At 38.9% G+C, this 64,570-nt stretch overlaps 2 protein-coding genes across 2 annotated transcripts; one reads left to right on the top strand and one right to left on the bottom strand.

Moving 5' to 3' along the window:
* Nucleotides 1-11,394: 11,394 nt before the first annotated feature.
* LOC139729990 (uncharacterized) lies at nt 11,395-34,512 on the bottom strand. Its single transcript, XM_071640911.1, has 11 exons — nt 34,341-34,512; nt 32,186-32,293; nt 29,546-29,641; nt 28,582-29,005; nt 27,486-27,623; nt 19,900-20,018; nt 18,453-18,657; nt 17,404-17,565; nt 16,230-16,353; nt 13,621-13,733; nt 11,395-11,831 (listed from the first exon to the last, which is right to left on the bottom strand). The coding sequence occupies exons 1-11, from the start codon at nt 34,376-34,378 to the stop codon at nt 11,739-11,741; spliced, it is 1,620 nt and encodes a 539-aa protein (XP_071497012.1). The 5' UTR covers nt 34,379-34,512; the 3' UTR covers nt 11,395-11,738.
* A 26,635-nt stretch (nt 34,513-61,147) lies between these two features.
* Nucleotides 61,148-64,348, top strand: LOC139730005 (uncharacterized). Its single transcript, XM_071640927.1, has 2 exons — nt 61,148-61,522; nt 61,793-64,348. Exons 1-2 carry the CDS (start codon nt 61,148-61,150, stop codon nt 64,346-64,348), a joined length of 2,931 nt encoding a protein of 976 aa, XP_071497028.1.
* Nucleotides 64,349-64,570: the final 222 nt, after the last annotated feature.

The following is a 64,570-nucleotide window of genomic DNA, read 5'->3' as shown; positions in this document are numbered from 1 at the left end:
GCCTAGAAACGACAGGAAGATAAAAGTTACTATTACCTAAGTTCCAAGAAAGTGAACCAATATTTTTCCATGATCCGTTTAACATATATATTTATGAAAACTGCCAATCATCACAACCTACCGTCATCGAATACCATGGGCACTTTTTGAAGCAGTGCATATTTTATTTCTGGTGCCTATTCTAGATCAAACTGTTATAAGAGGGATAATAGCGCATTCGACCAACTGCAAAGGTCAAATCAGTTTGTTATGTTGCAGTGTCGAAGTCGTCGACATCCTCGCCCTCATTGCCAACCAGACCATTTCACCGCACGTCATCGAGGTCTTTCCAGTCTTCTTCTGGTTCAGTCTGCCTCCTTCAATCTTAAAGATTCTTGAGATTCGTGTACGTGTGAGTGAACCACAGTGGTTGAAGTGCATGGTGCAGAGTATATACATAGTGCGAGTAAAACAGTCCAGGGACTTATCCACTGCCTTCCGTCAGTCGATGGCGGAAGGCTTCCAGGGATGGTGCGTTTATAGTGCTCAGTGGGGATGTTTCATTATGTTCTCAGTGCTCTGGGAAAGAACATTTTCTGGTGTTCTGTTCTGGGGCGTGGTATTATCTCTGTGCGTGGAGAATTCTTGTAGACGCGGTAACTGTAGTGATGTATGGCTGGGTTGGTATGTTTCACAGTGATCGTGGAGTTTGTACATCCTTGTGAGTTTGAAATTTTTCTTTTTTACGTTGCTGAAGGGAGGGCGGTTCCGGGAGCCGTTCAAGTTCTTCCAGCATGGACTATATGCACCTTGACGTGCTGTGGTATATACCTCTTTAGTGTGAATCCAGCTGTTCGTCTGTGGCCCATTTCAAGATGGTGGCTGTCCCCGGGTGGCTGCTCCTGCTTGTGGAAGGGTCTCACACGGTAGCTCCATATTCCACAAGAGGACCAAAGAGAGTTTTGTAGGCTATGACTTTCAGTTCTGGGGAGTTGATGCGCAGTCTGACCAAACTCTGACGCTAAACAGACTCCTTCTGTGACCCCAGGCTCAGCCCAATGCCCCATCCCGGTAGGACCCATGCAGTTACTGTAGAACACAATTGTTCTTGCATCACTTCGGCGACTGACATCCCAGTCAAGGGCATATAGAAAAGGTATATCAGGCGCCATCTCGACAGCCATCTCCGTGGACACACTAGTTTGAAGTCTGAGGTACCAGAAGTGCGACATTTCCCCCCTATGATATATGGGCCCTATGTGAGCCAATTTGTCATAACCTTATTACTGTGTAACTACTGTCAACCAATTTTGTAATACAACTTCTTCCTCCTTATCTGGAAACACACCAGAGTGGATGGGAAACAGGCACAGTAGTTCAAAAATTTGATATGCACGAACATGTAGACATGTTTGTGCAGGAAAGTACTGAGATATAGGTATTTTAGCATCATTGGTGATGGACAGCTAAATTTAAACGAAAAAATAGATGATCAGCAGTAACGTTTGTTCATACATTCCAAGCATATATATCAAAATGAGAAGCCCTGGTTCGAACATTCTAAATTGGATCTTTGTGTTTGAACAAGATAGTCGAACTCAAGTTGTGAGCGAAATGGACAATAAGTACAAGATTCACGCTGAAAGCCACCCACACGAGTGACATAACATTTCATCTTTTCTAGTCATGTTTCAAGGTCTGCAGGGAAAAGCGAAGCAAACACCCGAGATCGTAATACATCATGTGTATACATAGCACCATATTCGACATTCTACTTGTGGACATTTGTATTGCACGTATTTCCGTGTAATATACCACATTAAGTGTGTAAACCTGAATAATGTGCGTAAGATTTGGTTGTCTAAATTTTGTTCGATCGCAGGAAAATAGTTTGGCAACCTCGGCCGACACGCAAGATTTATGATTCCCTGTATCATCAGATTGTAAAATTTTCATCATGCTTTCGGATTCTAATGAAGCGTGGGTGTAAATTACAGCCAACAGTCCACTATTTCGTCGGTATTATATCTATCTCCTGCTTTGATATGTGATAAAAACCTAAATGGCATAAAAACGCTTCATCCCTGCCAGGGAAGCGCATGTTTTAGAAGCAAAGCACCAAGCAGGTTACTCATCGCATTCTTCATCAGCGACCAGGATGCGATGTGACGTTAGAATAAAATCCGTTTATGAAGCAGACATACACACAAGGTTATACGTTTGCTCCTGGTCCATAGTCTCCGATTTTAGTACACCTTGCTAACTTGCTATTTTCTGAAAGTTTGTCATTGTAATTCTTACATTTACTAAGGTGGAGGAGAGGAGGCAGAGTTTTCGTTCATGCTGCACTGAAAAAGTGTCAAGAACAACAAATGAGTCTGTAGATATTCTTATTGTGCTTGTCGGTATCTGAAAACCGGCTCTGAGATGTAAGGATAAACATATGTGTATGTATGTCTGTGTGTTCGCCAGTGTAAAAGCAAGGCTGGAAACAAACAGTAGGCTTGACTTTGATGTTGTAATTTTTTTCTTCCATGTACAAAAAAGTAAAAAAATTTCAATAGATATCAAACAATATGCAAGGAAACGTTTAATAATAATGATGATGACGATGATGATGATGATGATAATTATAATAATAATAATAATAATAATAATAACAATAATAATAATGATAATGATAATAATAATAATAATAATAACAATAATAATAACAATAATAATAATAATGATAATAATAATAATACTAATAATAATAATAATAATAATAATAATAATAACAATGATAATAATAATGATAATAATAATAATAATAATAATAATAATAACAATAATAATAATAATGATAATGATAATAACAATAATAATAATAATAATAATAATAATAATAATAATAATAATAATGATAATTTGTAATAGATATTTCGAGAGTGCCATCCCTGGTCACGTTTAAGGCAATTCTGAATATATAACAACTGAAAATTGTGGATATAAAATGATATGAGTCCAACAGCTGTCAATGGAGCATGTATAATCAGAATTGGCATTCACTTGACCTAGTAAAATTGACACTAGGCAATATGCAAACAGTCTAAACCCTTTCAGTTACAAACTGTTGTCTAACACACAGTGGGAATGGCAAAGTGGTATACAAGGAGAGTGTCCCTTATTGCATTCTTCCTTTAAAGCTTTCTTCTTGTTTATCATACTGCATCAGCAGATGGCTTGTTGTAGCTTGGCAACTTGCTGTCTTAAGGCTGTAATAATGGTGGATAGACACTAGTTTGAGTTTACCTGGTGAGTGAACAGCTGACTATTTCCATGGCAATATTAAATTGTATCAAGTAAAAGAGGAGTAGCAGATATTTCACAAAGGAACAAAATCTTGCATACTGTTTGTTTTTGCTGCGGTACACTGTAAATCCTAATGATATATGTAGTTTAAGCTCCTTCAAACCTTTGCCCACTCCTGTAAACTTTCCCAAGCAATTTGATTATCTAAACGGGTTTCTGCTGTCTCGATAAGACTGAGGCAAATATTTATGACTGTAACCAGTATCCCTATTCACTGAAGGGTTAAATATAGCCTGTAGTTCAGTACATCTATCTGAGGACAAAGGGAATTAATACTTCAGTCCTTACTAATCCCAAATACCACTACAAATTAATGTAAAGTAAGAAATATTCACGGCATGACATTGTTGCAAACTGGATTGCTGACGGCCTTTTTTTTTGTGTGTGGCAAATTGACACTGTCATTCAATGCATACAGTGTAAACAAAGACTTTTGCATGCATTTTATTTTCATAAATCTTGGTTCTCATGAACTTCGTGAGATTAAAATGCACACAAAAATTTCTGGTTTTACAGTTGTACAGACAGTCAAACAAACCAGTTAACAATGTACATGTACTCTATTATACAGTACTTCTCAACAAGTGGGCTGTGAAGCTCTTGCAGCTGGGCAGTGATGTCTTTCCCAAAATAAATAATAAAGATTTGTATTCGATCTACATGTAACTGGGCCTTACAAAACCTTGTAGGAGCAATAGTGGGCCTCGGGTTAAACAAGGTTAAGAAATGCAGTTCTAATACACATATCAATTTGGAACTTTGTACTTGTGTGTTGCCCTATCCTCACTTTTGTGAAATTCAGCAAACAATGGCAACCATTAACAACATCTTACTCAGAAGCAATACATAAGACATGATAAAAAGAGATATAAAGTCATCATTAGCAATTTGTGTGCTAAATTCACATGCTTTATTTATTGCACATAAAAAAGAGGAGACAGACTGAATACACAGTACAAACTGTCAATATCGTTACATGTGAGGGTGATGGGGGCAGTAGAACTGGCAATAGGAAATATCTAAAACAAACTGCTTTGTTCTCCCTATAGTAACAGTGCAGTTGTAGTTCAGATGAAATATGTATCATGTGAATCTGACAACTTCAGAAAAATACCAGTTTTTTTACCTATGATATGGGAAACAATGCTTCATTTGTCAATAAATGGGAAACTGTAATCCCAGTTTGTCAAATCTAAAGTGAAATATACAGTACTAGTAGTTTACATGTTATTACTTCTTTCTCTATTGTGAATGTGCAAGCAGATGATTTAAAGTTTCAGCTGAATGGTCGAGGTCATTTTCAACCTAAAAAATGTGAAATGTGACATGGCATTTGGAGCCATATTATCGCATTGCAGTCCTAATGAACTCTCGAAAAAAGATGCGCACGGACATATGCAACAGCAGTCCTTAATTTGGGTGGAATTTATACAAGTTTAAACATCATATCGTCTATCATTTTCAAGTGGAAAAGGCACTATAATCTAATATTTTGGAATGATTTACACTGCTTAAAAAAGTAGACTTTCCTATCTTAAACACAATCACTCTGCTCTATCACACTGAGACACAAAATCTGCCTTTTTCTGCAGTTTGCTGCTCACACATGCAGCAATTTGCTTTGTATCCATCAAGTTTACATCTCTTGATCTCTTAAATGTAGACTGGTGCTACAATTGTATTAATTACCTTTGGAGGTGACAAATACAGCATTTCTTTTTTTTTTCAGATTTGATTTCAGTTAGGTAAAATTCCTGCAGCATCTTCAAGTCCTCAAGCCATAATATTCTTTATCTGCTAGCATTCCTGACTTTCACAGAATGACATTTTGTACACTGTATCTGCCTTGTACACTGTATCTGCCTTGCACACAATTGTACACACATATATACACACACATTTTATACTGTAACTATTATTATTACGTATAGCGCTTTTCAGCTTGAATTTTCGATAATCTCACACAGAGTTATCACGAAGACATTTACATGTATTTGTGGACATTGAATTGGTATGAGTGGTAAGAAGTTCTATACATGCCATTACATCAACATGATCTTGATGCTATATTTCAGCTGCCAATGAAACGTATGTGAGAACAGACACTCAAACAGTCATAAACTCAACTTATGACTGTGGCACCATTTTACAAGCCTTCAAGGTTGCACTACTTCAGTCCGAAGATGGTATTTGTTGTCAGACAACTACTGTATCATCCTTATTTAGATGGAATAATCAATGAGATATCAAAGCATTCTCTCATTTTAAAGTGGATCTATGTCATTAAAACTCCCAATTATTATACACATCTTTACAGACATATACAGTGCACTCCCGTTAAAATGAACATGGTTATAACAAAATTTCATTATAATGAAGTAGAAATTCCGGTCCCAAAATTATCACCATTAGAGTCTACGGTACAAAATTCACTTATAACAAACACGGTTAGAGTGAAATTTTTGTTCGCCATTCCTGGGATCCCGGGAATGGCGAACCTTTGGAATATTTACGGAGCCTTCGGAATAACAAACTTTAATAGTAACGACAAAACTTTGAAATAATGAACTGTAACCAAATCCTAAACCATCATTTTCTATACACGTCTTTTCCAACTAGGCATGAAAGTTCAAACAACTTTATGCTCTCTCTTAGATTAAACAAAATCAATTACTGTATACATGGAATATTTTGTGAGGTTTTTAATTTCGTGAATTTCACGAGTCAAGTGCTATTCGCGAAATTAAAAACACTTAAAAATGTTGACTCTGATCCCGATTTGTCGATGTGACGTACGCGTGTACTTCCCCGTTCAGTACACAACTCCACCATCGCGAATTTAACCACTCGCGAAATCGTCAGGAATTTCCGGTTCGCGAAAATTTAGACTCGCGAAATATTTGGCGTATACAGTAGATAGCAGCCCTTTTGACATACAAAATGTAGCTTTCCCGTGTATGAAGAGTAATTTACGTGTTTTCATCATATATTTGTTTGGTTATAACGAAAGAGAACTGCTGGTCCCAAGGATTTCGTTATAATGGGAGTGCACTGTATAATAAGGGTTACTACAGTAGTCAAATACCACCTGGTGATTGGATACACATGGTCATGTCATAGTGGACCATTCATAATATTTTCCTACGAGAGAACATTTTCCCATAAATAAAAGGCAAAATGAGAGAAGTAGCATGTAATAAAATCAGGGCCGAACTTTTGGTACATTCTGTGTTCATATGAGACACAAACAAACATATACATCACAATTGTGTATCAGTGAATATGTTGGCAATCACTATCACAGGGAATTCAAGTTGGATACATTACTCTTGAGTACTTCGACTGACACATAATAAAAGATGGTGAGTTTTGATGCTGGAAATATACAGAAAGTTCTATCCTTGGGGTTTAATATGTTATTTCTGAGAGGTTTCAATTCCACAGACTGACTCTAAGTGTGACGTCATATGCCATCTTAACACTTGCACACATTTGGGTTTATGCATGCTTGCATTGGTACATTGTATGTAGATTTTTGTGCCAATCTGAGAAACATTCATGGCAACGTGCAGGAGGATGCTGGTAAATGCAGTCAAAGCACACTGAAATGCACGACAACATTCTTAACACGTTCAAAATTTTGCCATGACTAAAATTTTGGGAAACTTTCATGAACACTTCATGAAATATGGGGAACTCTGTATAACCTTTCAGCAAACTAGCTGTTCCTGCGCATGCTATAATGTGGGGCAGCATGAAGTAAGTGAAGCATTTAAAACAAGTCGCATGACAACAAAAAGAGTGGCCACTACAAGTTTGTCTTGGCGATTAATACCAAAGGATGAAAACTGCCTAAGCAAGGCTCAAGCATGGCTTAAACATGACGTGAAAAGCGCGTCCTGAACGATTTGAAATTCAACATAACCAAATAGCATGCATTGGCTCACCATGATGCGGGGGCAGTGCGGAAACCAAATTGTGCAAGTGTCAGTATGGCTAAACCCTTTATATATATATATATATATATATTTTTTTTTTTTTTTTTTTTTTTTTTTTAAAATTCATGTTCCATATTCCACATTTCGTAAAAGTTTTATATTCCATTTGATTTGAAACAGAAATGATTTTTCACACAATGGTCAGTTTGAACCAATAATGCATAAATGTATAAGGACATATAATTAACGTGTAATATGAGGAACCCACTAAAAAGCAAAGCTTGTAGGATGTGGGCTCCAAAAATATAATATATAATTATATGGACCATTCTGTGTGTTTCCTCCCATGCAATCACCCTCTACATGTCACACTGGGTGATTTCAAGTTTGGTGCTACATGTTTGTATTGCTGGTGTTAGTGTTATCTCAACAACTAGCACAAATGGAAATCCTGCTAATTGTGCATTTGGAGTATACCACAATGCAGATAAGTGTATAGCAGACCATGATTAATTTATTGCAAGATATAAAGTGCATTTGCAACATGAACATCCCCTGCAAATATTCATGCATTCATGCATAACTAAGCAATATTATGAACTTGGATATACATGTGTAGATCTACGTGAAAATTTTGTGAACAACATGGCTATTCAAGAAAACAAAGAAGCAGTATCAATGATATCTGAATAAGTATGGGGAGGAGTTCCCATGTTTAGGACCCAGCAGAGTTAGTGAATATTATGCCCATTGTTCCATTTGTGGTGTTGATTTTGTCATTAGTCATGTTGGAAGTGGTGACTGTATGAAATACATCAACTCAGCTAAGCAGTGAAAAACAGTTACAACTGTACAGGGAATACCGAAGTTGACTTCATTTTCAAACTTTTCTCAGACTCAGGATTTCAGTGTCATTAATGCTGAAGTATTGTTTCCAAACTTTGTTGGAGAACATAATTTGCCTTTTACTGTAGCTGACCACATTGGCCCCTTGCTTCGTAAGATGTTTCCCACAACCCAATAGCTAAAGATTTCCATTCAGGACAGACATAGACAAAATCCATTATCCAAACTCTAGCCAGAGACAGTGAAAAGGAGATCACAGGAGCTATGCAAAATGGGCCACACAGTTTAGCAACCGATGGAAGCAGTGATATGGATGATGTAAAACTTTACCTTCTTGTTGTGCTATATTTTGACAACTCCCAGGGCGTAGTGTCTACTAATTTACTTTGTATGCCAGAGTGCAGATTTTTCAAGTGCCAGATGAAGAGCTCAAGAAGAGAAGTATCTCATAAATGGGAAAACTGTCTGTCATTTGGGGCAGATAATGCAAATGTTATGCAGGGTCTTAAATCTGGCCTGGCCTGACATCTTCTGAAAGTAAACCCAGATATGTATATTGTTGGATGTGCCTGCCACCTGTTGCACTTGGCTGCCGAGAAGACTGAACGAGAGCTACCTGTCCATGTGGAAGAAACTTTGATAGACATAATACTTCTATCCAGACAAAAGCAGCAAACAAAGGCCATCCTGAAGGACTTTCCGAGTGTGCATAACACAGAAATCTGAAAAATCCCGAAACATGTCAGCACAAGATGACTATCTCTGAAGATTTGCATTGACAGGTTTCTTATGATGTGACCAGCATTAACTGCTTTCTTCAAGAGTGAATTGCAGCAGGGTGGTGAAAAGCAAACAACAAAGAAGAGGAAGGCTTGTAAAGATACTCAGTGTCTAGTCATGACGAAATGCATGAAAATGGGACAGACTTCCATTACCACAACATCATCCAAGCCAAAATCAGCAGAAGTAGCTGTCCTGAAGCCATCGGTCACACAGTCTGCTCACCCAGTATCATCAGCAGCAGGACAGAAACACATTGGCTCCACCACAGAAGTATCACAGAAAAGTGTTTCACCAAGTTCTTGGCCGGCTCATCCATCCAAGACTAAACAAAACCTGTTGTTGAGTGGATCTTCAACATCTCCCAGCTTCTTCAAACAGTTTAAAATCCCAACTTTGAAGTTTACCCAAGAGAAGGTTGGTACTCAGGTAGCATCGTCTAAACTGAAATCAGCAGCAGCAGATGTCCAAAAACCATCAGTCTCGCAGCCTGCTCAGCAAAAATCATCACTAGCAGGACAGAATCCCCAATCCTCTACCTAAAGAGTTTCAGCAAATTCTTAACCAGCCCTTTCATCCAAAACAAAACCAAAGCCTTTGAGTGGGTCTTCCCCTTGTCAAAGGCTCTTCAAAGAGGTCAACTTCAAAACCTACCCATCAGAAGACTGCTGTAGGCAGTTACTGGCCAATCAAGACTTGAAAAAAATATGTCTAGTTTTGAATGATGAATCAACCACATTGTACTGCTTGTTTCTAAGTGCTGTCCTACCTGTATTTGATGAAGCAAATCTCCTCCTGCAGAACTGTGAGCCCTGTATCCACATTCTTCACCAAATACTGTGGTCCACTGTAAGAACATTCACGGCTTAATTTGTAAAGCCTGCATCAACCATGGAGTATCCTCTGCTTCAAGTGCCATATACAAGTAATGATCACCAGAGAGCAGATGATGAACTGTTTATTGGTCATTCTGCCAGAGAATTTCTCATAGACCACTAAGAAATAGACAGAGTCCTGTTTTTCTGCAAGGTCAGGGCCTTCTACATCCGTGCATTAGAGTACATGATTTCAAAGTTTCCCCTGTCAGATTATCTCTCGCAGCATGCTGAAGTAGCTGATATTAGGAAGAGAGAAATGATGAAATTTTCATCTGTGAAGTATTTTGCACAGAGAATGCAGTGCCTTGGCCTCAACACAGCTGACAATATAGATGAACTGGAGAAGGAGTTCATTTCCTACCAATTGGAGAAGTTTCCACAGGAAATCTCAAATTGTCAGAGAGTGGACAAACAGTGGAATCTCACAGGGAACATGGTGGGACTCATCCCTGAAGAAGAAATACCCTCATCTCACAACACTCATGAAAGCAGTCCTTGGTGTCTTTCACAGTAACGCAGATCGTGAAAGGATATTCAGTTTGGTCACCAAGACTAAAACCCAAATGAGGTCCAGCACGACAACAAAAACTCTAAGTGACTTAATTGTGCAGAAGCAATTCATGCTCCCAAAGAACACTGTGTGCTATGAATAAAAGTACTCAGTGCTATGAATAAAAGTACTCAACTGCACTTTTGCAAAAGTGCAAAAGCAGGCTGTATCAGAAGCACAAACAGGGGAAAGTGCAGGTGATGAGGGTGCAGGTGGTTCAGACTGAATAGGCCATTACACAGCAGACTTCAGTGACAAGCTACATTTAAAGGTGGGTATGATTTACTTTTATAGTCAATGTGCATACAAATATAACACGAGAACTTGAAATTTCCATGTTCTCAGGTCGATATTTTGACTAAAATAATGTTGCACACCATATTCTGAATTTTTTATCAAAAATTCTGAATTTTTCGGGAAAGTATACTGAATTTTGAACATCAAATGTTTGGAGGTCTGGTTGCAATACTGCTGTCTCCATCAGCACAAGGACCTGTCATTGGTTGGGAGAGTCATGGCCTACAGATCATTACTGCCACACTCAGGACAAACAAGCTGCAGGATCATCATGAACATTGTACAATGTTATGCTCCAAGAAACAATGGAGAGGATGCAGAAAAGGAGTTTTATCAGAAGCTAGATAGTGAAGGACAGAAGAATAGATGAAAAGAGCACTTTGAAGAGCCACTGAGCAGGGTGGTTAGACAAGATACAACTGATATTTCACCAGCTGATAATTTCATTATTTTATAACAAGAAAATTCTCAAAGTCCTGCCTATCTCATTTTAATACAGTTTACACATAGCAAGAGGCTAAGGACAACTTTAGAAGATTCTGGAAAACCCAACTCCTGGTTAAGTTGTTTCATATTTAGCATGAGTGAACATGAGCTGCAAAAGACAAACAACGGTACTGTAATGTGAGTTGCTAGGATGCTATATGATGCATGATAGTGACTTAATTCCAAGATTGTTTTTTGGCTACACTGATGTAAGGCATACACTGCAAACATTTCTACATGAGGTAAGTCAGAAAGGCTTTGGCTCACAGTCAAGCCTCTATAATTACGTCAATAATAAAGCTTTTATTCACTCCCACTTTCATTAGCTGGTGAATACATCTACTTCATGGAGCTCACCTCTGTTACATGATAAAGAGCTTTGTATCACTCTGCCCTCAACACAGATGACAGCCATGTAAAGTCATGATTAGAGCTGCCACAATAGAACCAAGCTACGTGGGAGCATTTCTGATGTCACAGCATTCGGTAGAAGTGGTCATAGGCTTGCATGAAGACCCTGGTGAGGTCTGGAAGCCGTCCCTTCCAGATGTGTAGAAAGTTTCATTTATCCTCCAGAGAAATCAGTTGGAATTGAGGCCTTTGTGAGTACGTCCCAACTTGCATGGTCAGTCAGATGTGGTCAAGCTGGACTTCATACTCATCCACTTCAGCCATGTCCTGGTCAAGGTGTGCAGTCAGTTCATCTAACACCACATCTATAGCCTGTATGGTAAAACAAACATACAGTGGGTCACAGCATCTATTATCATCCACATAGTGAAACATCTGTAAACATTCTCTTATCAAAACAGTCTTGACCTCTCCTTTCAAAACTCTGGGAGGCTACTCCATCGACCTATTTCCTACCAGAACCAAAAGTTGATTCCAGTCAAAATATATAACGTTCACCAAATGAAAATCCATGATAATTGTATGAAGACTTTATGATCTGTGGTTATTCTTTTAATACCTTGATTTAAACAATCAGCTGGCACTACCTTGATACAAAACTTAACATGCCATATTCACAACTCTTCAATTTGTGATCAGAATTTGTTCTCTCTTTTCTTCTTTTGATTCACATGTTACTGGCTAAGTAATGTGACTGAATTCAGAAATCTGAATATTGGTTAAAAGTATTTGACAATGGTGCAGGAGTGGACTTCTGGAATTTTTTCACAGAAGATAAATACCATGCTGAACCTCTGAAAATTTTTCACATTTTTGGCTCAAAGTTGAGTAGTATACAAATGTTGACTGCTCATGAGGATGATGGTGGAAATTATCATTCCCAAGGTGCTTTTCATACAAACCCTTCTATCACCCCGAGGCGTTAGCCGAGGGGGGATAGAAGGGTCAGTATGAAAAGCACCGAGGGAGTGATAATTTCCACCACCATCTGAATACAGAGCAGTTGATATTTGTTTTATATACCTCATCATTTAAGACTAGGTCTAACTAGTAACTAGCTATGTCAAGATCTGGGGCTAGTCAAATTATGAGGTACAGTAGTCGATTCTAGGCCTAGCCCCAGTTACAGGCCACAGCGCTCGCTTGCATGGTTTTCATACATTTCGTAGACTACCCAGTACTCACACGGCCTTCTGCGAGCTCCTGCATAATATCTTGAAAGAAGATTACAGTACTAGTATGTTATTATCCAGCTCATTTTTTAATTTCTAACATTGTATGTTGTCTCTGCTTCGGGATCCTATGAATCCTAAAGACAAGTAGACTGTCTACTAGTAACTGCTCCAAATCCTCCGGTTCCGCGCATTCAACTCACTTCAAATTGCGGAGCTCGGAGTCGGAGGAGCACTCGCCATGCCATGTTAAAACATGCCTGCTGTGCGCTAACTAGCTAGTGTGATGATTGTGCATGTGTTGTATATAAGTATACGATGTGCGTATTACAGTGAACATCCTTGGGGGGGGGGTGCGGAACCCTCGCGCAAAGTCTATGTGTACTTGTTATGTGTGCAAAAGTTGCGGAGGGTTTACAAATTCTATCACGAGGGTTTTGACTTTTTATCACGAGGGTTTTGCCTTACTATCACGAGGGTTTATTACGACGGAACTACACCTTGTCACATGATATACTTTTGACCAATCAGTTGTAAGAATCTCACTTATGAGGTATATAAAATGTTTTGTAAGGAGAACATTAATGTCAAACACTTTAAGCTAAAAATACTAACACTCATACATCACTATATAAAGTGACACTTCCAAGGTAATTGGGGCAGTGAGAGTTTTATGTACAACTAGTTGATCATAATCTATACAATGATATAAAAAGGTGTCATTATACAAACAGAATCATTTTGTAATCAAAGACAACATTAATAATATTTCATTGCTTCCATTCAGACAGGCATTCCTGCGGTAAAAGAAAACAACAACAAGAATAAGATCAAACCCTAAACTTGCATAAAGTTTTGCCCACAACATGTTTAAAAATATTTCCTTTAGTTTAATGACAGGCTGAGTGAAGTAGTTGAGCGAATCTTACCACATTGGTGCAGATCTTCTCATGGAAGCGTTTGAGTGGCAGACACTCCTCCGTCACATTTCTTCTCTTGACCAGCTCTAGCTGCAGACCCAGGACTTGGTCTAAGAGGAGAGCTGGGGTGGAGAGATGAACAACAACTGGCTTAGTGTTCTCAACTTGAGATTCCTTGGTGAGATAAGAATCCACAAAGACATTCCTCTGCTTAAATTCAGAGTTGAGTGTTTGAACTTACACCTTGCAACATGTACATGTTCACACACACATAAACACAAACACAAACAATAGATGATTAGAGCAAAGTACTATAACCTGGCATTCAAACGTCAATCATCCAAAACAAATGTTGTCTCTTTTGATAACCAACTTCTCAAAAGCCTTTGACCACATCGACTATACAATCGCAGTCAAACACTTACTAAAAATGAGAGTCCCTCCGTATTATGTGTTACTGGATCAGTGACTTCCTCGTAAACAGAAAAGCAGGCAGTTTGATACAACGGAATGCTCTCTGATTGGTCCTTCATACATGCCAGCAACCGGAAGGGAACCAAACTTGGACTAATCATCTTTCCAGCAGTGATCAACTCTGCCCTGGCCACTAATGATGAAAACATCTGGCGAATTCAAATACATTGATGGTCTTACCATAATAGATCTTACTTATCAATGAACCATCGACACTTCCAAATGCTTTGCATGAACTTCACACATGGGCTACAAACAACATGTGTTTAAACCAAAAAATTATGCATGCATGAACGTCTGCTTTTCAAGACAAAATCCTGATCGTCTCCCACTTTCTTGTTGACCAATATCACCATCAATCAGTGTACCACAGTCAAACTCCTTGGTGTGTTCATACAGGCAGATCTGAAGTGGGATACGCATATTACTTCCAACGATGAAACATGCAAACAGTCATCTATTCATGACTCTGAAGCTGAAATAACATTCTTTGGCCAATGATGACCTAGTAACCATTTCAAATCCTTCGTCCACCCGATCACCAAGTACGTCACTCCAGTCTGGACTGGAAGCATCACCAAACAGCAGTGCAACGATTTAGAACACATCCAGAAGCAGGTGTGTCACAAAACTTTCCGACCCGACTATACTTGTTACAGTGAAGCCCTGCAGCAATGCAAACTGGACTTGCTGGAAAGCAGGCGAACTGAACTCTGTGTATCCTTCACAAAGAATATACAGTCCTCTGTTCTCTGTGACCTGCTACCTACATGTATGTGAAAAGAGACAACTAATAGGTATAACCCCAGAAATTCAAGGAGAACAGAATTCAAATGTAAAACTGAACGATTCAGGAAAAGTCCCTTGCCATACCTAACAAGACTCATGAATACACATTATTTTTTAATGGTGACAATACATTGTATTTATGAAAAGAACTCTGGATAGTGAATTATGTATTCCAAATTCAAATGGATGAACACTGTTCTTAATTGCCGTCAATATGTCATCTTAATTGTGTCCATATCATGCCAAGTTTTATCTATTTATGCGCAACTTTTTTAAATTCTTCTATATTATCTATCTAAATTGCTTTTAGTGGTAATGTAGACATCTGTGGTTATGATTATTTTGGGGAACTGAGGAAACTCCCTCTTTTTTCTTGTTTTTTGGTTTTGTTTTAACGAGCAGCTCATGCACTGGCCATGTTTACGGTTGCCAAGCTGAATGTGTATGTATAAAAGTATGACCCTGTGAATGCACATCTGTGTGTGTGTGTGTGTGTGTGCTAGTGTGTGTACATGCTTGTACACATACACATGTGCGTGTGTGTAAAGCCCCCTATTATGTGTTCATGTGCACACGCCCACATTATGTGTGTGTACTCCATCAGAGCTAAATGATTATAAAGAGATGGTGCACGCGTCATGTCAGCTTGCGTGTACGCGAGTTATAAATACTTATTTGTATATAATAACACCCTTTCGTGAATGTCTGGGTTATGCAATGCAATGCAGAGTGTATAAATGCATATTAATTATGTTTGTTAGAGTGTATGTAAATATGTGATGCATGTGCCAAGTGTATGTCAATATGCAGGTGTATGCTGTGTGTGAGGGGGAAAAGTGTTGAGTGTCTTCATGTGTATAATCATATCTGTATACAATTTGTATTATATGAATCTATTAATGTCCTTCGCTTTTAGATGTTATATCTGTATTTTGCAAATTGAGCTGTAAAATTTACATGTTATCATATGTAAGTTATGTTGTTTTACAATGTTAGTTATTTTATAAGCAAATTTTATGTGATACTGATATGTTGTGTCCCTATGTAAACTACTTCAATTCAGCCTGCCGGCGACTACAGTGGTTGATTTTAAACCATTAATGAAATAAAATGACATAAATTCAAATGACATTTTTGTGAATTTAGAGAGGAGCCATGATTCTTAGAAGCAAGCTGCATGTGAAAGTTTTTGTCTACACACTCCAGTACATGTAGTATACACACAATTTTCTCATGGTCAACAATTTCATTCACAAAAGTTTCATGTTGTGAATATTTTTGGTTTTACAGTATATCATCTTCAAGTTGGAAATTGATAACTTTTCGAAATGAGATAGGAGTAGACCACTACTTACAGTCAAGGAAGAGGTCAAGGTACTCCTCACTGCTCCAGACTTTCTGGTTTGGAAGTACTCTGGATGACATCAGATTCTCAAAGAGCATCAAGTCAAGGAGAAAGTCATCTGCTAGCTTCCACACCTGTTGTCAGGATCAAATACAATATGCACAGCATTATGGGTAGCTGACACACATGTTGCCTGGGTCAAATTGCACTATAGCATTATAAGTAGCTGTCATTGTATGTAGCTTTCATGGAGCTGTTAGCCCATATATACGTTTACACCATGTTCCTGACAGCCACAGCAGATCCATTTGCCTGAAACAAAGTGCACCTTGGGCAGGTGGGATATTCTCCTTTTTCTCTCTCTCTGTATTCTAATATTGTTACAAGGGTATCCTCACAGACGCTGTTCTCACAGCATCTGGTCAGGACAGATTACACGTAATTCTCATTGTGTCCCACAATGGACCACTTCCAAGTGTTATGTTTTGTTGTCATGTTTTCTTGCATTCACCCAGTTTTTTTACTACTAGGTTTCTCATCAGCGCCCTGACTGCTATGCATCTATGACAATCATGGCATGTCACATTTGCCCATCCTGTCCCCCTGCGTTGTTTCACGTCCATCCCATATTGTCCATGGTGGTTTGAAACATGATTGCTGTGCCTGCCAGGAACAAGGTGTAAACGTGGCATGACAAAAATCAAACCACAGCAGACAGGCTGCCACAGTAATTAATCATGCAAGATGTTTGCACTTTGCAGGGTGTTGTCGCAATCATATTCATTTGAGTGATATAAAGGCACTCTGTATCATAACTTGGCATGGAATACTGGGCATAGTTAAAAGATAATGAGATAAACAAACAATGCACCCATGACTTGTGATAATTGTCTAGTACATGTAGGTAGCTCTTTGTGAATCATCACAACTAAATAATGTAAATTACATCCTGTACATCAAAAAGTTATGGTGATAACATGATGATATAACTTGTATGAAATTGAAGTTGTTAAACTTTATGAATATATCAAACTGTGATTTCCAAGGAACACTCTCTATAATGATGGTGACAATGACACTTGTAATCTTCATTATCATCCGTCTCCTTCATTTCACCATCCTTGCATCCACTCTCACTATCTAACCTGTGGAAGGTAGTGTTGATTTAAGGAATAGCAGCAAACCTGTTCTTCATCACGCAGCCTCTCCTCTGGGCTCCTGGGTAGCATTGATCTGCCAGCTGTGAAGCTATCCTCCATGAAGTCACTGGCTACATGCTCTATCTCCTCATCAATCAATTCTTCGAACACAGATAGCACACTTTCTTCGTACACAGCTTCGTCAATCTGAAAAGTAATTATCAGGTAAATGACATCAGAGGAATTAATAAATCTTAATTAGTTAGTGTGATAGCATGCACATTGTCTTAAAATGAAAAGGATCAAAACTACCTTTGCTGACATATGTGACAGTTTTCAATATACATTAAATGTAAAACTAAAGGTTAAAAGGGGGAAGGTCTCACTTAAGATCCTGGCTACATTATTTATCACAAGCTGGCATCAGTCTATTTTGCACCATATGCAATTATCTGAAGTACATAGCAGATGACAACTAGGGTGAGATGGAGTGTATTTCCATTCCACAATCTTATTAAAACATGTATACATTGAAAACCATACAAATCCAAAATCATGGAGTCAAAAGGGGCCAGAGTTTTGATCCCAGCAGAATTTTGTCAGGGGCAAAGTAACAAACTTAAAGGGTAAGCAGACACATATACACGTATGAACTACAGACATAGAACAACATAATATGCCCCATCAAATTCAATAGAAAATGAACACAAATTTATGAGCCATTCAAAATTCCTATTTTCTACCCAACATAAATCTGAGAATTCATTGTTTGTGCCTGCCCTTGGGCCTGCAGCACTGAATATAAGGATGTGCTGTGGTGTAGTGGCAAAGACCACAGGATCTTAATTAAGATTCAAGTCTGTTGGAAGTGAGAGTATCATCCTTTGACAGGGCATTTAATCTTCATCAGCTGGTCCTTTGGAGGAGACACTTCAGCCACTTTAAAGCATTTAATTGTTCTTGTAGTGTCCATGAAAGCTAATCTTGTTTTCCAGTCATATAGCATCTTTGGTGGTACATTTGTTTGGCTGAAATTTGAGTTCTATCTGACCATTTTATATGACTAGAATGCAAACAGAAAACTTGCTACATACAATATCTGGGAGGAGTTCTGAGATGATGGCACTGCATATCTCATTGAAGCCTGCCACCACGTCTTTCTGGATGAAGTACTCTGATACCAGCTCAGAAATGCATTCTGGGACCACGAGGGCAATCTCTTCCTGAACAACATCTCTCAGGAGTTCCCTAGCAACTGGCTTGTACAGTGAAGGTGTTGACGAAACCATCCCCCAGAAACTAGAAATCATACAAACACAGAATACTTCATCTCTAGCATAAATGTCCTGGTTTAATAGCACTCGCATTTGTGTGATATGCAATACAGTAACAGAGTCGGCACCGTGATGCAATTAGTTCTGTTTCGATAAGGCATGCTCTGTTTACATAAAGGATTGCACCAGTTAGCAAGCAAATTATATGTGAGACCAAATACACAGACAAAATATTGTAAACTCCTAGTCTTATTCTAATTGTTGAAAGGCCCTATGTCCTTTCCTTTACTAAAGAAGGAATATTTCAAATTGCTGAACAATTAGTAATTCTTGTTTTTAAGTGAAGTTGCAAAATGGAAAGAAAGGAGTATTGTGAATGCCACCCCCTAAAACATCTACAGCTATGATATTTTTAACATTGTTGCACAATTATGAAGATCTGAAGGGACTGAATGTACATTCATTCTTTCACAAAGCACCCACTAAGCACTTTATGAAGACCTAATTGAGTATTTCTCTTTTATATGTCAACAAGTAGCATGGAATGTAGTTCCTTTATGCCTTTACCAAAAAAAAAACTTTTAGCCAACCATGTTATTCGTCCTTAACGAAATCACCTTTGACGTAGCTCATCACCAGCAGTTTTGTTTTGTGAGTCAAAATGTGTTTGTGTGTGTGTATTTACACATAATAAATACGTTGCAGGTGACATTGTGGATATGAGTAATACAACATGTATAAAAATGACTGCTGTTTTCAGGTGTTTATTGGGTGCAAATTTGGATGACTGGTTGACACTGTTGGAGTAATATGTTTCACATCTTTGGAACAATTTCACTCACCTTTACAGTGGTATGTTAATTTCATATCTTAACATCTTTCTATGTGGGGTCAACACTCCACCAACACTCAGTATGGCATGCATTGAACCCTTTCTGTGACACACTGATTTAAGACAGAATAAATGAGCCAATACCTTCAAGGAAGTCTATCAAATAGGCAATGAATTTATGCACCAACTTAGTAAAAACACATAACAGTACAGTTGTAGAATGCTTTATATGCTTTCTAGATGATGCAAATTTCATGTTATACTAGCGGTCATATTTACTAGTACAGTATGCACATTGTATCTTTTTTAATCACATTTTATCATAAGCAAAAACAATGTAGTCAGATTCAATGTGTCATGTTGACAAACCATTTAGTGAAAATGACAGAAATATCAAATATCATTATCACAAGTGTAGAATAGAAAACTGCTTACTCTTTACTTGCTGCTCTGAGCTCTATATAGGAGATGTCTACAAGATGTTCATGTACAACTTCTTCCAGGATCTCTCTTCCTGCATCCAGGACTGGTATGGACAGCTGCCTCTCAATATCCTACAAATCAAATGCACATGTAGGAAAATTATCAGATTAATTCACTGCTTCATGCACATTTCACCTAAATTTAGCATCTTCGGGTACTATTTCTTCTGAGATTTTTCCTATTTCTGCTTGCCCTTGAAAAGTTACATTTGAAAACTATTGGGGGAGAGAGTTTGTGTCATTGAAACAAATAAATTAAACAAATTTGAATACCAAACAGCATTTACTAATTGGACAATCATGAGACTGTTTAAACACAGAACTCACACCTAAATCAGTCATTACCTGATGCTCTGGGACAATTTAATGAAGTTCTTGCAGTAATGATAACTTATATGATACCAAAGCATGAATACCTTTTCAAAGAAAAGTGACTTGGTACAGTACAATAAGCTGAATTGCTGGTGTGCAACATTTGATACATTATCTGTCACACTTTCTGTACTCATACTTGAGTGTGTTTTTATTCACTAACATGTCACATATGTTGACCATCAAGATTACGTCCAAGACGGCACATTGTGACTGCAAGAATCCAACAATACAGCATGCCACAGAAAGGACAAAATGAATACAAGAGTGAGTTATGGGGAATCAGTGTAAATGAGTATGAATAAATCAAGAAACATGCACATACACACAAAAAACGCACACTGGTGGCAATACCACTTTCTGTACAAACTAAGATCCCTTCGTCCCATTGCTGATTCCTGCCATATTTTGTCAAAATCAAATACTGTATACGCCAATATTTTCGCGTACAGATATTTTCGCGAATCACAGTATCAGTGGCATTTTTGCGTGTTTTTAAATTCGCGATTGATAGTAGTAGTAGGGTCTACTGCCAAGCCCGAGAAACACGTTCAAACACTTGCCAACGTACTCGTAACGTTTTTCCATTTGCATTGTGACTTTCCAAACATGAAAATAGAAACGACATAGTAGAAGATTGATAAAATGAAACAATTACGGCATTCACAAGTACTCAGTACCTACCAAATGTTGCAACAAATAGACGACAAAGTTTCAGAGCTGCGCTAGCGCTAGCAAAAATTTTACATGCAACCTGTGTGTATCGCTGTACACAAGTGTCGCGCTAACTACACCTAGCTGCGCACACGGCGTCTGGTCGGGCTACATGCATCCCTAGGCTTCACCCGTGTACCCAACCACGTCGAGCCGGTGTTCGTTTGCGTAGGGTAATGAAGCATGGAGATTGCACATTTTAATGCACGTTTAGCATACTGCACTTCCACAATCGGTCGCACTGTAGCGTACGTACTAGTAATATAGTATGTGTACGTACTGGCCGATGTAACAGCCGCGTTCTGGTCCGGCCAGCGTTGGATGCATTTTGTCATAAATTTGCACATAAGGTATGATGGGATAATATTTTCGCGTGTCTTTAATTTCGCGATCAGCCCGAAGCTCGTGAAATTCGCGAAAATAAAACCCTCGCGAAAATAACAGCGTATACAGTAACCAGTTTTCAAGAGGAAGATGAAAAGGAGAAAAGTTTACATACATGATGGAGGAAGAGACAACTTATTAGGCACCTCACATGATGATACCAGACGGTGAATAACTGCATTAGCTCAATTGAGCCACTCTGTTCAAGTGAGCTAAAAATCATAAGATTCAGACATGCATACATGAAAAAAATGAAATGTCGCTATGGCGACTGGTATGCCTCCGCCATAATGCATGGTTCTCCTAACAGGTCTATAGTACATGTGGACAATGTGTGATTACATTTTCACAAAATTGGCAAAATATTAAAATGACAAGTTTGCCACAAATGTGTTAATGTTCACCTTCCTTGACCTAGGTTTAATTGGATGAGTAGGAGAGCATGTATTTGGAGATTTAAAAACTTTAACTTGACTTTGATCCATTCATAAAAAGTTTATGCACTGAGTAATTTTCAAGGTATGGAGAAAAAGTGCAATATCTGTATTGAATTGTAAATTGTTGCCATTTTCATCTGGCCTTTGACCCTAAAATTCATATTAAGATAATCAATGTCAGGCAGAACATGCAAAAAATATGTAGTAAGTTTCAAGATAACTTCAACCCTTTCCTAGATATGGAGGAAGCAGTTAGTTGAGCACTTTCACTTTGACCTTTTGACCATTGAGGCAAAAAAAAAGGAGAAAAAAATCTTAACAGAGAATCTCTATTGGGTTATACATGCATACACCAAGTGTTAAAAAAAATAATCCTGCTGGCATTGCATAAATATGAGGGAAATAGTAAAATTTTGAAGTGTTGCCCTTGACCTTTGACCCCTGACCTTTGACCCCATGAACCCTAAATTCTCTAGATAATCACTGCCAGTCAGTACATGTATATATACGTATCCGGGCACTTACCCCCTGGGCAACTACCCTCCGGATAACTACCACCCGGATAATTACCCCCCAGGTCTATTCCCCCTTAGGGCAACTACCCCCGGACAATTACCCTCCTAGGGTAATCACCCTCCAGGGCCATAACCCCCTAGGACAACTACCACCCGGTCATCTACCCTCCTAGGGCAACTACCCCCAAGGGCAATTACCCCTAGGACATCTACCCTCTGGATATCTACCCCCTGGGTAACTACCCCCTGGATGACTACCCCCCGGATAACTACCCCCCCAGATAACTACCACCCGGATAACTACCCCCTGAATAACTACCCCCCGGATAACTACCCCCTGGATAACTACCCCCCGGAGAACTACCCCCTGGGTAACTACCCCCCGGATAACTACCCCCAGGATAACTACCACCCGGATAACTACCCCCCGGATAACTACCCCCCCGGATAACTACCCCCAGGATAACTACCACCCGGATAATTACTCCCCGGATAACTACCCCCAGGATAACTACCACCCGGATTACTACCCCCCCCCCCCCATAACCATACCCCGAACCCCCCCCCCCCCCGCCCCCTCCTGATACTTACCTACTGGACAACCCTCCCTCCCCGCCCCCCGAAAGTTACCATGCACCCGTTGTAATTTTTCCATAAGTTCATAACACCATATCAGAAGATGCACCTTTCTCTTACACTGTCATCAATTTTACTCTTTTGGCTTGTCATTTTCTACCGTTATAACGCATTAGACGATAAACATAAGAAAAGGAGAGTTGATTTCACTGCAATTCATATTCCGTTAACATTAGCGAGGGACCCTTCGATATAAAGCCATAATTTCTGATAGGATCCGGGCACGGTTTTATGAAAGTTATCAGTCCTGACAAGCTGTCAGTTCCACACAATTACCAATCGTTGGAGGTCGATCAAAGCAGGTCCATGGTAACAAGTCAGTGACTCGAGCTCATCAATCAAGCAGAACCCATGGTTTTATTGAAATTATTAGAGACTAACAAGATGTCATAACTGGCAACTTTTATCAAACGGTGCCCTAATCTGTCATAAGAGTAAAATTACAGCTTGTTTTACATACAAGTAGAATTGTGCTAGTTTTCAAATTAAATGTTCTCGATACTTTAAGAGGAAATCCAGTTCAAATATAAGTGAGTCTCATTAGAAAGAGTAAAATATTACGAGTTTAACGGTATTTCTTTAAAAAAAACACCCCTAGTTGTTAACGAAGTCTTTTGTCCTGCACCCTCTTTTTGAATAGATCTATAGAGAGTTGTAGTTGACAGAATCCTTTTTACATTATAGGGCTGCTCTGTTTTATCCCGGCCATTTCAAGAGTATTTTTTTTTCACAAAAACTTGAATCCTTCTTGGAATAACATGCTCTTTAATATTTCGTAAGGTGTTTCTAATTATCTCACCCAAAAGATGTTTAAAACCTGAAGTTAGGTCTCGACCAAAATTTGATGATATGAATTTTTTTTTTCAATTCAAATAGCAAACGTTGTTTGAAAATAACAATGAGAGACGTACTCTTCTGGGGGAGAGTTATTGTAAGAGGGGTGATTGTTTGGAGCCTAATTTTAATAAGGAGTAATTGTCAAGGGAGGTAATGCTCTGCGGTGATCATACCAAGGAGATGACAATCTCTTCCCACATCCTCGATATACTAGTTGTTAATGCCCAATAATGCAGAAGGGCAATTCTGAAATGAGCGTTAACGGTATAACAGTAAAATAGTTACAAAATTGATGAAACAATACAAAGAAGGCACATTAAGACAGAGACGAAGTACACAAATAAAGATACAGTGCACTCCCGTTACAACGAACACGGTTATAACGAAATTTCGTTATAACGAAGCAAAACTTCTGGTCCCAAAATTATCGCCATTAAAGTCTATGTACAAAATTCGCTTATAACGAAGACGGTTATAACAAAATTTTCGTTATCACAAAGTCTTTTCTGAGCGCCACTGACAAAGAAAAACAAAAGAAATGTGCTCCGTTATAACGAAATGCGGATCGCATTCAAAAATGCATAGCGGAACAAGCATTTTTAAAGCGTCTCTGCATGAGCGAACGCATCATTGAATGTTCACTCCCGTGTATCACGCACAGTTTCCGAGGGGAACTTGCGTTATTGTAATAAAATAATCTGAATTCAGATAAGGTTTGTTTCATTGTTCCGAAGTCTTTTAATACAAAACACACAGATTCTGATACAACTAAATGTCCGTTAGTTAGGAAATGAAAGAGGGTTTGTTATTAAGCACATTTTGGCGTTATTCCAAAGGTTCGTTAATCCGATAATAAAATATGGTCCTTATTCTTATTCTTGTACGGTTCGTTAGTCCGAAAATGACAGGAATTCAAAACGTTCGTTAATCGGAACATTACAAAAAGTATCGTTAATCCATGGTGGAAAAAGGAGAGTACACTAACAAAGCTTAAGAATTGCAATTCTTATAATCGTCTTAAGATAAATAAATCTTCGAAATAACAAACCTTTCTCTTTTTTTTTTTCATTAACAAAATTTCTTCGGAATAACGAACCTTATTTCATTTTCGGATGAAAAAGCCTTCGGAACAACGGACTTTCTGAATAGTGAACCTTTCTCTTTTTTTGATTTATAAACCTTCAGAATGACGAACCTCATTTCATTTTCAGATCAACGAACCTTCGGAAAATGAACAATATATTATTTTGATCTAAATTATGAACTCTAGGAATAATGATTCCGCGGAAATGCGAACCTTCACATAAACAAACCATCGGAATCCCGGGGATGGCGAAACTTCGGAATAAGGAGCCTTCGGAGTAACGTACTTTAGTAAGAAAAAAAAAACATTTGGAATAGCGAACTGTAAGCAAATCGTACACCGTCATTTTCTACACATGTGTGACAACACAAACAACTTTATGCTCTTTTTAAAATGTAATATTTAAACGAAATTAAAAAGGTAATCTCCCATTTCACATAGCTTTCCAGCGTATGATGAGGATTCAACAAACAGAGTTTTTTATGCGTGGTTTCCTTCTTTTCGTTATACATTGCATATTATATTTGTTCGGTTATAACGAAATTTTGTTAAAACGAAAAGACAAACAAACAAACTGCCGGTCCTGAGCATTTCGTTTTAACGGGAGTGCACTGCACATGAACACACACGAGATAAATCCCTTGTAATGAGAGAAAGAGGAAAGGTGAGTTATGAATGACAGGAATAGACTACCTTCACGGTGGACAGAGAAAAGCGAGAGGGAAGAGGAAGACGATGGGTCAAAACCAGGGCACGTGAGGCATGAGATATAAGCGCCTCAAAATAAAGAAGTGTTACATGGAGTTGTGGTAAACGATAGACGATTGTGGTTAAAAAAATATTGCAAAAAGTTTAACTCATTCTGAAGTGTAACATTTCTTCAAAATGTCTTTAGTTCAATGGTAAAGGCATTCAAACTTCAAACTTTTTTTTTTATACTATACTATCAAGAGAAATCCAAAATTTCGGAACAGTAAAAGAAAATACAGATTTAGCGAATATAGTTTTGGTTAAAGGCATTGACATTTACTGGATTACCGGGTAGGATATGAAGGGACAGCTTCGTTTTTTATGAACATAGAGTCAAAATACAGAGGGAGAAATTAAGCTTGTACATAAATCGTCCTAAATGCAAACGATACAAATCGTAAATCCTTAAGATGTTGTTTTCATAAGATGATGTATCAGTACGGCATCTTCGTGATTCCTGGCAAATAATACAAAGAACTTCGTTTCCTGTAGTAATGATATTCTTTTTATCAAAAGTAAGATTGGGGGTGGGGGCAATGACCCAGGAGGTAGTTACCCAGGGGGTAATTGGCGTGGTGCACTGTCCTGGGGGTAATTTTCCTCTTGATAGTTATAGGGGAGGGGGAGTTGTAGGCCTACTTATACGGGGTAATCATCCATGGGAAATTATCGGAGGGGGTAGTTATCGGGTGGAAGTTATCTGGGGTCTAGTTTTCGGAGGAGGGGGTAATTAACCTGGGGATAATTATCCTGGTGGTAATTATCGGGGGGAGTTATCGGGGGGGGGGGGGGGGTGATTATGCGGGGGGTAATTATCCGGGGGTAATTATCCGGGGGGGGTAATTATCCGGGGGGGGGGGGGGTAATTATCCGAGGGGTAATTATCCGGGGGGTAGTTATCCTGGGGGTAGTTACCCAGGGGGTAGTTCTCCGGGGGGTAGTTACCCAGGGGGTAGTTCTCCGGGGGGTAGTTATCCAGGGGGTAGTTGCCCGGGGGGTAGTTACCCAGGGGGTAGTTTTCCGGGGGGTAGTTATCCAGGGGGTAGTTATCCGAGGGGGTAGTTATCCAGGGGTAGTTATCCGAGGGGTAATTATCCAGGGGGTAGTTTTCCTAAGGGGGAATTGCCCTAGGGGGTGATTGCCCTAGGAGGGTAGTTGTCCGGGGGGGTAGTTGTCCTAGGGGGTAATTTACCCTGGAGGGTAATTGCCCTTGGAGGGTAGTTGTCCAGGGGGTAGTTGCCCTAGGGGGGAATTGTCCTGGGGGTAATTATCCGGGTGGTAGTTATCCGGAGGGTGGTTTTCCAGGGGGTAGTGTTCCTAGACCCGTATATATACTATGTTCCATGAAGATACCTTGAACAATTTCCAAGGTACAGAGAAAAAAGTGAAATGTTAACATTTTTACTTGACCTTTGACCTTTGACTTCATGACCCCAACTTTCACCAGAGAATTTTAATTGGGTAATACATGTCTACATTAAGTTTCAATAAAATATCTTCAGGCAATGCATAGATATGGAGGAAATAGTGAAATTTTACATATTTGACCTTGACCTTTTGACCTTTGACCTTGAGCATGTGCACCCAAAAGTTGATAGGCACATCTTCACCCCCTAATACACATACATGCCAAGTTTTATTAGGATACCTCAAAAGGTTTTTTAGTTACGCTTGCCACAAAATTCATTACGGACGGACGGACAACCCGAAAACATAATGCCTCCGGCACCACTTCGTGGCGGAGGCATAGAAAATTGATAAAGATATAACTAAACAGAGCAAATCCTACGTAGTGGCCAAGGCTTCATACCCTCTCCTCCCTAAGCTGTGTCAGTACATCTAGAGCCACCTCTAAAACCAGGTCATCCTGAAGACAGCTGGTCAGGAAGTATTCTAGGAATGTCCTGGCTGACAGCTCATCCTGCATGAAGGCAACAACACTTGATACCTGCAAAACAAAGGGAAATAACTCTTGATTGTTGTTGCTGTTGTGTTTAAGAGGCACATCATTCACATTTGAAAATTGACTCATCTTCATCGCATCAAATACTTTACATAAGAATAATATAGGACTGATGATAAGTCTCTCATCAAACTTGATAGAGAGAGAGAGAGAGTAATTGAGACAAGGTAGCTATATGACAGAAACCTGGAAATCACTGTTCATTTGTCATATACAATCACATTGGCGCATGACCTGTTTTGCTGTCATGTACATATAAGTCTGAATATCCACCATCCTTTGTATCTTCCAAGATTTTTTATGTGTTAATTTAAGAAAAAAGTGGGGGGGGGGGGGGCAACAAAAATCTTTATTTTCACCTTTAAAACTAAATAGATTTGGCTTACTGGTTTATCTGGGTTCACACCAACACACAAACACACCAACACACACACACACACACACACACACACAATGTTGTATTACAAATCTGTCTACATTTGCTCAGCTTTCATATAATCACATCTAGATTAGCAGGTATGTGTTTGTTTTGTTTCAAACCAACCGTGACTACATTAAAGGGACTGTACAGTACTGGTTGAGGTGAGGATTCAGGTTTATAACATTTTTTGGTGAGATAATGAGAAACCTCTCACAAAGTATGAAAGAGCATGTAATTTCAAGAAGGATTCAACATCTATTTGATGAAAATTGGCCTTGAAATGGCTGGGACATCCAAAAAAGCGATCCTTATAAATTGACGGGCCACAACTTTTATTAGGATCTCTTTGTTTTACCTTGTTTTTAGATATCTCAGTCATTTCAAAACTGATTTCATTCAATAAACTTTTGATTCCCCTTAGAATTGTGCACTCTTTATATGTTGCAAAACGTTACAAGCTGAATCCTCACTTCTGCCAGTACTGTACAGTCCCTTTAAAGTCCAAACATTTAATTATTTTACCTGAGCAGTTTGCACAGGGACCCTGACCAATTCTCTGCCACCAAAGACATTGTCATACTCCACCAGTCTAGGCCCATCTCTGAGACTATCATGGTCTTGGTATCGCTCTCTTTCTATCCCCATGATCTTCATGTGATTTGCATGGATCACACTTTGTATATCAGTCTCAAGGTTGGCACTTCCCATCCTCACATTGTACTTCTTCCCTCTCTTCTTGACTTCTCTACCCTCAGGGTTAACTTGTCGCCCAGTGTACTGGTCCCACGCTGGCACATAAGTATTTGGTGAGGTGAGGGTTGGATGGATTGTTCCATTTCTGATCTCATACGGTGAGGCTGGTTGTGATTGAGTGAGTTGTGGCTCTTGAGTCCCAGGTAAGTCAGAATTGAAGCTGTCCAGGCTGAGTGTATCATCTGAGGGCGGTCTGAAACCAATGGGACACATTCAACTGCATGGTTATGACAGTGAGAGCCAGTGTGTAAGGCTATGAGCATTTGGATGGATGTCCACATCATTTTATGGATGCCCTTATCTTTTATAGATGTTAAGATCATTTCCAAGTGAGAGACAACAATGAAAAATGAAAGCATTTCCACCTATGGTAATGAGACTAGTCTGAGAATCAATGTTTTGCAAGCACATACCATTCATTCATTCACTGAACAAGCAGATTCTGGTTATGCAAATTTATCAAAAAGCTGGGAAGCAGCACAAAGGATGAATAACAATCACATTGTAATTGTGCATCCTTTCTAACAATAAAACAACACATTAAATTTCACATGACCTTTTCCTTCATCACTTTAACTCTTGACTCCATTTGATGGATGGAATACAATTGAACAAAGGGAGGAATGGATGCATACACAATCACTCTATTTCTTATGCCTCTGCATTAGTGATCTTCACGTCACAGAAATGATGTATAAATAGAGACGGGCTTTGGGCATACATGTACTCTAACCTGTGTGATGACAGTGGTGGGACCCTTGAGAAATGACTTCCTCTCAGTTCTGGAGATGACCATGGCTGATGACTTGTCCCTTGAGGGCTGTCCAGTCTGCATTGGTCAGAAGAAATGATACTGCTGGTATTGTTGCAAATAATGGTCGTGGCAACACACAAATTATCCCCCCCCCCAAAAAAAATCCTTTTCATCATTACCATTATCATAATCATCAGCAGCATCACCGTAATCAATTTTGAGGCATTACTTTTATATGATAGCACCAATTCACAGGATTCCTAAAGGGGTATCTCACTGAGCGGCGAACGTTTGCGAACGTAGCGAATTTGGGAATTCGCCAGGGTTCGTAAACGGTTGCAAAAGGTTCATTAACATTCGCAAGAAAGTTCGCAAACGGTTTTTATTGTCGCAAACAGTTTTTCTTGTCGCAAAGAAATTTTGAACATGTTCAAAATTTCTTTGCGAACCTTTGCGAATTTGTATTTTCGCTAACAGTTGCAAACATTCGCAAACATTCGCAAAACACTCGTAAGAATTCGCAAACGGTCGTAATACGGTGTCGCTAACATTTTTATATGATTCGCCACTGCTAGCGAACAAGTAACCACATGGTTCCTATATAAAAGCTTCTGAAACAGACAAGGTTCCACTCTAAGAAAGTTCTTGAAGCTCTTGACATCTCCATCATGATTGTAATTGCTTCAAAAGCTTTTCATATTGACTAAAGTCTGTCCTCTGCAACAAGCACTCTCTGACTCTCTTTCTTTTCTTCTTCCTTTCTTGTTTTTCTTTATTTTATTTCTCTTATGCTGCACAACTCTCTAAAAAAGAAAGAGTGAAAATGTTCATTCTTGAAGGAGTGAATTACAGAAAAGAGTGAGTTTTGAGTGGAATTGGAGTGAATTTTGAGTGAAAATATCTATTTTCACTCATTTTGGAGTGACCTCAGGGATCACTCGAAAATCTTGGAGTGATCCCTGAGGTCACTCAAAAATGAGTGAAAATGAACATTTTCACTCCAAAATCACTCTAATTTCACTTGAAACTCACTCTTTTCTGTTATTCACTTCTTCAAGAGTGAACATTTTCACTCTTTCTTTTTTAGAGAGAATAGCTGTAGCAGCAGCCTGACAAAGCAGCTCTTCAAGGATAGCAACACCTTGAGCCTCTTCTTGGCAGAAATTTATTTCCATATCCTGGAAATCCATCTTGAACGGTTGTCACAAGAGATCTGAATTCAGTGGAAGGTTTTATGTCGTTTTATGGGTCTTACTATACACAATCGCCTGGTACTTTTCTAGGTCCAAGAACATTCGCAAAATTGTCGCAAAGGATTTGCAAACAGTTGCTAATATTTGCAAAACTGTCGCTAACATTTGCAAAATTGTCGCTAACATTTGCAAAATTGTCGCTAACATTTGCTAACATTCGCTAATAGTCGCCACCTGTGTTCGCAAACACTTTCGCAAACATTCGCTAAAGTGTTGCTAATTGTCGCTAAACATCGCTAAAAGTCGCTAACTGTCGCTAATGGCAGAAGCGAACTTTGATTTTTCGCAAACATTCGTCAGAAAAGTTGGCGAATCTCAAATTCGCTACGTTCGCAAACGTTCGCCGCTCAGTGAGATACCAGCTTTAGGAGCTAATTTTCAGATACATGAGTAACTTACATTGTATACCATGTGATATCTCATACAATGGATGCGATGAGGAGGACAATGCTTCTTATTAAATCTTTAATTAACTTATCTCAGCAAAGCCAAGTTGGAAGTTTGGCCAGACAGCCAACAACACAAAACATATAATTTCATAACCAAATAGACATTGATCATGGCACTACAGTTTATGTCATACAAACGTAGGGCTTGGGAATCCCTGAATTGGTCAGTTATTTAAGAGTTTGGTCAGAATCCACATTCGTGCATAATTTAAATGTCTCCTTCTTGGAGACCAAAAAAAAAATAGAAAAAAAAAAGGAAATCATACCGAAAGTTATCATTTTTCTTGAGCACTAGAATTAGAATGGATCTTGTCGTCATTTGTCCCCTTCATTTCAATATTGATGGGACCAATTGTCCTTTGAGACTCGATTGTTTATCTTCTTGATTTCTTTTTGCTTTTATTCCTTTATTTGTGAGGTAATGAACCAGAACTTTATGATGGCATATGAAAGAATCTACTTTATTAGGTCTGGATTTGTTTGTAAATTCTCACAGATGATCAATGCAATCAGCAACTTCTAAATCATAATAATACAAATTATTCTGATATTGTTACATGCTACATTAATGTTTTTCATATCAGTTCCCAAAATCACTTTAAATGAACAGTTGAATGGCTGCTAATCAAAGAAAATACAAACTACAGTGAGATGATTTGAACAACTGTACACACACTTTTACTTTACTGTTGAAAGGCCACACTGACATTTGACTTACAAATATACCATTGTTTGAAGTACAGATCTTTAAAGCACTGACCTCTGCATTCAAGGTCCACACATAATTGTTCCTTCACATACACGTACAACTACATGTATGAAAAAAAAACCTGTTCAGCTGCTACTGCTTCTGATATATGTATCCTCTTTTATTACGGCTCATACCATGTCAATCATTGCAGATAATACAGTCTCACCTTGGTAATGGATTGGGGGGCACAGTCCTCCTTCTGCTTGAGATGTCACCTTCCTTTTCTTTCTCTTTTCTACCTGTTAGTGACTGTCTCTCACGGGCTCTCCGCAATCTGTATGAAATCACAAAAGTGGAAAGAATTTCTTTTCATTAACACATATATATGTATGTTTAACTCTCTCATTAGTAACATCAATTTACAATTAACACTGCTAACACTTCATTGACACATAGACAACTAGTTTTAAGAACATGTAATTTATCTTTTGTTCTCTTAGAAATACATTACACACTCATTTCACTGTCAGAACAAGGTGAAGAAAATTACTGACAGATTCTATGGACTATGGTTTCTAATAAAATATGCACAATAGTCTAGAACCTATGTACATGTACACTGATTGTGATCAGACAACACGTAAAGTTCATGGCACTATAAATGTCCTTTTGTATATATGTACTTATTTTCAATTACTCACTTAAGTTTGAACCAAATCGGTCTCTGGGAAGCGTCAATATCATCATTAAATTTCATGTCTTTGCTTAAAACAAGTCACTCTTGGTGAGCAAATTTGTGGTGTATGCTGCCTGCACAATCTGAAAGAGAAGCCAGCCATCTAATATTATGTGACAAATCTTTTAAGGAACCGGGAGCAAAGGATCAATTTCAAATGATTCATAGCAAGTCGAAGAAAGTCAGCTGAGAAATGCAGATTCCTAGATCACACAAGACCACATACAAATGATAGACAGGGTACAGCAGCGTCACTGCCATGGAATGTGAGCTGGGCTGGGAAATGCTGCAACTGCGACACAGGGCAGGACCCATCAATACATTCTGTGCTCAAGGCACTTGCGGGATGCCTATCTGTCCCAGCACAAAAACCCCTACGTCCAGTCCAAAAGGGTTCTCTGGAAGTCACCTTCTACAAGCTTCATCCCAATCGCCACAAATAAAAACTGCTACAAGTACCAGTACTCATTTATACCAAGGACCATCACAGAGTAGAATGCACTGTCATCAGCAGTCACAGACATCGCAAACAAGGATACTTTCGAAACAGCTGTCCTCTACCACATTCAAGAGCAAAACAATTAGCTTCTGACTTCTAACATCAGCGCATCTCCTGTCCCAGTTGGCCCCTGCATAGGGGTGTTGGACAGTACCCCTGAAGAAGAAGACAGACACACATTACAAACATGTGTGCAATTCTCATTCTATGCCTTCTCATGACAATAACCGACTTCTTACAACTTGCCACAATCGTTGCACATTGCTTTTTAGCTCAGTGGCGAGTTCCTTTTTGCATAATATTAGACAACTTACCGGTACTAACCTGCTAACTTCAGTTCTAGATTGTGCATGCAGCATCCACTACACTGTCACTGGCATTTCTCATAAAGAGCGAGTTTGTTTTGAGCGAAGACTTGAAAGCCAACATCGATATTGGGTTCAATTCTAACTGGACTTGGAAAAGGCTTTTTAAGTATATTTGGTGCAGTTTGGTTCAGTGGAATTTGATTTTGAGATACCATAGTTATGGGTAAACTTGGCCTAGCGGGTAAAGTCGGCCCCCAGCGCGCGCATTACAAGTAGTTGTACTGCGCGCTGGGGGCCGACTTTACCCATAACTATAACCTGGACAATGGTACTTGTAATGTATAACGTTAGACGATACAAGCTCATTGCCTCAGTAGAACACGTCTAGAATCTTGGCCTACTTCAAGTAGATACTCTAAACTTAGTTAATTTGATAACTTACTGCTATCTACTAGTACTAGGCATTGCTAGGCTAGAGGGTCTAGATAATCTATGACATTTAAAATGCATAGCTGCACCTAACCCCGGCTCCTTGTACACAGCTTTCGAGTTCGGCGTTCGGGCCGGGCTGATAGTGATGATGGTCACACTACTAAAGTCACAGTTAAGCTGCACCAAACAAAATCTAATTCCTAGCTAACAAATTGCTGCCTCCAAATAACTTACACAAGTACAAACTTGTATTCCTTGAATCGGAATTTAATGGACCATCCACATTCTTTTTCGTTTTCTTGCTATTTTGCAAGTCTTCACACTTAACGTTTGTCGTTAGTTCTAGTCTACAAACATTAACCTGATAACATCAAAATGTACGAATGGGACTGAAGATAGTAAATACCTCTCTTGAAGTTGTGCCCATGTTTGCTCCTGTGACATGTCTGCAGTCGGATTGGACGTGAAAACTACGAGATAAATAATGTCACGGATATCATATATAACACGTGACAGGTGATGCAAGTCGTGAACAACACAGAATAGACCTAGATTCTACGCTACACCTGTTTCTCCAGCCAGGTCGACCTCGCCTCGGCACAGTAGCAGCTAACATGAGCAGCGCTTTACCGTATATATATGAGAGTCATAATTTGCGTTGCGTCGGAGCGATGTCGCCAAGACCACCAACCTCTTATCTGTCAACCTCACTGGTCAACCCGCTAGCTGTGCATGTCGCACACTGAATTATGTGCACCAGCTCCACACTGTCAGCAGTAGTACGTCTTCTACGGTGTCGTCACTCATTGATCTGACAGGCAATCACTGCAGACTCTGATAAATATCGAGAAAGGGACTGGTTGGTATATTGAAGATAAGCAGATTTTCACCGAAGTCGAAAGAGATTGCATTTTTATTGCATGCCAATCAGTTTTCTTTTACAATATGAATTGAAAATAGGAAGTAACATTTACTAGTATAAAATGTACTTTTAATGTTCGCGTTTTTAATTATATGATACTCGTACAAAGTTGAGGGGACTTGGCTACCCACATGTGAAGAAGAAGAAGATTGATTAAGAACAGGACTGATGAAATCTTAAGCCTACCAATTTCATCTCGTGAAAATGAATTTGAGATTCCTAATGATGACACGTGCAAATTGTTCATACCATCACCTTGGTGCCAGGAGTGATGCGATATATAGGGGTAAGTAAGAACACAGCGACAATCCACCTACTGCTTAATTACTTACGTTTGCGGGTAATTTTCGTTTCATTTCGGTTATTTGTTTCCATATCAAAACAATACAAAATAATTGCAAAGTAGCATAACCGATTTGTAAGAAGGTGAAATGTCATGAAGCAAATATACAAATGCAAACTATAATGTTACAAAAGTACACTATGTTTATGTACACACTCGGTTGAGGGCCTCTAGGAGATGATCAGTGCACATGGTTAGCACTGGAGGTCAAGGTTCTTTGGCGAAACTTTTACAGTGCAAACGTTTCGCCAAAGAAACTTGAAATCTGAGAAAAATAGTTGCCCCTATAGTTGACACAGTTTGTGTCAATCGCCACCTGACATACATGCCTGGCTGTATAGTTGTTGTTGTGTTTAGAGAAAAAATTGGGGCCCTATACAACAAATATTTTGCCCCAGACAATACTGGCATAAATCGAACATAATAAATCTTAAAGATATCAAACAAGATTACAATTTATATTAGATATACCATAGATTCCATGAGGGAGTTCATAAAATCTCCACGAGGGAGCTCATATTGGAAGTCTCCGCAAGGGAGCTCATACAAAATAACTCCTCAAATATTGATTATTAGAGTGATATTATACAGTACCAGAAGTAATACATGTAGTAATGTCTCAGAAAAGAGATCATAATATAAGAATACTATAAATAAGGTGACAATATCTATGTTGATGAATTACCTCACTATACTTTCACTCAAACTCGAAAAAATATATACAATACACGCGCGCGTGTACCGCACACTAACTCACCCACGCACATACACTCAAACACACACACACACACACACACACAACTACGCACACACATACTAATATCAAGGGTCAACCCAAAAATATATACAGTATTTGGAATGAGGCATACACACAGTTGTATGTATTACAAAATAGAAAAAAAAGTACTATAGCTATCATTGTTTCGAGGGAAAGAAAAAATATAAATAAATTATTATAGAATTCATATAACACAGGGGTTCAAGCATCATAACATTGATTCGGGGAAAAACCAGAGGCGTTGATACAGCAAAGTATAGTTTTGCAGCATTACATTGGAGAAATAGTGTACAAAATATAGGGGTGGTTTCAATGATGTGTGAGTATCTGCGGGCTTCAAGCCGAGGGAGAAAGTGGCAAATCAGTGCCAGAAACCCTTGATGTATAGGGAAATATGCCTACACACAATTAAAGAGAAATTAAATACATGTATAAAGTGTATGCATACAGGCACCTGGTATATAACATTTGCGCTGTGAACGATGTGATAAAGCGCTTTGAAACAACTATCAATACACAAATTTAATTTCTTAATTCTAAAAATATCTTTGAGTATAGGCAGATAGGCCTTATAGTGCAATTACGCATTAACAAAACAGTGCCATGCGAGCCAACACGAGGAATCATCACTTCACAACTAAATTAGGGAAAATGTTTGCAAGATTTTTGCCTCTTTTACAGCATTCACATGACCGGAATGAGATAATATGAGTTTTGAAGTTGTCCATCAGTATATAATGTACTCTGACTCTTAAATTGTCGTTTGATAATTAATGTGAGGGCTTACTGTGAGCACCCTTTCGTCAGTGCATCATATAAAGTTCAAAGTCAATATACAATGTATAGAGCCTGACCATCATAAACACTATAACCATTTCGAGTTGAAGTTCGTCATCGTATCAAAATCACAATAAAGTTTACCTGTAATATTTTTACCCATCACACAATCCGAACTTCTCCTCATCTTTTCGAAGGTATTGCATGGGATGAGATCTAATTTCATCGGTTTGCACTGTATACTCCCATGTTGTTTACAGTACAGAAGATCTGTTTATGTTGCGAGAGAACATTACTTATTAGGCCTATATTCATTAAACTAATCGCTTTAAATAAAATTGTTATATAATTATGTAGACCTATATGGACGATCAAGCTTGGTATGAGTTGCGATGATCAATGTACGGCTTGTACCGACCTTCCAAAGATCTCGTAAAAGCTTTGTACGAGTTTGATACGATCAAAGGCGTAGAAAATGCAACACTTTTGGCGCTCTCCAAATAGTCGGTGATTTGGCTCAGTCGGCAGTGCGTCATGCCTCCAGAACAAAAGGACCCGGGTTCGATTCCCAAGTATTAAATCGCATGCACGTATCTCATTTTAATTCAATAATTCAATTCAAGGCATATGAACCAGATACGGTTGTTATTTGTATGGTCAGGCGCGCCGGAAGCAGTTTTGGATTGGGGGGGCAAACACTGGAGGGGGCTCAAGATTAGACCATGCATATGTTACACAATATACACATACACACACACACACACACACACACACACACACATGCACACACATCTATTATATATATATATATATATATATATATATATGTATATATGTATATATATGTAAAGTGGCGTACGATGGGTCGAAACATGGGGGGAACCATCAAGTAATTTTGACGGTCTGTGCGTGTGTGCGTGAGCAATAATGGGACTACAATACATTACGGAATGTGATACATTCAACAACGCAGTCATTGAGGAACATTGTAAGTTTTCCTTACGTGGATTATGGACTGACGGTGTGAAACGATCGACAAATTATATACTGTCAGCAACATAAGGTGAATGGCATAACAATAAAATGCGAGCGAGCGAAGCGAGCGAGCTTGACAATTTGATATTCTACAGTTCCAAAACTGGAGTTTTAATTGTAGCTACTAGTATATATTTCGCTTTGGAAATAAATGGGGGCGCATCGGGCGCAACTGCTGGCAATTATTTGCAGCAACATTAGGAGAATGGCATAACGATTCAATACGAGCGAGCGAAGCGAGCAAGCTTGAAAATGTTGACATTCTACAGTCCCAAAACTGGGGTTTGTAGCTATATCTTTCACTTTGGAAATTGATGGGGCGGTACATCGGGCGCAACTGCTGGCAATTACTGGCAGCAACATTAGGAGAATGGCATAAGGATTCAATGCGAGCGAGCAAAGCGAGCGAGCTTGAGAATTTTGACATGTTACAGTCCCAAAACTCCCGTTTGTAGCTATATCTTTCGCTTTGGAAATTAAGGGGGGGGGGGGGCATCGGGCGCAACTGCTGGCAATTACTGGCAGTAACGTTAGGAGAGTTGCATAACGATTCAATGCGAGCGAGCGAAGCGAGCGAGCTTGAAAATTTTGACATGTTACAGTCCCAAAACTCCCGTTTGTAGCTATATCTTTCGCTTTCGAAATTAATGGGGGGGGGGGCATCGGGCGCAACTGCTGGCAATTACTGGCAACAACATTAGGAGAGTGGCATAACGATTCAATACGAGCGAGCGAAGCGAGCGAGCTTGAAAATTTTGACATTTTACAGTCCCAAAACTCCCGTTTGTAGCTATATTTATCTTTCGCTTTGGAAATTAAGGGGTGGGGGCATCGGGCGCAACTACTGGCAATTACTGTCAGCAACATTAGGAGAATGGCATAACGATTCAATGCGAGCGAGCGAAGCGAGTGAGCTTGAAAATTTTGACATTCTAGAGTCCAACAACTGCCGTCGTAGCTATGTTTTTCGCTTTAGAAATTAAGGGGGATGCGCACCGGGCTCAACTGCTGGATGCGAGCGAGCGAAGCGAGCGAGCTTGAAAATTTTGACATTTTACAGTCCAAAAGCTGCCGTTTGTAGCCATACTTTTTCCCTTTTATTCATATATATATATATACATATTTATTTTATTTTCTTTATTTATTCATTTATTTTTATTATTATCATTATTATTATTATTTTTTTTTTTTTTGGGGGGGGGGGCTTTTTGGGGGGGCAAAAATGCGTTTTGCCCCCCCCCCCCCCCATTTTTTGGATTGGGGGGGCGGCCGCCCCCCCTGCCCCCCCACTTCCGGCGCCTATGTGTATGGTAGATGTGCAAAAACATGAAAACATTATTCCATACGATATACGAAAGAAGATCAATGCGTTAAATTTGTAATTAGTTCTTATACGCACACGTCTACTCATACACTGAATGTATAGTACGTATATACACCTGTGTTTATGTGCCTATTGAAGTTACCGTTGTTGATTATTTCTTTAATCATACGGCATCGTTTTTAAGAGGGGTCCAACATTGTTTATATGTCGTGAGTCATCACATTACCCACAATAAGACCAGTGGCGATCATAAGAGGAAGAAAAACACGTGTAAAGCAGACTTCGGCAATATAACCTTTACAATTTTCTATTTTTTAATTCTTAAAAAAAAAGACCACACACCTAATAATGTTGACATGAAGTAGGACAAGTCATAAATCAATTTAAAACTTGGCATCTGACAAAATCATATCTGCCAAAAATCAACACATTATTTTTCCGACATTGTGTACGTATTTTGTGATGACGTATCACATAATTATGATAAATGAAGCCATTGAATTTGAGAAAAATGTGAGATCTACATTCTAGAATTGTTTCCAAAAAAACTAGGAGGGTTTAAATTCATTTTGAATTATCTGAATACATTTTCCAGCAACTTCCCCTCAATAGCGTCTTTAAAGGACACTTTCAAGGTTGTACCCGTGATCTTGTGTAAAAAAAAGGAAGAATAAATAAATTAATAAATAAAAATCTTCCACATCTGGGTTCTAGCATGAAGATATTTCTGGCAAAACAAAAATGAAAAACGAACGAATCGAAAATCGCTACATTTTACAGGTCAGCTGACAAGTACGCTCGCCCTGCACTCTGAATACTCAGTATAGTAGGCTCATGCGAAACTCGCTGTATCTCTCGGGAAAAGCTCAAACTTGCTGTAAGTCGCCGTACTCGTTGTAAGCTCGTACTTACTAGTATCTCAAATTGGGAGTCAGGTTGAGTTATACCATGGGCAAGTCAACCTGACTCGCAACACAGTCGTATAGTGTTCGTACTCCACACTTGAAAACTCGTACAGCACTCGGATAATTCCTGAACATGATACACTAATGAGCGATCAGGTTCCTTTATATAAAGTGACATTGGTTGATTCATTTTTTTTTTCAAAATCTGACAAATTTATAGGTTTCTTTTCGGAGCTTAACTTTCTAAACTGGGAGTAATGCTGTCACACAAAAAAAAATCTAGAAAATGTTAAGTAGAATTCTGATGCCTATTATTACTATAAATTGCATGAGGAGTGTCAGACCTTCCAACCTATCAAAAGAAATGAGTCACACCAATAAATGCCTTTATGAAAACACAAGTTTCAACAGTGCACTCGAAATTGCTTGCATGAATACGAGATCATTCATCTGTATCGAACAACTTATAATCCGAAACTTGAATATTCCCAGGCACTTCCACAAAGTTGTTATGGGATATGCAAATTTGGGACCTTTTTTGACCTGTAATAAGTTATCATGCCAAGTCGATTTCCCTGAAACTGTGTGGCGACTATAGACAGAAAAATCCGTCTGTCCGGGGTAACGTGAGACCAGGGAGGTGAGACTTTCCTCTCACCTCCCTGGTGAGACGGAGTCTCCGCGCGCGGAACATCTCGACGACAAGATCGGCCGATGTTTTGGTCAACGCAAGGAGGTTCAAGAGAGTGGAGTCACAACTGTCGTATTTCCTTTGAAGTCACGTTTGATGCCGCTACTCGAAAGTATTTGAAGCATGTGGCAAACTGGATCTGCCGCGCAGACAGGAAGACAATTGACTCATGTCTTATTGCATAATCATCAGCCACTTTCTAAAGAAATATGTCTTTGTGATGATAATTACTTTTCGCCATCCCTACTTATAAAAGATATATAGGTGGCGTATACAATGGTAAAGACACGGGGATGCGCGAATATAGAAATTGCGCTAAAAATAATGAAATGAAAATGAAAATTACTCGACTGGCCGTGCCCGGCCACTAATCTGATATATCTATTAATATAGAATTATGCTCGAAGATTATTCCATATCAGTTTTATTTGGAGGAATTAAGTGGAAAAGTGATAAAACCGGCTTTCCGGGAGGGTACAGTTTTAAACACTTTCACATGATACCGCTCTGATTTACACTTTTGCACATATTTCTTGAAGGGATTGGCCTTTGTTTAATGAGCTTTATCATTGAGTGAGATTTCGTTTAGATAAACAAGCAAAATATAGCCAACAATAGGCGTTTTCACATCAGCCCGATGTCTCGAAATAGCGCGCTATTTTTTGACTTGGGAAATTGGAAAATATCTCGAGCTTGGATTTTTATCGAGCTGATGTGAAAACGCCTATTAAGTGAACGTTCAAAATGAATCTTCAGATTGCTCAGCAAGACGGCGGCATCAAACCCCGTCACCAAAGGCACAGATGCACCTGTGGAATTCTTTTGTACATCAATACAAAAGTGACGACTTTTTGAATAATTACAGCCAGTTGGAACTCCATCTCTTAAGGGCCGTTCACACTGGAGCGGTTTTGCGGCAGCGGTAGCGGCAGCGGTAGCGGCAGCGGCGTGCCGCAAAAATCCCTCGCGTGTTGTTCATGTACAACCGTTCACACTGGAGCGGTAGCGGTGACTTTTTAGAGCGGCAACCGCAAGCGGTTTTCTCGAATCGCTCCGCTGAGCGATTTTTCTAGTCTGCCGCTGCGGCGAGGTTGCTATTGACCAATCATGATAGAGTATAGTTCGTGACGTTATTATGTGGGTGGGGTCATAAACTTTAGCTTGAAAAAGAGTCTCGCGAAGGTACAACATGTCGATCGAAGAGCGGAACGAAGACGTCCAGAAAAGACAACTTTTGTACAATAAACTCAATTATGTTCACAAAAACACTCCTGAGAAAAATGTCGAATTGGAGACCATTGGTAATGAAATCGGGCTAAATGGTAAGTTGCTCGTTTGGTTTTCTCAAGGTTTCGCCATTTGTTTCGACCCTTGACAGCGGTCACTCTCTTGCAGAGGCTACATTGCAGATTGTAACTTTCCACGTATTTTGCCATAGACGCAGACTCGCCAGCGAAAGAAAGCAGTCTATCAATATCACAGTCCCATATACGCCTATCTATGTCTGATACAGTATTCTGCCAACGTGGTACTGAAGCCTTGAAGTCTAGAGTAGATCTAGAACTATTGTTAGGTCCAGTAGGAGCACTCCTACTGTCCGACTAGTCTCACACCTACTGATGACCAGTAATGTATGGGGTCCATAGATGGGAAGGGCTTCTTATATGATAAATGAACCACAATATGGTCGATTGTATACCGGTAGGCAAGCGGTAGGGCCTACCATTCCTCATATCAGTCATTAAAAAAAAAAGGTTAGGTAGGCGTATACAACCTATTTAACGTTATAATATGCTTCTTAGTAGACTAGACACTCTATCGTTAGATATATTTGATATTGAGTATTTTTGAATTATTTCTAATAAAATTAAAATAATGTAGGCGCTGCGTAGGGAAAATTTTGGAATTCCAATCCAAGTACGTAGATCTAGATGACATCCTAATTTATAAGTAAAAATTTGGCGTAAATTAATACGGGGAAAAATGATCAATGATAAATGGCAAATAAATTCAAATAAAAACAACAACAGAAACACCTAACTGTTAGCCTCTAGGCCTGATACTCTGATAGTACTGTTAACGTTAGACATACCAGTAGTTCTAGACTCTACTCTCTCTAGTCTAAAGTATCTAGACCTAACGTGTGTTTTAGGCCCTAAAAAAAGGTATGTTCTGGGTATTGACTCTGCCTCTATACAGGACTAGATCTAGGTCACATACTACGTACAGTGTTTTTGTACTGCCATACTGCCACCGCACTGGTATAAATGCATGTTGAACATAACCACAACTAGTCAACTTTGTCCATTGGCATCATTTTGGCACGACAAAGACGATCTACTTGAATTTACCCCCGTTCAGTCTCGCATCATCAGACAGGCAGTGAAGTAGGACTGATTTGTCTTGTTTGAAAGTGAATCAAATCCCCTCAGGCTGAGTCTGACCAAGTTAAGGGTAATGTTTTAAAATCACTTTTAATAACTGTAACTGTACTGTAGCTGGTAAGCATGTGCATTATCTTGTCTTGCCTTTCCAAAGATGCCCACATTTCCCACAATCAATAGACTTGGACGGTTTCTTCAATGTATGGTAAGGGTACCAGCTATTGGCAGGGTACATCGACACCCTGCGTATGATGGCTGTTTGCGCATAGAACAAAAAGGTACCCGTGGGATTAAGTGCCATTTTATAGCTATGAAAACAGTAACAAAGAAACGAAAATCAAGCCAACAAAACAAACTAAACACGTTTCAATTACACATCCACTCAGTAACAACGCATGACTATGAAATTCACATGTATTACCTATGGAGGGAGGGGTGCAGATCATGAGGTACCCTTTTTCAGCCACGCGAAGAAAATGCATCGCATGCACTAAAATTGCATAATTTTACAACGGAGATTCAGAATCAACAGAATGGTCACAAGATTTGAAATTGCAGTATTTACAGGCACAGCTTATTTGAGAAAAACTTAGGCGAATTTGTTTTATAAGGAATAAACGAGCTGCAAATTCATAGGGTGCTGATAGGTGGTACCCTCATTCATACAATTTAGATGCCAGTGATGCAGTGGATGTTTAATTGCTGACCCTTGACATAATTGTATCAAGGGTTGAAGCAGCCACTACTTCTTCTGGGAGGCTGTGCCAGTCCTTTGTGTTTCTTGGTAGGAAAGATGACCCTCTGTATTGTGTCCTGCAGGTAATTCAGTGCATTAATTCATGTTGGTAGCAATACCAAATGTATATTTTCATGAATAGTTTCATTGATATAAGCACTTCGCATTTTAGTAGCACTTACACTGTGCTGCAAAATGAGCAATTTAAGAGCAAAATCAGATATCAAAAGTTCAGGCAATCAATTGCTGCATGTGGTGTTGGGTGAATATGGGAGTGAAAGGCTAAGGTGCTTTTTAAAAGAGAGCTGTTTATATTACATTTTCTTTGTGCTGAGTAAAAAGTTCCCCCATTCATGTAAGGAAATAACGTTATTATGCATTGTACATGTATAACACATCATTTGTATAACACCTCACTTACCCTCAGGTAAACAGTGATTCAGCGAATGCGGAAAGACCATGCAAAGGAGGCTGCATCCCTGACCAGGCTTTGATGCAAGCTCACTCATCGACTGGAAAGCTGTGAGTTTCAGCTTTCAGGATTTACTGAAAGTGCATTATTCAAAAGATTGACATTCTAGGTACATTTATACCATAACCATTGTTCAGAACTTGACCTTACTCCTATGGGAGGAAAAAACAACAACTTTATTTTGGAAGTGATGGTACATGTATTGTACTGTACCTGATAATTCTAATGGCAACACAGGTACATATTTTGTATGTCACCTAGAACTAAAGAGTGAACTTAACTTAAGAGTGAAATTTCTGTGAAGGCACATCTTTTAATCTTTACCCTGCCCCTTCATTCCAAGGAAATGTACTATGTATGAAGAGTCTTCTCTTTCTTTATAATGTATATGGCAACATTCCATGCATTTGACAGGTATCACAATATGCAGCGTGGACCAATCAATCATTCTAATAGTGTATATTATAGTGTACCATAGGTGCTTAGGTCTAGTAATTGGACCATACCAATTTAATCAGTTTCGGAGGACATGAAAATGCAAGTCAAATGTAACTTTGAATGTAAATTTGTCTGTCACTTTTATTTTATTATTATTTTTTTTTTTTTGGGGGGGGCGTTGGTCCAAAAAAAATTAACTTTAGACAAAGTTGCACTTCTTTGCAAAGATAGTTCTGGTTTGTAATTAAGCTAGACATGGAAAAAAACAAACAAACAAATAGCACCATGAAGGCCAGAATTGTGTGAATTGTTCTGTTGTGATCGGTAGCTTTCTTACAGGCCTGTACTACCTCCTCATTCCTTTCTGAAAACAATTTTACCCCCTGTTTCCAGATATCATGTTTGACTCACTCCTGTATGTGCATAGTAGATCTTCAGCTTTAAAGAATGACCTTCTGATCTTGGTCACTCTTGCTCCTAGTTTGCTGGAGTTGCTAGTAAATATATGATACAAAATTACTGGAAATATCATGTGTATAAATGCATAAGAAAATAGTGCACATCGATATGTCTTCAAAATGTTTACACTGTTTCCATATGTGCTTGCCTTTTTCGTTCTTCCAGGAAGGACTGTTTTAACTGCTCATATGTGGTCGACACAGGACATCCGCAGTCACAGCCCTTCATCCTATTTATTGGAGAAAGCAAATTAAACCCTCTTCAGTACATGTATCTGCAGTTGTGGAGCACAGGGCACAGTCCTCAAGGCATTGTGGGTGCAGCTGATCTTGTCTTCAAGTTGATCTTTGTTCTAAATCGCAACTGCTGGCCACATTGTATGGCGGTGAGACCATTTTAAAAGGGACTCCTGTACAAACAAGGAGGATTTGAAACTTTGGCATCCATCCCTTATTTTCCAAATTTGCCGAGTCAACCATAATGCAACCATTTATTTATCATCTCCACCCTTCCCATATCAAGTCTGCATGATAAAACAGCATTTGCTTGAGAATGGTACATACAATGTTATAGCAAAATAGGTACTGACCTTTAATTGTGGTCTCCTCATAACAGTGACCATGTTATTTCACAAGCCATTTGCCATATGGATATTGTTGTATTTCGACTATGCACCTGTACTGTGTATGAATGATAAGGTACACTTATATTGATACTATTAGTGGTCAATGTTTCTTTGAAATATGTATTCATTTTTCAAAGAGTTAGTTTTACTTATGATAATGTAGACAAGTATCGAATATGTGAAAAGCTGCTAATTCCATTATTACACACCATGCCCACACATAGTGTATACAAATTGACAAGGGATGTATAAAGCACCAAACTGTGACATCGCCATGGAAACTAGTTCTAAATGACCTCACCTGGCTTAAATATCTGTCAACGCTATTGTTGCTAACCATGCTTGCACCTGGTTCCAGCCCAAGTTCAACAACTCTCTTGCCTTTTTAGGAGTTGACTTAGAACTTGGCATAGTATGTGGCCACTATTACAGGTACTTATGTAAATGCAGTATGTAATTAATGTGTTGCCAATGTAATGAAAGAAAAAAAATCTATAGAAAATTTTACCAAAATATTGTGGATCAAACTACTTTCAGTCTTTATAATGTGAATGGTAATTTGAAAACACAAGATATAATTGTCTTCAACTGGCATCCTTCATGTATCACTTGAGTAGTGAAGATGTACCCCAAGCAATTTCATCTATGTTCATAAGAAGTGATCAAGTTCATCATGATTATCATACAAGGCAGGCTTTTGTGTATCACTTCGCAGTTAGAATTCGACTCAGGAGAAATGTGACAGCATATACATGTACAGGCCCACAACACAAGAATTCTTTGCATGGCTCCCAGGTAGGCCAGTAGCCAACATACTATTCAAAAATGTGATGAAATTCCACCTTTTCACTATGCACCTACATAGTACCTGACACATGTGTGTATTTGACTTTGGAGTATGAATGCAATATTGTATTATTCTTATATTTATTTCATATTTCATATTTCATTATGCTGCATGGCAATGAGTAAAATAATTAGCAGTAGAGCAAGCACTTTATAGTGTACCTGAAGCATGTTACTACAGATTTTTGAAAGCTTCAAGTTTATCTTGAAACCCAAATCTATAAATGTTGACATGGCATCGAATATTATTTTCATTACATGTATAATCTTGAACACTCAGTTTGTACTTTCCTTGCATTAAATTAGTATTTGATGTCAGATTACTCATAACGGGTCATTGCATTATATACGTAATATGTTGCTATTCTGTTTGCTACTTGATTTTGTTATCTGACTAGCTAAATTGAACCATGTAAGCACCTAGGTGCCCATTTTTGTTGTATTCCTTTGCTTATCCTGATTTTCTTGTGTTTGTGTTTGTAACTTCAATACATGTCCATATCATTGTAAATCTCAAGCCTCATCCACCCCTATGTATCCGCTCTTTCTTGCTCACTTCATTTGATGAACTCTGTACCGCTCTTTTCTCTCAATCCTATTCTCTCCTATATTTTCCCTGTCCTACATGTACATGTATGTACATGTGTATCCGAGCAATTGCCCCAGAGGGCAATTACCCCCTGGCTAAATACTGGTTAGTGGTAAGGTAAGAGTAAAGATTAGGGTTAGGATTAGGTCAAGGGTTAGGAGTTTGGGTTAGGGTTAGGATTAGGTTCAGGATTAGGATTAGGATTAGGGCCAGGGGAAGGGTCCGGGGTAATTGCCCAGGGGGTAATTGCCCTAGACCCATGTACATGTAATACAAGTACTTTTTGTTTCTTATTACTTAGAAAGATTGGTCCTTATGAGGTTTGAAAGGTGAAATGTAAACGACTGATTTGTTTTATGTTGTAAAGTATGAATTTCTGCTAGGAATTTGCACTGAATTAATTCTTTTTTTTTCAGATGTAGGAGATGAGAATAATATGCTTATAGAAAATTGGTCCAAGATACAAATTACATCGGTGGTGTTAATTATACATGTACTTCAATCATTCATAAAATCCAGTACCATACTACCATTACTGTATTGTTTTGACAACTCATGTGTATCCATTCAGTTTTACAAAGTTGCTCATACAGTGTCAGATCTTGTGAATTTTCATTTTACATGTGAATGTGCTATATTACTTCCCTTCGCAAATGTTAACAGTATATGTATACACTGTACTTTATTTCTGCAAAAGACTGCCATATTAGATCACATCAAATGAGAATGTATGTTGCAACAATTGTCCTGAATTAGTGTCTCAAGTGCTAAATTTGACATGTGTGGTTTGTAATAGTGTATGTACATTGTTTGATGTGTATTTCGAGTGATGTTTGTCATTTACCGACATAAATTGGTTAAAATTCCAGTTAACTAATGTTTTCATTCGGTGGTTAAATTAATCGAAGAAAAGATTTAGTGCAATTCCACAAAACTCGCTTAAGATAAAACCGACCTCAGTTGGCTTTTGGTAATCACTTTACCCAACAGTTGTGTGGTTCACTTGGAAATCGACTATGCTATCCAGATTTCTGAAAGCGTAGATTTGATGGTGTAATACAGATGTATGAATTTGAAATCCAAACTGAGATCGTGTGTGTGTGTGTGTGTGTGTGTGTGTAGTTTTTGTTTTGTTTTTGTTTGTTTGTTTGTTTTTTCTAAGAGGATGCAAAACTGCCATTAATTTCTTCCCCATGCATAATATAAAACACATGTTGTGGAGAGTGAAAATGCTACTCTTGTTTTTCCATAGCTGGGAGTACAGTATGTGGGTGAGTTTATTATGGGCCGTTTGTGGATTTCATTATACTCTACATACGTAGATCTACTAGGTTTGAGTAGGAGAGTGAATGGTAGGCATATTACCTAAAACATCCCCTCACCTTTGTAACTACACTTCCAGAAAGAGCATGAACTGTGACAGAAATCAAATCAAACATTAACATTTCATCCGTATAGAGTTAATCGGTAATAATAATGATTATAATACAGTATACATTTAATGTGCCAATTCCACGTGACTAACGTGCTCAAGGCGCAGTAGGAAAAGTGAGTTATGAAGTACAAAAATCATTACACAAACATGCACATGAAAATGAATGACACAATCATGATGATTATATATATATATATATATATATATATATATATATATATATATATATCATAATACCGGTATACTCTTCTATGGTAAAAGATTGGAATGACAAGTAAAGAAGTATGTTGCTGGTTTTTCTTTTTTTTAAGAGCTCATCTTTCATACAGTTGACTACTTTGCCGACACCAGAAAAAAAAAAACAACTAGTTATTTTCTCATTAACACGAAACAAGATAAGATATCATTACTTTGGACGCTGACTAACTTTGTTAAAAAATGACAAAAATGACAAAAACAAACAATAAACAAACAAAAACAAGGAAAATGTGACATTCGCAGATCATATTTGAGATATTGAGGTGTTGGATGTACACATTTTATGTACCGCCTTCTCAGTATATATGGCAGTGGTCCGATGCAATAATTTCTGCGTGCATACCAATATCAGTAACACAAGGGATATTTTGCAGTTTCATTGAACAGTCTGTGTTGAAAGTGTGGTTTTTTTTTTTAAGCAAAAAGTTGAAAAGCTGAGATTCCAGTACCGATTGTAATAGTCTTCTTGCATGTTACGCATCCTTGATTTCCTTGATTGTTTGTTTCGTTTTGGAAAAGTGATTTTGTAAATTCTCAGATCCATGGGGAATGTATTCAAGGTATACATGTGCATGATAATTATGTAATTGATTACTAGTAAACTGCAGGTGCCCAAGGGCAACAATCTAATTTGCATATTACGCGCGGCAAACCGCTCCAGTGTGAATAGCGTGCCGCTGCGGCAGAGAGTAGCGGCAAACCGCTGCCGCGCGCTGCCGCTGCCGCAAAACCGCTCCAGTGTGAACGGCCCTTTAAACCTCCTTGGTCAACGTGGCGACATGCATGCTTCTCATGTCTTTCGATTTCACGTGGCTTGACTACACACGTAGGGCCTCTAGTCTAGTTCGTCATTATCAAGTCGACATCCCCTCCCTCCCCCACGCCCCCCCCCTTTTTTGTTTGTTTTTTTGCAAAGCACCTGTTCACACGTGCGACCCGCGTACCGCCGCGCGTCAGCTACTCTGAAAAGTTCTTCTTGGCGCTTTTATGTATGAAGTATGCACAGTTGTGTATGCACCTATGCATGTATTGACCGTCCGCCGTCAGTTAGCGAGACGCCGCGCCGGAGACCTCGCGAAAGAGAGGGATGGTGTATCGTTGGTAAGAGTCCTTTATTTATTTGCTTTAACCATACTTGGCTTCACAGATCGGTGATGCACATGTCATGCATTGATAATACTGAACGATTTAATGAGGTTAAGGAGACCTGTTGATTCCGCTAAAGTTATTTACTGACTCTGTAGATGATTATTTTAGTGCGTTCCGCATCTAACCGCTAGTATCCGTATCGCAGACCGCGTGGTGGTGGTAGATTACCGATGCCTTGACCACGCTGTGATCTTCATCTCGCCTTGCACAGATACCGCACCAGGTGGCAGGATGTACTGTCATGTCACACACGGCATCCCCGCCTGGTCCTACCAATTGGTCTGGTATTATATTGGTTTGTAGTGTGACAGGGAATAGTGCATATGGATGCTATGATAACTGTATATCCTACCTCCAATGTAAGTTCACAAACTATTGTTGGATGCTGAAGAATGACAAACGTCAATAGATGTGGGAGCTTTGTAAAACATGGCATGGCCATGGGATGTGAAACACTGCCGGTCAGCCCGAACGCCGCACGCGAAGCGTTCCAAGGAGCGCCCCACCAGAGTTAGGATGCAGTGACCAGTGTGCCCGGCACTCACACAGCACAGATCGAGTTACCCATTGTTGGGTGCTAAAGAAATTTCAATAGATCTAGGAGTCATACAATGGGATGCAGTGTGTATTGCACTTGTTAGACTGTAGATATCCCACTGCCAGCTGCCCTGCCTGCTATGTACGGGTACATGACTGTCCCCCCCCCCCCCCCCCCCCCCCCCCCCGTGGCGCTGCAACTCGGGGCCGGCGGAGCATTTTCAAAAGTGTGGGGGCCCACTTCCGGGTTTCATGAGCTAACAAGCAAAACAAAACAAAAAAATGAAAAATAAAGGTCTCCACTGGAAAAACATAAATAACCTTACCGCGCTCACACTTCAAGATCTCTATCTATTTCTATTTAGTGCCACTTACGTACTTCCGGGTTTAGGAAAAGTGTGGGGGCCCAAAGTGATGACACCTTATGTATTCCTTTGTATGGTGCACAAAAAAGTGTGGGGGCCCGAGCCCGGCCCCACTGCCCCCACGGTTCCGCTGGCCATGTAACTAGTAATGTGTTGGGGTCGCTGAGTGTGGTTACCCCAAAGAAATGAACCTTTGGAATACAATAGCGAACTTAACTTGAATCCTAAACCATCATTTTTTATACATGTTTGACAATACAACTTTATGCTCTCTTTTAAATGTAATATTTAAACAAAATTAAAAAGGTACCATCCCATTTCACATACAGAGCTTTCCAGGGTACGATGAGTATTCAACAAACATTATATATAATACTGTGCTATGCATGGTTTCCTCGTTTTTGTTATACGTTGCCGGTCCCGAGCATTTCGTAATAACGGTAGTGCACTGTACATACATGTATGCAATTCTGTAACTGAAGTAAGGAGTGGGGAGACATGAGCACAGAAACCAATTTTGCCGGTGATCAGTTATCGCCAAAGAGTATACCCTGTGGTTATCGTGTTACATTGTATGGTGCCGTGTAATTAGTATGTAAAGGAACTGGTAGCTGTGCCTCTCTCTATCGGAGTGGAGTTGTATCCGAATGAAAAAGGTATTTCTTATTTGGCAACATCTCTAGCAGCCCGCAGGCTGAATTACAAACATTTTACATGAGTAAATTTGAGAACATAGGAATATGAAGAAAAAATAAAAGATACAATGAACGAAAAAATATCAGGGATACAATATTGCACATTGAAATTGAACTTCACAAAAATGGTCATGTCATGTACAATGTACCTCTCTGAAAAAAAAAAAAAACACCAAAAGACATCTTACTATACTTGATTACGAAAACATGCCAAAAAACAAAACAAATCAAATCAAACCAACGCCAGTACTGAAATCAGATGCATAACAATTTTGCTCACTGTATATAATGCACGTAAAACCCATGAAAGTTGCAAGGCCTATATTGTGAAGTTGGAGAAAAGTGAGATAGAGAGAAAAAAGAAAAGTGAGATAGAGAGGGAGGGGAGAGGGAGGGGGTGGAGAAAGGAAAACTTTTCATAGCGTGTTTCAGAACTGTTAATTGAGACCTAACACAAACTTCTGAATGAGATGCAGAATTATGTATATCAATAATTATTACACTGAGAATAATACTATACACTTCATTTACATTTTAAGATAAATTACAATGTTATAAATATATTAATATACATGTATATACAACCATTTATCATAAAACATATAAAGAACTGTATCTTAACTTGCTTGTTCTAAATTAGGGAATATAGTACCTCTGTTTTTCTTCCTGAATTTATGGGGAAAATATTGTTAAAATATTAATAAAGTCTTCCAGTTTATTTTTCACGCTCTAGAGACAAGCTGAGGAAATGTAGAGGGGACAAAATATGAAGTGTAGTAACTGTGCTTTCCTGCCAACACAACTATACAACACATTGAAATCAGTTTCAATTTTTTTTTAGTAAAGAAAAGTACACATTCTATTGAATTTGTTACTAGAAAATTATCCCTCTCTTGAAGGATGTATTTCATCCGATTTGCCATTAAAATATTAGCAAAATAAACAAAAAATTGAATATATGGACAATTATTTTCTTAAATATTGCTGCTCTAATAGGGTCTGCTGCGACATCATAAACTTACAATTTGTACAATCTCCCTATCCAGTTATGAGGGCACGTGGATTGAAGTAAAACTTTAAAAATCATAACTTTTGAACAGACTGTCCAATTTTTCTCACTTCAGTGATGGATACTACCATTTTTTTTATTCACTGAATTAAATGTTTACTAGACTTGGGATTTGTCAACACTGACAAATTAGATGATCCGATCTGTTCTGAAATCAATTATTTGAGTCCTGATCCCAATAGGCATGACCATACAGGTTTCATCTGTGTTGACGGGACATTGGCCATGTGATGTTTGGATTCTCATTTAGAAAAGGGAGTTAGACCTGCCATCTATGGTACACAAATTACGTATACACTAACGAAGATACAGAATGGAGTATATTTGACCTTTGATCCCACTTTACACAGCCAAGATGGCATCTGAGCAAAAAGTTGTTATTTTGTGAAATGATTCTTGCAACATGTTCCTTACGTGTGCAGAATGTGGGAAAGATAGGACGTCTATTTACCAAGATACAGGATTAAATACTTGTGACCTTTGACCCTAATTTACCTACCCAAGATGGTGTCGGAGGAAGTAGTTGTTATTTTGTGAAATGATGTTCGTGACATGAACTAAACATGTGCAAAATATGGGGGGGGGGGGATAGGGGCTGTTTTTCTTGAGTTATTGCAAAGAAAGTTGCAAAAAGAAAGAAATATGAAAATACATCGAAGCTAAGCTTTAATTTTAGCCAAGTTTTTCGATGTGATTTCGATGTCGTATGAAAAAACAGGAAAAATCATCGATAGCATAAAGTCTCAGCTACAACATACTAAAATCTGGGAGAAATTCACCGAAGGGTAAGTGAGCTAGTGCTCGATTAAGACAATCATGTCAATTTTCACATCTGGAAAAATTCCCTCCCATATAGATAACACGTCATAACGAAGATACAGAAAGGAGTACGGTATGACCTTTGACCCCACTTTGCACAGACAAGATGGCATCTGAGCAAAAAGTGGTTATTTTGTGAAAATGATTCTTGTAACATGGTCTTTGCGTGTGCAAAAGATAGGACATGTATTTACCAAGATACAGGATGAAACATTTATGACCTTTGACCCTAATTTACATACCCAAGATGGTGTTCGATCAAGTAGTTGTTATTTTATAAAATAATGTACGTGACATGAACTTAATATGTGCAAAATATGGGGGTGATAGGGGCTGTTTTTCCTGAGTTAGTGCAAATAAAGTTGCAAAAAGAAAGAAATATGAAAATACATCGAAGATAATCTTTAATTTCAACCACATTTTTTTACTTGATACCGACATCGTATGAAAAAACACGAGGGGCACAATAACGATAGCCCAAAGTCTCAGCTACAACATACAGTGCACTCCCGTTACAACGAACACGGTTATAACGAAATTTCGTTATAACGAAGTAAATCTTCTGGTCCCAAAATTATCACCATCAAAGTCTATGGTACAAAGTTCGCTTATAACGAACACGGTTATAGCGAAATTTCCGTTATAACGAAGTCTTTTCCGAGCGCCACAGACAAAGAAAAACAAAAGAAATGTGTTCCGTTATAACAAAATGTGAATTGCTTTCGAAAATACGTAGCGGAACAAGCATTTATAGCGTCTCTGCATGTGTGAACGCTTCACACAACTGTGTGTCCGCTCCTTGTGTCACGCACAGTTTCTGAGGGGACCTTGCGTTTATTATTGTAACACAGTTATCCCATCACATTTCACATAGCTTTCCAGTGTATAATGAGTATTCAGCAAACATGATATGATATGTAAACGTGGTTTCCTTGTTTTCGTTATATATTGTATTTGTTCGGTTATAACGAAATTTCGTTATAACGAAAGAAAACTGCCGGTCCCGAGCATTTCGTTATAACGGGAGTGCACTGTATTAAAATCTGGGAGAAATTCACCAAAGGGTAAGTGAGGTAGTGCTCAATAAAGACAATCATGTCAATTTTAACATCTAGAAAAATTCCCTCCCATACAGATAAGAAGTACATGTGACCTTTGACCCCACTTTGCACAGACAAGATGGCATCTGAGCAAAAAGTGATTATTTTGTGAAATGATCCTTGTAAGTTGTAACATGGTCTTTACGTGTGCAAAATATGGGAAGATAGGACATGTATATACCAAGATACAGGATGAAACATTTATGACTTTTGACCCTAATTTACATACCAAAGATGGTGTCTGATCAAGTAATTGTTATTTTATGAAATAATGTACGTGACGTGAACTAAACATGTGCAAAATGTGGGGGTGATAGGGTATGTTTTTCTTGAGTTATTGCAAAGAAAGTTGCAGAAAGAAAGAAATATCTCAATACATCGAAGATAAACTTTAATTTCAACCACGTTTTTTGACGTGATCCCGACACCATATGAAAAACAAAGTTCCACACTAACGATAGCCCAAAGTCTCAGCTACAACATATTAAAATCTGGGAGAAATTCACCAAAGCATAAGTGAGCTAGTGCTCGAAAAAGATAGTCATGTCAATTTTCACATCTAGAAAAATTCCCTCCCATAGAGATAACACGTCAAAGCGAAGATAAAGAAAGAAGTACATATGACCTTTGACCCCACTTTGCACAGACAAGATGGCATCTGAGCAAAAAGTGGTTATTTTGTGAAATAATCCTTGTAACATGGTCTTTACGTGTGCAAAATATGGGAAAGATAGGACATGTATTCACCAAGATACAGGATGAAACATTTATGACCTTTGACCCTAATTTACATACCCAAGATGGCGTCTGATCAAGTAGTTGTTATTTTATGAAATAATGTACGTGACATGAACTTGACATGTGCAAATTATGGTGGTGATAGGGTATGTTTTTCTTGAGTTATTGCAAAGAAAGGTGCAGAAAGAAAGAAATATCTCAGTACATCGAAGATAAACTTTAATTTCAACCACGTTTTTTGACGTGATTCCGACGAAAAACAAAGTTCCACACTAACGATAGCCCAAAGTCTCAGCTACAACATATTAAAATCTGGGAGAAATTCACCAAAGCATAAGTGAGCTAGTGCTCGAAAAAGATAGTCATGTCAATTTTCATTTCCAGAAAAACTGTACTCCCATAGAGATAACACGTAAACTGGTCAAATTTGGCAAAGTTACTTTCAATCCATTTTTACGAGGTAATGCCGTCATCCAATCAAAATTTTGTTATTACATTTATGAAAGAGCATTTAATAAGCTACAACATACTGAACTTTGGGTGAAAATCGGCAGCAGATAAGTGAGATACGCTCGAGTGAACTTGAAATTTGATGACATCATTTTGAAAATTTACTTTTTATACCCCCGCCAAACGAAGTTTGAAGGGGGTATATAGGAATCAGCGGACGGTCGGGCGGTCGGGCGGTCGGGCGGTCGGTCCGTTGCAAATCTTGCGTCGCGAACTACTTCCTCAGTTTTCAACCGATTCCCATAAAACTTGGCACAGATGTGTGCCTTGGGTTGTAGATGTGCAAGACGTATTTTTTGACAGTACCCAAAAGTACGTTGCCATGGTAACGGCATATTATGGGCAAAAATGGGTACAAATCTTGCGTCGCGAACTGCTCCCACAGTTTTTGATCAATTTTTATGAAATTAGGTACAGATGTTCATCTGAATATGTTAATGTGCAAGACACATATTTCCGCAGTGGCAAAAAGTGCGTTGCCATGGTAACGGCATGTTATTTGTAAAATATAGGGCAAAATGCTTCATGGCAAAACTGCTTCATCAGTGTTCTTCCAATTCTCATGGAATTCATATTGAATGTTTGTCTTAGGATATAGGTCAGCATGACACATTTCTTGACAGTGACAAAAAGTATGTTGCCATGGTAACAGCTCACATATTATGAGCCAAAATGATGGAAAATTTTGTGTTGCAAACTACTTCCTCAGTTTTTGCCCAATTTCCATGAAACTTGGTACAGATGTGTGCCTTTGGTTGTAGATGTGCAAGAGGCATTTTTTGACAGTACCCGAAAGTACGTTGCCATGGTAACGGCATATTAATGGCAGAAGATCAAGGAAAGATCTTGCGGATTTAACTACTTCCTCAGTTTTTTGACCAAAGCTTATGAAATGTGGCACACACCTTGATCTTGGTGGGAAGATGTGGAAGACATATTTTTCGGACGTGTCGGAAGCTGCGTTGCCATGGTAATGGCATATAAATGGCAGAAGATCAAGGAAAGATCTTGCGGATTGAACTACTTCCTCTGTGTTCGACTGAAGCTCATGAAATGTGGCACACACATTGGTCTTGGTGGGAAGATGTGCAAGACATATTTTTTGGACGTGTCGGAAGCTGCGTTGCCATGGTAACGGCATATTAATGGCGGAAGATCTAGGAAAGATCTTGTGGATTGAACTACGTGTACTTCCTCAGTTTTTGACAAAAGCTTATGAAATTTGGCACACACAATAGTCTTGGTGGGAAGATGTGCAAGACATATTTTTCGGACGTGTCGGAAGCTGCGTTGCCATGGTAACGGCATTTAAATGGCAGAAGATCAAGGAAAGATCATTCCTTGGGTAAGACTGTCGTCATGGGGCGGGGGTATTAATCACCTTAAGTGATATTTCTAGTTTTACTTTACTAAGAAATTTGATATCTTTTAATCATTTTTTCAGTATCGCCAACCCGTGAAATGACATGTATAACTCATCAGCTTTCAAAATATGTAAAGAAAATGGGGGGTCACCGTCCATCCTGACGAGTAAAATCGGATTTAAAATTGGTGGTTTTTTGGCATAGTTGCACTGTATATCGCCATTGACGCGCGCGCGGAATTTCAACTTTGACGGGCCCATATGATGTCATAATGAGTGGGATTGACTTGAAACTTGATAGAAATATTCCTTGACATTTCAGACATCCGATCAAAGTGAAAAAACAGGAAATTTCTTTTGCATATGAGCTGTGCGTGCGTACGCGTCCGTCTGATTTTTTCAATTTTTCAAAAAATGCTCCAAATGGTCTGAAACGTGTGCAAAAAATTTTGAGCTCGATTGGAACATACAAATATTTCAACGTGCGCGCGCACGTTTTAAGGGTATAGATGAATTTTGAAAACATGAGTAGAATCAGCATGATTTGAACTATATGTGACGTAAATTTCATTGAAAAATTCCATTCCATTAGTGAGATATGAATGAGAATGTGTTTTCATATAATGATGTCATAGTGACGTCACGGTCAACTGATCACTGTGATTTTATTAGATCTGTCGTCTTTGGGACATGATACATACAATGTATCTGGTATAATTTTGAAATTGATAGGAAGAGGACTTTCTGAGCTAACCGCTGCACAACTTTTGAGGAGAAATAAGAAAAAGAAGAAGAAAGAATCCGTACAGAAACAGAAGGTGATCCGAGAGGATACTCGGATCACCTAATTTATCTTCCTTAATAATGAATTATTCAAGTTGATGATTAGATGACAGAAGCCTACACATACAATGTATTCTTTGGGGGGGGGGAGATAAAATTAATTGTGATATTTACAGAGCTGAGTATCAGAAAGGACAGAAAAGTATTCTTTAATCAACACTTTTATAAGAAGAAAGATCAAACAAAGAAAGAATTGATATACCCTCACACTTTGAATTATAAATGATTCATAATGATGTGTTATGTGCAGCAAGGCTCCACACAAACTGAACAGAAAATTATATATAATATGTCTGGTGGCTTGTTTGGGCCAAATTTGTTATATTTCGTTTGTTTGGTTTGTGTGTGTGTGTGTGAGTTTTGGTGGCCCATTAATGAAATACGATATCTTCTCAAAGGAAAAAGAAGGAACAATTGTAATCATTTGATAGAACATTAAAATCATACCATTAATCATGTTAATTAATGCAAAAATTGGTTGGCATGACAAAGTGTTTCATCTACACTGTGGCTGAGGAGGATTGCATGCTAACAGAATTTTAATGAATTATTAGTGGAAGAATGCTTTCAGTTGAGCCAGTGAGAGGGTCGATAAGAATGCCTTCTGAATTATTTTAGCTCCCCCTTTTCTAATATGTTTTGCTGTCTGGCTCATGTGAAGATACACTGTGTATACGCTATATATTTTAATAGCGAGTCTAAATTTTTGCTGATCGGAACTTCCTGACAATTTCGCAAGTGGTTAAATTCGCGATTGTGGAGTCCTGTACTGAATGGAGAAATACATATGTATGTAATACACATACATCACATTTTATAAGCTTTGTCAATATTTTCGTGTGTCTGTAATTTCCCGAATACATAATGTAGCACCTGACTCATGAAATTTGTGAAAATGAAAACCTCGCGAATTATTCAGTGTACACAGTGCTCAGATGCAAAGGGGCCACCACGTATGTTGAGCCTTGTAAATAGGCATGAAATGATAATATTTGTACACTAATTCATTTTATTTTGTAGGACTTCAGCCCATGTCTAAAAGGTGGTATATGTAATAAGGCCTCATCATGCACACCTTATACATGTACAACATGTGTAAGTACCTGATAAATATGGGAGACCCAAACATCTGATACATAGTAGATGGAAATCTGTAGTGGATACTTGGTGGATACAGAAATGTTATGCTGCCACTGCATCAGACTTCTTTTGTGTAGTGTATATGAGACTATTTTCTCAAAATCTCCCACTCTCCTGTGTGAGTTTGAATTTCTTTCCGCCCAAGCTATACGTCTCTCACTTAGGATATTTTCCCCCCTTCAGATTTTATATTCTCCTGCCCAACATTACTTTTGTCATTATATACAGTATGTTTGAAAATAAAGCTTAGATATCACCAGAGAGCATCTGCAGCATACAACCCTAGAGCTTCCAGGACCGTGGCCATGAGGAACGTTTGGCTTTGCACACAATAAGAGTCTCCCGTTTGCCAAGGGGTTCAGGCAGGAGAGTGGGTTGGAGTGTCTGTGAGGTGTGTCATGGGACAGACTAGATGCATACTGTAAAACAAGGAATGTTCGTGTGCATTTTAATTTCGCGAGAGCCAAGATTCACAAAATTAAGATGCACCCTAAAGTTCTTGTCTACACTACACTGTATATGCATTGAATGTTGGAGGCAACTCACGAAAATTTCATGCCGCGGAAAAGGCCGTCAGCTCCAACTTGCGAAAATTTCACCCCGTGACATGCCGCAAAAATATCATGTTTTACAGTACTTTTCTTGTTGTTGATGGTTGTAATTACAGTGCTCTACATTAATGGATCAGTGTTTCAACTTGACAAGCAAAGATATGAATTATCATGGGGGTGTGTGCACTCTTCCAGCTACGTCATTGAATTATTGAAGCTTTTCTCTAAATATTGTGCAGAGTTCTTTTGTAGGTAACAGGAGAGGTTTAAATGGTGCTGCCCTCATTGAGCCATCTTGTGCAGGGTCAAGGATCACCCCGAAAGCTGTTCAAACATGTGACAATGCACAAACTGGATCCTTTCTCAGTGGGTTTCATGTAAACTTGGTTTAAGTGATGTCGATAAAGTGTTGTGATTTCCAGAGTATATGGATCAACAACACAAAAACCAGAGAAATTTTCAAACACATTCTAAATTTCTAAATTTCCTGCTGCATTTCCATTTCGTTCCTGAACATCGAACTGGAATTTAGATACAGTGCACTCGCATTATAACAAAATCCTCGGAACCAGCAATTTTTTTCATTATAACGAAAAATTTTGTTATAACCAAACAAATACCACAGATTAAAACATGCAAACCATACTCATCATACGCTGGAAAGCTATGTCAAATGGGATGCTATCTCATTAATTTCATTTAAATGCTACATTTAAGAGAGAGCATATGCCATTTGTTGACATGTGAACATCGACTTGCACAAAAATTTCATAAATAATATCAGCAAAGAGTCGTGACTTTTTTATTGTGTCAATCCACTTCATTTGTCGACTTGAACAATGCCAACTAAATACAGCCTCCACTGTATTAGATGTGCGTGTTATCTGCTACTATATTAGGACAGAAATTGCAATATTTTATCCTCAATCAATGAGTGTCTTCAGCAGAGAAAATGTTCCAACATTTAACTGTGTAGAGAGACTAGTGTGCTTGAACTTCTCATACCCACACACACACAGACACATATTAATTGTACATAGCGAATGCACACATACATTTACTTGTATGTGTATGTTTACTATGAAATATAATGGAATCCACTCATGCTTTTCTTCATTCTTCCACTTGTTTGATTCTATTCTACAGGCACCTGCTGTAGTCTCAGCTCTGATCCACTCTGTGAGCAAAGTTCATGCTGATCTCTCACCTTGACCTTTCACCCACACCGTTCCTACATGACTTTTGCCATTTACTGTACACAGTGACCAAGAAACACTGACATTTGCATCATTTAAGATTGTCTGAAGCCTTGCAAAGATGCTGCCAAATATGCAAACCACCTATGCCTGCAGCACATGTGGTAAATCTTTCATGCGGTTGGCTGCCAAGGAGAACCATGAAAGACTTGCTCATCCTGCGGATGCAGCCATCATAAGGGCAAGCTGCCAGCAGAGGATGTCATCTAGTAGAAAGGATAAACCAAAGAAATCTAAAAGAAAGGACCAGGGTGAGGAGAAGGGGATGACAAGCAGCATTAAAATCAAGTGTCAGCAACACCTGAAGCAAGCATCTTTAGTGAAAGATGCTAATTGTGATAATGGTATAGCCCAGATGTCAAAGCCAGCAGAGAACTGTGGCCCAAGTCCAATGCCAATGGGAATCAGAGCAACAAAGTCTGCCCATGGAAGCCAGGTGGGAGACGCCAAAGGACATTGTACAAAGTTGCATAAAGCTGTAGGAACACCAATGCATTGCAAGAGACTTCGCATTTTGCAAAACAAGAATGATGGATATTTCCGTTGCTGTGATTGCTATTGTATCATTGAAAGGATGGAACAGTTGTTTGGACATGAATGCTCAGATGTGCTCTCTCCATCTAAGCTGCTTTGTAGCTTTTGTGGACGTTATGGTCCAGAGTGCTCATGTCAATATCGTTTCATCACGATGTTTATGAATGAAAAGTTAGTGAAAGGCCTTTCATGTCAGGAGCTGATCGATGATGGAGTTAGAAACGTGGAGAAGCAACCAGTTCAATCAAACACTGGAACCACTGCTGTGAATGAAGCAGGCTTACCAATGACAGATGTCTCAAACATAGTAGCCAGACACACCATTAAAGTTGAAGAAATTACCTCTGAAGATCATCATAAACAAGCAATATGTCCACACTGCCAAAAAGTATTCAAAAATGACTTGTACCTCAACAATCACCTTCTAACACATGATGAACTCAAACAGTTTGACTGCTATTTTTGTCGTCTTGTATTTCACTCAGGAGCAAGTCTTAAGCACCATCTTGAGGCAGTGCATAATCACCTGACAGAAGCAAATTGCAAAAGACCTTATGGTGATGTCATTAAGACAGCGGTTGGGTTGAGGTTCAGGTGTTCCATGTGTCCAAAGACTTTCACCTGTAGGAGTAACAGAAAAAGACATGAGCGCTGGCACTTTGGCATCAGACCATACTCATGTGAAGTGTGTGGTGTTGCTTTCAGACAGAGGTGGAATTTGATCACTCATTGGAAATCGAAAAAGTGTGAGAAGAATAGGGTAACAGGTGTAGATGAACCCAAAGCCAAGACTCCTTCTTATGAAGAGACATGTAATCCTGGTTCTGAATGCCTTAAATCACAAACGACAGCACCCGTGATGCTGAGAAAGATAGAGTCAGAACAATTTGAATGTAGCACATCAGAAAATCCTTGGGAAGAAGAAAAACAGACAAGTGTTTCCTCATCATCAAATGCCAGACCTGCCTCTGCTGCTGTTGACAAGCTTGGCACATCACCATCTGAAAGTTTTTCAACGGACACCTCCCAAATTGTAGATCTTACCCTTCGCCATGGTGAAAAATTTCAGATTGTCAATGCTCTCCCTGAAGAGAATCCATTGGACCTGTCCAAACTCACAGGCCTGCTTATGAAGAAAAAAACTATAAAGAAGAACAGCACAATATTTGTTTGTCAGATTTGTGGGAAAGCTTGCAAGACAAATCGTAACTTAGTGATTCACACTCGCATTCACACTGGTGAGCGTCCATATTCCTGCACCATATGTGGCTTTACTTTCCGTCAGTCACATCATCGCAAAGCTCATATGCTGTCAAAGCATGGTTTGTTCACACCAAGTCCCAAACCAGCGACCAAAGAGGAAATTGTGATTGTTACAAAGGAAGGAATCAGATATCAGTGTCATTACTGTAAAAAATTGTTGATGTCAAGATCAGGGCGAAGAAAACATGAGAGGTGGCATCTAGGACTGAGACCACACCGATGCAACACCTGTGGAAGTACATTCAAACAGCGTCAGCATTTGAAGAAGCACCAACGGTCAACAAAATGTAAGCCGTCTCAAGGTTTGTTAAGATCTCAACTGGTGAGTGTGCCATGCAAGGAAAATCAAGGATCACATGCTACCATTACACCCTTGACCCCTTTGCATCTGGTAAACCAGGCAAAGAAAGCAAAGACTTACCAACAAGAACTTTTGGATGCTAATGACAACTTGGCTACATTGCCAGTGACTAATACACCTCAACTGTTGGACATGCCAAGTGCTCTAGGACTCATAAGCACAGAGAAGCTGAAAGCAATATCCAAGGAACAATCAAGTGATGCAGAAAACTCAACATCCCGTGCTGAACCAGGACATACACAGAGTGTAGAATATAGCAGAATAGCCACAGCCGGCAACAAAACTGAGAATGTATTTCCAGATGAACCTAGAAGCACCAAAGTAGTCGAGAAGTATGCAAATAGAACAGATCACACCGATGAAGGAAGTCAAGAAAAGAGAGAATGTCTAGCAAGCAGCACTTTGGCAGAAATTAGTGAACTTAGGCCTGAAAAGCATATGGGGGTTAGTGACAGTGCGCAGTGTGTGAGCCCTATAGAGGAGATATCAGATGTTGAGGATGGTGAAGTCTTTGATATGACCAAGCTCATGACTCGTTATCATTCTGATTCAAATGAGGGTGACATCATAGAGAGTTCTGTATCAGATGAAAATCTAAGACCACTTGACTTTTCTTGTACTAGTAGTGTGACTCAAAGCAATTTGCAGTCTAAAGATGGCTATAACCAGGCAAGTCCTGTACAGTGTGAAGTGTGTGGCCAGTTCTACAAAAGCAAGCAGAACTTGGCTATCCACATGCGCCTGCATACTGGGATGCAACCCTTCTCCTGTACTCATTGTCCCAAGAGTTTCATCCACCCCCATCCTCTGGAGGTCCACATGAAATCAAAACACAACATTTTCATGACTAACATGACCAAGTCATCCCATGCCGAAGAAGTTATTATGACACCTGAGGGTCCGCGCTACAAGTGTCAGCACTGTCCCAAGCTCCTTGCCTCTAAGAATGGACGGCGTAAGCATGAGCGATGGCACCTTGGCCTCCGCCCTTACAGGTGTGATGTCTGTGGCAAGGCTTTCAAGCAGAGCCACCACATGAAGCGACACAAGGGAGGCAAAGGGTGCATACAGGCTGTACTCAACCACTGGGATCCAATCACTTAACTTTTCCCTGAAAATCCACCTAAACGTTATTGACTCTTTATCCTGAAGCACTGGGTTTGTTGTACATGTACTAGCAGGTCTTGAAAAAAAAACAACCTCTAATTACAGATAACAAAACTCACTGTGTATGGCCAATAGGAATTGTTATCTGTCTGAACTGCATGCACAGCCAATAACTGGAAATGACTTCAAAATCTGAGAATGAGTACTACTTAATAATTC

The sequence above is a fragment of the Diadema antillarum genome, unplaced genomic scaffold, assembly GCF_040938485.1.
Source record: "Diadema antillarum isolate AM-2024a unplaced genomic scaffold, OU_Dant_1.0 seq00000285_RagTag, whole genome shotgun sequence".
Classification (NCBI taxonomy): domain Eukaryota; kingdom Metazoa; phylum Echinodermata; class Echinoidea; order Diadematoida; family Diadematidae; genus Diadema; species Diadema antillarum.
This window is presented reverse-complemented; position numbering and strand designations above follow the sequence as displayed.

Excerpts from the sequence above, each read along its gene's own strand:
- LOC139729990 (XM_071640911.1), bottom strand. The coding sequence starts at position 34,378 with ATGTCACAGGAGCAAACATGGGCACAACTTCAAGAGAG. Across the intron at positions 29,642-32,185 it reads CCCCCCAATCCATTACCAAG|ACTGGACAGCCCTCAAGGGA; the intron begins GTGAGACTGTAT and ends TGACCAATGCAG. Across the intron at positions 27,624-28,581 it reads TCCCTGTGCAAACTGCTCAG|GTATCAAGTGTTGTTGCCTT; the intron begins GTAAAATAATTA and ends TTTGTTTTGCAG.
- LOC139730005 (XM_071640927.1), top strand. The coding sequence starts at position 61,148 with ATGCTGCCAAATATGCAAACCACCTATGCCTGCAGCACATGTGGTAAA. Across the intron at positions 61,523-61,792 it reads AGTCTGCCCATGGAAGCCAG|TTAGTGAAAGGCCTTTCATG; the intron begins GTGGGAGACGCC and ends ATGAATGAAAAG.